The sequence below is a fragment of the Rhineura floridana genome, chromosome 4 (genome assembly GCF_030035675.1).
Source record: "Rhineura floridana isolate rRhiFlo1 chromosome 4, rRhiFlo1.hap2, whole genome shotgun sequence".
In the NCBI taxonomy this organism is placed as follows: domain Eukaryota; kingdom Metazoa; phylum Chordata; class Lepidosauria; order Squamata; family Rhineuridae; genus Rhineura; species Rhineura floridana.
The window spans coordinates 91,429,247-91,501,335 of record NC_084483.1 but is presented as its reverse complement, the minus strand read 5'-3'; the positions used below and the strand labels follow the sequence as shown (position 1 = coordinate 91,501,335).

The window sequence follows — 72,089 nt, the reverse complement described above, 5'->3', positions numbered from 1 at the left end:
AAGCATATGTCATGTTATATTATTGTTGGGAAATGCTAGTACTCTCATGGAACATACTGGGTTAACTCCTCATATCACAAGCATTTCCTTGTGTGTACTTATCTACTCGTTGTATGAAAACAATCTTCAGAATGCTTTCTCTGATGACAATGACAGCGTATTTGAGTGTGGTATTTTGCTTTCCTCTGATATAATCCCCAGTTTTGGCTTTATTCAAATTTGTCACAGGTGAACTCCTAACAACTGTCACTTTTCTTGCTCATTCACCCCACCTCTATGGATACAAACCAGAAAACCGCACAACTTGGGCTATGTTCCAGTAGGGCTTTGAGATTCTCCCCTCCCTGCCAGAACCCTAAACAAACCAGAGGTGCCCTTCGCCAAAAAGCCAAGCACTTTTGAAAGTTAAGAGAATTTCAAAAGTAGCTTCATTCAGGAAGAAACTGTTGTTTGAATGAAAAAATGCCTTTGGGCATGCCTAAAGGAACTTCCTGGATTGTTGGATATATATAGATATAGACACACACATACACACATACAAATCAAAATGGCAGTATAGCCACAGCTAAGGGGGAAAAAGTCATATGAGCACCAAAATAGAAAATCAGTAATCTTACTGTATACTGAAATCTGGTTTATTAATGAAAAGTAGGAAAACACAAATAATTCTTTTAAGTACACAATGCATTTTGAAGAAATATCTTCATCATATGAATTAGAAAAGGTATGATCCTACATTGAAAAATACACAAAACCTAGTTATAAAATATATAGTCATATTCTGAAGAGCCTCCTAAATTGATACAGAACACTATATATTAGAAAATGATTTTTTTTTAAAATGCAGTACTGGGCCTAATGACTAATGAAATAAATACATGTGCAACAACTTGAAAATATGATGCTTCTAAAGCATTACTACTCATAATTAAGCCAGCACAAAAGTATTCTACTGAAAAATATGTTTTTATATGATTAGAACATTGAAGAGCCCCACTGGATCAGATCAAAGATCCATCTAGTCTACAAGCAGGACATGAGTAACACCCAGTGACTGTTACCAACTGCCTCTGACAGTTTAGGCAGAACATAGCCATTGTGGCTAATAGCCACTGATACCTTTATCTCTGATGAATTTGTCTAACGCCCTTTTAAAGCCATTCAAGTTGATGGCCACCACTACATCTTGTAGTAGTGAATTCCATGGTTTAACTATGCGCTCTGTCAAGTAATCCTTTCTTTTATCTGTTGTCGCAAAATACCAGTTTGCCAGGACCAATTATTATTTTGATCCCCACTCTCAGAACTGTTTCAGGCCATTTTGCCAGGCTATTATGTAACTTCATTATGCAACAGACAAGATGAAAAAGTAGGCTCCTGCATTTGCTTGTTCTCCTTCCCCTTACTTTTGTAGCATGTCTCTTAAAACACCTTGACTGTAAACCACCCTGAGTGCTTTGGCAAAATATAAATGTAGTAAATAAATAATCTCTTTACAAGCATACAGGCTTTTAAGAGGCCATCACATCTTGGGATAGAGGATTCTAATAGGCAAAATCATACATTATGTGAAGTTGAACCTCCTGCCAATCAATGTCATTAGCTGACTTCAAGATCTAGTTTTATGAAAGACGAAGACAGTGTTTCTCTGTCCACTCTAGTGGCATTGTTTGCAGCTTTATGTTCCGGCACCCACACCCTATATATTTGTCTAAAATATAAAGGTCTGAATGCCATAGTCCAGGGGTTCTCCAACTTTTCCCCCTACAGACCACTTGAAAATTGCTGAAGGTCTTGGTGGACCACTTAATTATTTTTCTGCCTGTTGAAGCAATTGTAATTCCATAAAAATTTGTCAACAAATATGGAAAACTAAACAATGGCCTACAGACTGGAAGCGTTCCATATACATTCCAATTCCAAAGAAAGGGGATCCCAGGGAATGCAGTAATTATCAAACTATTGCCTTAATATCCCATGCAACTAAAGTAATGCTTAAGGTTCTACAACAAAAGCTCTTACCACATATGGAGCAAGAAATGTAAGGTGTCCAAGCTGGATTTAGAAAGGAAGAGGCACAGGAGATCATTATGCAAACATATGTTGGATAATGGAACAGAGCAAGGAATTTCCAAATAAATTCACCCTGTGCTTTATAGATTACAGCAAAGCCTTTGATTGTATAGATCATGAAAAACTATGGAATGCTCTAAAAGAAGTGGGGGTGCCACAGCATGATTGTCCTGATGTGCAACCTATACTCTGGCCAAGAGGCTACTGTAAGGACGGGATATGGAGAAACCAATTAGTTCCCCATCGGAAAGAGTGTGAGACAGGGGTGTATTTTATCACTCTATTTGTTTAATCTATATGCAGAACATATCACATGGAAAGTGGGATTGGGCCAAGAGGAAGGAGGTGTGAAAATTGGAGGAAGAAATATCAATAATTTAAGATATGCAGACGATACCATACTACTAGCAGAAACCAGTAATGATTTGAAATGAATGCTGTTGAAAGTTAAAGAGGAAAGCACAAAAGCAGGACTATGGCAAGAACATCAAGAAGACTAAAGTAATGACAACAGAAGATTTATGTAACGTTAAAGTTGACAGTGAGGATTATCAATACCTCGGCATAGTCATTAATCCAAATGGAGACAATAGTCAAGAAATCAGAAGAAGGCTAGGACTGGGAGGACAGCTATAAGAGAACTAGAAAAGGTCCTCAAATGCAAAGACATATCACTGAACGCTAAAGTCAGGATCATTCATACCATGGTATTCCCGATCTCTATGTATGGATGAGAAAGTTGGACAGTGAAAAAAGAAGATAAGAGAAAAATCAACTCATTTGAAATGTGGTGTTGTGGGAGAGCTTTGCAGATGCCATGGATGGCAAAAAAGACCAATAATTGGGTGTTAGAACAAATTAAACTAGAACTATCATTAGAAGCTAAAATGATGAAACTGAGGTTATCATACTTTGGACACATAATGAGAAGACATGATTCACTAGAAAGACAATAATGCTGGGGAAAACAGCAGGGATTAGAAAAAGAGGAAGGCCAAACAAGAGATGGATTGATTCCATAAAGGAAGCCACAGACCTGAATTTACAAGATCTGAACAGGGTGGTTCATAACAGATGCTGTTGGAGGTCGTTGATTCATAGGGTCACCATAAGTCATAATTGAATTGAAGGCACATAACAACAAAATAATACAAACTGTCATGCAATAAAATACAATGTAAGAAATAAAAGAAAATTCAAATCAATATGACTATTCAGTGCAATGGATGTGCTATCTTCAACCACAAATCCACAGACACGCTGAGTGATCCAAGGACCACAGTTGGGAAACACTGCTATAGTCTTGCCTCATAAGGATAGTACTCTAAACCCCTGACTGTAGAAATGTGCTAATTTTGTGTATATTGCTTTCACACACTGAGTTGAACAGTGAAATCATGTGACAACAGCCATACAGAAAATTGCAATTTGGTCCTCCCCCCCCCCCATAGATGATGCAATATTGAACCAAACTCTACAATGATTTTGTATCCAGTATATATACACTTGGCTACATTTGAACAAAAAACAAGGCAAAACAAACCCTCCATCCTTGTCTCTGCGTATAAACAGCAATTACATTCTCAGAATAAGCACTCTGGTTGCTTCCCACAGCTCCTGCGATGGTTTCCAGGAGCAGCCTCTGGTTGCTGAACATATTTCAAAAATATGACCACTTTGCTGAGGAGCTTTGTGCCAAGAGAAGAATCCAGCATTAGTAATCTCTCCTCCCATTTCATCTTTAGCTGTAATTCTTTTCCAGGCAGCTGGGAGCACTTATGGATTTGGCTATAAATGGCACCATCCACAAACTTTGTGGAAATGAATAGAGGTTTCACAGGAGCAGGTCATGGGCAATCTCCACAACAGGTGTAGGGCTGGAGGTCACAGCCAAATGTATGCCACATGAGAGACTTTGAGGTCACTACTGGTACTTTTGCAGCATTTTGTTGAATATTGGGCTTGTTTAATGGTGGCCCAATTGCACTCGAGGGCTAAATAAAAATGTTTCTTTGTGGAGGTTGTTATATTATTTTTATTACTTAAGGAATAGTGGCCAAATGCATTTTCCCCACACAAATAACTGCTCTTTTCCCCATCCAGAGCACTTTGTGATTGATACACATTTTTGTTCAGCAATCCTTAACACAGTTCTTGGAAATAAGCTTCAATGAAACCAATAAGATGTACAATTAAAAACCATCACAGCTGTATACCATTTAGGGATGGAAAGACCTGTCAATGTTTGGTTCTTTCAGTTTCTCATTTTTCTAATCTTAAATTCTCCACATTTCTGCCCGATAATCCTGCAGGGACTGCACTGATCTAGAGTGACAGCAAGCTGACCACCTTGAGGCCTAGGCTCTGAGCCTGGCAACTGGTCAATTGGCTCTGGTGTTGGCTACAGTGTGCGTGGAAAGTCAGGGGGACCCTAGAAAATATATGAAGAACTCATCTATAGAGAACACATAATGGAAACCTGTGCCAGCAGCCTTCATTATCACCACATGATTGATCACTGTCACTGCATATTCATTTACATTGCATTAAAATGGACTGACTGCACACTGTATCACCTCAGAACAATAGCAGCCAAAGTGGTGCCCTCCAGATATTGTTGGACTACAACTCCTGTAATCCCTAACCATTGACTGGGACTGGTGAGAGGTGTAGTCCAACAATATCTGGATGGGAACATGTTGTAATGTCTGTGATGGGTGTTGTGTTATAAGAAATAGACACACACTCCAGGCTGGCTGAATATCAAAATAATCCTTCGTTTGGCTTGGTTCATGTTATGTAGTTGTAGCACCATTAGTGCCAACCAGTGACATTAACTGTACCTGCAGTTACAGTACTTTACAACTAACAAATACATTACACATTAGCTATACCTGCCTTTGAAGTACAAATGCCTTCTGATGGCAAAAATACTCACTAAACTTTTCTGGCTTTATGTCTTATGCTCTGGCAGCTAGCTATGAAGATGCAATTCTGACTGGGTCTAAAATTTAGCTGGCTGAGCTATAGTGTGGGTAGTCCATGGTATGGACAGGCAATGACTGCAGGGCTAATATCATGGGAAGAAATTGAAGGTGCATGTGGAGTGAGGGATCAGATTGATATTGGCTTGCAACATCACTACCAGCGTACCCTTGCAGCAAAGAGATCGACTGCATTACTTGAAATTGCATTACTATTCTAGCTGAAGATCTACTCTTGTGTTTGGTTAGAGACAAATGCATCAGTTTTGGATTTGTCCGGGACTGCCATGCATGTGAAGAGTAGAGTAGCAATAAATGTGCTGGCAACATTATCAGACCAGCAGAAGACTTGCTCAGCTTTTGAATATGCAATAAGGAAGGCAGGAAATGAATGTGATTTCTATTCATGACTCACAAGGAATTTCATGAAGCTCAGGCCAGAAAGTTAACTACCATATAGCTTTCAGTAAATACTACTATCCAAAAAAAAAAAGTCACAGCAGGTTAAGAGCTTTTAGAAAGTAATTTTACCATAGGGGTTGGGTTTTTTTACCTTTTTACTTTTTTTAAAAAAAAATCAACTCAAAGTCTGTAAAAAGTAACTCACTTAAAGGGATCACATGAAAATTTCACTTTTATGCCAAGTCTCTCTGGAGTAATGCTAGGCAAATATTCAGTGACGTGCGTCTAACTTTACAACATTGGACTGTATATTTCAGAGACTATAGACTTTATTTTATAATGTGAACTATTTTTAATGGTGGATGAGCAATGTTTTTACAAAGGACAGAAAGACCAACAGCTATTAGCCAAGAGGTACATCACATATATTTGCCAGTTCAAGATGTTCCTAAATATTATTAAACAAACAATAGAATGAAAGCAGATACTTGAAAGAGTGGGAACAGAGTTCTTAAAGTGTACCCATTCTTCTTGTCCATTTCTATTAACCCAATGAGGCTCTTTTGTTAGATTTCAAAGGTTGAAATTTGTTTATGAAGTCATATATTTTCAGGATTTGAGTGATGCTCTGCTGATGCCCCCCTTAATAGAATTTATTGATGATTTATTGTATATTTTTACTCTTTCTAAAACACTGGGCGAGTTTGTAAGCCACTAAGAGAATTGGCAGGTTACCGTTTTTTAAATAAATTAAGTAAAATCTTATTTACTTTTACTGACTCTTACCTTTATTCTTTCATAAACCTTCTTTAGGAGCTTGAATAGAGTCCAGAGGTTTCAGGTGGTAGAGGTTGGAACAACTTAATAGGGGAACATAAGAAGTTGCCTTGTACTGGGTCAAGCCAAATTGTCAATCTAGCTTAGCACTGTTGACACTGATTGGCAGCAGCTTTCCAGGTTTTCAAACAGGGTTTTCTCCTAGCCCTCCCTGGGGATGCTGAGGATTGAACCTGGACCTTTCCCCCCTATGGCCCATTGCTGGAGGTTGGGACTGTGTACATTTAGTGGAAGGAGATTCAGCTGGGGCTCTGACTGAGACTCCTTTTCTCTCTCTCTCTTAATTCCCCACGAACTGTATATAAGTCTTGTGCCTACCAAGGGTAGGAGCAAAATGGCTCTCAAGTGAGGGTGAACAGCTGGAGCAGAACAGATTGACAGCCAGACTGTTTCCATAGTTGCCCAAGGGAGACCATAGATATGCAGGGCTAATGCCTTTGGTTGGATACTAGAGGGAGGACAGCATTTTGGGGGTAGTCTTGTGGATCTGGGTCAGAGCCCTAGAGTCTTTGTTCCACAGAGAATAGCAAGAAGAACAGCAGGTGCAATTGTTCCTGCTATGATTGCATTTAATGTGTTATTTTAGTATTTATATTGTATATTATACTGTATTCAGTATTTTATAGTGTTGTTGCCTATTGAATTATTGTTTTGTTTTGCAAGCCACGGGCAGAGCAATCGTACTCCTGAGAAGCTGGCGGAAGGGGTGCCAGCAGAGGAGGAGCTGGCGGGAAGGTCTGTGGCATCCAATTGCCATTCAGGAGCCTCCAGCCAGCTGAATGTGGGCTCAGCCAGAAGCTGCACATGGGGACCAGAAAGTAAAAGCTGGCTCTCATGAATACCCCTACTGGGGAGTAAGGGCTCTTCATAGACTTCCATTGTAATTATTTTCTTAAACTGACCTTTTTCCTGGCGTAACTTTGGTCTGTATCAGGACTCGCAGGAGCGCTCCAAATGGGAGTTGGATGTTGTGTAAGTCCCCCTCTCGGCCCCTCCTCCAACATGTCCCTGAAATGCCCCTTTTTTGGACGTTCCAATGGCTTCCACTGGCACCCCTTCTGCTGGGCTGGGCTTTCCTGGCAGACCCCCAGCTGAGCCTGGACTCTGCCAGCTCAGCCGGTGGTCCGTCATATCCAACTTCCCTGAGCCCAGTGTAAATATGAGTTGGATTGCACCCTTTGAGTATTATTGAAATAGAAAAGTGAGGTATAAATCCCATCAGATTCCTGGGCCACCCAGGATTACCAGTGTTTGATACTTTTTTTAAAAAAAAAGTTGCATCTAAGGCTATTGCCACTGTTAGGATATACTTTTCACATGGATTTTGGATTACTATACACACACACATAGCGAGAGAGACAAACTTTATTTTATTTTATTTATTAAATTTGTATCCCACCCTTCCTCCTAGAAGGAGCCCAGGGAGGCAAACGAAAACACTAAAATCATTCAGAAACATCTTAAAAACAAAAGACCTTGACACATATTAAAACAAAACATCTTTAAAAACATATCAAAACAAAGCACCTTTAAAAACCTTTAAACAAAACGTCTTTAAAAACATTTAAAAAAATAATTCCACCGCAGATGCAGACTGGGATAAGGTCTCTATTTAAAAGGCTTGCTAAAAGAGGAAAGTCTTAAATTAGTCATGACTATCTTGTCCCTTTGATTTCAAACTCGGATGAAAGAGTGTGACAAATTTCCTCTACAACCCAAAATATGCAAGTAATTGTTTTATTTTAGGAAAATAGGAAGATGCCTTTTTCTGAATCAGACAGTTGGTCCATCTAACTCAGCACTGCTTACACTGACTGGCAGTGGCTCTCCAGGGTTTCAGGCAGGGGGCTCTCTCAGTCCTGGGGATTGAACCTAGGGCCTTCTGCATGCAGAGCACATGCTCTGCCACTAAGATACAGCCCTTTCCCCTTTTTATAGCAGCTTTTTCTTCCACTCAAATGGGCAGTTACTACCACAGCTGGCACAGTCTTCACATCAGTCCCATGCTAATTTGCTGAGGTTGACTCTGAAGAGGTCCTCCAGTGTGCTGATGGACATTCCAAACACATGTTTATTTATCCAGGCATACCTACTGGTGACTAAGTTACCCTGCTTCAGATTCATGGCTGCTCCCACTCAGATAATGTGAGCACACTCCCCTGCAATATGTTTTCAGCTTCACCATCTCTTGCCCCCTTAATCCAGAAATCACAGGGTGTAGAGTTAGTAGTTTACTGAAGCATGCAGCCAGAAGTCTTTCTGTTGAACTGTCAATCAGCTAATCAGCATGGTTGTTGAAAACACTCACTTTGGTAGGCAGGGCAGAATGAGGTCAGGGAATAAAGAATGTTACCGCTTTGAGTGCAGTAGAACAGAACAGTATGAAGCACTGATGCAAGGCAGACTATTCAAGGCACAGAGACGTCTGCACCACAAAAGTATTCAAGATACCAGTTTATGTTTTAGGCTATATATTGTTTATTGAATGTAGCTGCATGAGAAATGTTTCGCTTGGCTAACCAAGAATTGCTGCAGGATCTCAATACACGGATGAGCTAATGGTGACAGAAGAAAGGATTTAGATCTGGGATACAGACATGTAGATACTGGGGAACATTTCATGATAAAATAAGCTCTCCAGAAGACATAGGCTCCACTTGAATTCTAATGGAACCGAATGTTTCTTTAGCCAGGCACATATACTGGTGACAGACAGAGCAATCCAAGCTATAGGAAGCCAGCGTAAATAATGCTGGTGTAATTTACCCCTAATCCAAACTCCATTCAAGAGTGGAGCTGCTGCCAGCTGGACTGGCCCAAGTCTGGCAGAGGGAAAACAAGCCTTTAAAAGAGATTTGCACCACCCTTGTTACCACAAGTAGTTCTGCTGTATTGCTTGGTTGTATGTCCAAGCTGAATGGAGTTTGGAATAGGGGTTAGTCTCCCCCTGGCCTAAAGCACAACAGCCATGCCCCTGCCACTCCCTGGATCAGTCCTTATTCAGGACTTACCCTGACCTCAACTGAACTGGCTGAGTCCTGGCTGAGCTGGGGTGGAATGAGAGACTTTATCTGGTATAGCCCCAGCTGAGCCCAGGATTTGCCAGCACAGCTGGAGACATACCTATCCCAAACTTTGCTCATCCTGGAGGATCTTGTGTTTGGATTGCTCTCTCTGTTCCCCCCTTTAGGGTCATGCCCACTTGAAACTTATTGTCTAGTCTGTTGGCACTTATCAAAAAAGTCAGAAGAGAAACGGAAGAAAGCCAGGAACATTTCATTTGGAACAATTTGTACACCAGTGATAATGGCAATCTGGTAACATCATATACTTGGACTTCAAAAAAAAAAAGAGCTTTTGATAAAGTTCCTCACAAAAATTCTTCAATGAGCTCATCAGTTAAGGAAAAGAAAGTAATCCTTTTATCATAAGAACATAAGAAGAGCCTGCTGGATCAGGCCAGTGGCCCATCTAGTCCAGCATCCTGTTCTCACAGTGGCCAACCAGGTGCCTGGGGGAAGCCCGCAAGCAGGACCCGAGTGCAAGAACACTCTCCCCTCCTGAGGCTTCCGGCAACTGGTTTTCAGAAGCATGCTTCCTCTGACTAGGGTGGCAGAGCACAGCCATCATGGCTAGTAGCCATTGATAGCCCTGTCCTCCATGAATTTGTCTAATCTTCTTTTAAAGCCATCCAAGCTGGTGGCCATGACTGCATCTTGTGGGAGCAAATTCCATAGTTTGACTATGCGCTGAGTAAAGAAGTACTTCCTTTTGTCTGTCCTGAATCTTCCAACTATTAGCTTCTTTGAATGTCCACGAGTTCTAGTATTATGAGAGAGGGAGAAGAACTTTTCTCTATCCACTTTCTCAATGCCATTCATAATTTTATACACTTCTATCATGTCTCCTCTGACCCGCCTTTTCTCTAAACTAAAAAGCCCCAAATGCTGCAACCTTTCCTCGTAAGGGAGTCGCTCCATCCCCTTGATCATTCTGGTTGCCCTCTTCTGAACCTTTTCCAACTCTAGAATATCCTTTTTGAGATGAGGCGACCAGAACTGTACACAGTATTCAAAATGCGGCCGCACCATAGATTTATACAACGGCATTATGATATCGGCTGTTTTATTTTCAATACCTTTCCTAATTATCGCTAGAATGGAATTTGCCTTTTTCACAGCTGCTGCACACTGGGTTGACATTTTCATCATGCTGTCCACTACAACCCCGAGGTCTGTCTCCTGGTCAGTCACCGCCAGTTCAGACCCCATGAGTGTATATGTGAAATTCAGATTTTTTGCTCCAATGTGCATAATTTTACACTTGTTTATATTGAATTGCATTTGCCATTTTTCCACCCATTCACTCAGTTTGGAGAGGTCTTTTTGGAGCTCTTCGCAATCCCTTTTTGTTTTAACAACCCTGAACAATTTAGTGTCGTCAGCAAACTTGGCCACTTCACTGCTCACTCCTAATTCTAGGTCATTAATGAACAAGTTGAAAAGTACAGGTCCCAATACTGATCCTTGAGGGACTCCACTTTCTACAGCCCTCCATTGGGAGAACTGTCCGTTGATTCCTACTCTCTGCTTTCTGCTTCTTAACCAATTTCTTATCCACAAGAGCACCTCTCCTCTTATTCCATGACTGCTAAGCTTCCTCAGAAGTCTTTGGTGAGGTACCTTGTCAAACGCTTTTTGAAAGTCTAAGTACACTATGTCCACTGGATCACCTCTATCTATATGCTTGTTGACACTCTCAAAGAATTCTAATAAGTTACTGAGACAGGACTTTCTCTTGCAGAAGCCATGCTGCTTCAGCAAAACTTGTTCTTCTATGTGCTTAGTTAATCTAGCTTTAATAATACTTTCTACCAGTTTTCCAGGGACAGAAGTTAAGCTAACTGGCCTGTAATTTCTGAGATCCCCTCTGGATCCCTTTTTGAAGATTGGCGTTACATTTGCCACTTTCCAGTCCTCAGGCACGGAGGAGGACCCGAGGGACAAGTTACATATTTTAGTTAGCAGATCAGCAATTTCACATTTGAGTTCTTTGAGAACTCTCGGGTGGATGCCATCCGGGCCCGGTGATTTGTCAGTTTTTATATTGTCCATTAAACCTAGAACTTCCTCTCTCATTACCACTATTTGTCTCAGTTCCTCAGAATCCCTTCCTGCAAATGTTAGTTCAGGTTCAGGGATCTGCCCTATATCTTCCACTGTGAAGACAGATGCAAATAATTCATTTAGCTTCTCTGCAATCTCCTTATCATTCTTTAGTACATCTTTGACTCCCTTATCATCCAAGGGTCCAATCACCTCCCTAGATGGTCTCCTGCTTTGCATGTATTTATAGAATTTTTTGTTGTTGGTTTTTATGTTCTTAGCAATGTGCTCCTCAAATTCTTTTTTAGCATCCCTTATTGTCTTCTTGCATTTCTTTTGCCAGAGTTTGTGTTCTTTTTTATTTTCTTCATTCGGACAAGACTTCCATTTTCTGAAGGAAGACTTTTTGCCTCTAAGAGCTTCCTTGACTTTGCTTGTTAACCATGCTGGCATCTTCTTGGCCCTGGCGGTACCTTTTTTGATCTGCGGTATGCACTCCAGTTGAGCTTCTAATAGAGTGTTTTTAAACAACTTCCAAGCATTTTCGAGTGATGTGACCCTCTGGACTTTGTTTTTCAGCTTTCTTTTTACCAATCCCCTCATTTTTGTGAAGTTTCCTCTTTTGAAGTCAAATGTGACTGTGTTGGATTTTCTTGGCAATTGGCCATTTACATGTATGTTTAATTTAATAGCACTATGGTCACTGCTCCCAATCGGTTCGACAACACTTACATCTCCCACCAGGTCCCGGTCCCCACTGAGGATTAAGTCCAGGGTTGCCATCCCTCTGGTCGGTTCCATGACCAACTGGTCTAGGGAATAGTCATTTAGAATATCTAGAAATTTTGCTTCTTTGTCATGACTGGAACAATATGCAGCCAGTCTATGTCTGGGTAGTTGAAGTCACCCATTACTACCACATTTCCTAGTTTGGATGCTTCCTCAATTTCATATCTCATCTCCAGGTCTCCCTGAGCATTTTGATCAGGGGGACGATAGATCGTCTCCAGAATTAAATCCCTCCTGGGGCATGGTATCACCACCCACAACGATTCTGTGGAGGAGTCCGCCTCTTTTGGGGTTTCAAGCTTGCTGGATTCAGTACCTTCTTTCACGTATAGAGCGACTCCGCCACCAGTACATCCTTCCCTGTCCTTCCGATATAGTTTATATCCAGGGATAACCGTATCCCACTGGTTTTCTCCATTCCACCAGGTCTCTGTTATGCTCACTATATCAATGCTCTCCTCTAAGACCAAGCACTCCAGTTCTCCCATCTTGGTTTGGAGGCTCCTAGCATTAGCGTACAGGCACTTGTAAGCAGTGTCTCTCTTCAAGTGTCTTTGGCACTTGTGGCCTGTGGTAATTTTGCCCTTCTGAATTTATATCCTGTGCCCCTGCTCTCACAATGTCTACTTCTAGGCCTACCCCTTTTAAAATTTCATCATTTCTTTGGTCTTTATCCCAGGGGAGAGGTTTATTCCGAACCAGACCTTCCTCAGCTCCTGTTGGGTTTCCCCCCTCAGTCAGTTTAAAAGCTGCTCTGCCACCTTTTTAATTTTAAGTGCCAGCAGTCTGGTTCCATTCTGGTTCAAGTGGAGCCCATCCCTTTTGTACAGGCCCGGCTTGTCCCAAAATGTTCCCCAGTGCCTAACAAATCCAAACCCTTCCACCCGACACCATTGTCTCATCCACGCATTGAGACTGCAAAGCTGTGCCTGTCTGGCTGGTCCTGCACGTGGACCCAGTAGCATTTCAAAGAAAGCCACCTTGGAGGTCCTGGCTTTCAGCATCCTACCTAGCAACCTAAATTTTGCTTCCAGGACCTCACAGCTGCATTTCCCCATGTCATTGGTGCCAACATGCACCACGACCACTGACTCCTCCCCAGCACTGTCTACCAAACTATCTAAACGATGGGCGATATCTGCAACCTTCGCACCAGGCAGGCAAAACACCCACTGTCTATGTTCCTAATGATCGAAGCACCCACTACAAGGATCCCTCCACCCCCTGGAGATATATCCTTGGCACGAGAGGATAGCTGCTCATCCCCCAAGGAATGGGTCCCTTCTAAGGGATCATTTCCCTCTTCCTCAGCTGGATGCTCTCCTTCCCTGAGTCCATCGTTCTCGATGATAGCAGAAGAGCTATCATCCCTGGAGTGGGACACAGCTATAACGTCCCTTAAGGCCTCCTCTACACACCTCTCTGCCTCTCTCAGCTTTTCCCGGTCAGCCACCTTGGCCTCAAGGATATGAAGTTGTTCCTGGAGATCCAGGAGCTCATTGCACCGAGAGCACACCCATGACTTCTGTCCAACAGGCAGATAGTCGTACATGCTGCAGGCAGTGCAAAACACTGGAAAGCCCCCACACCCCTGCTGGCTTCTTACCTGCATAGTTTTGTTTAAGGTTTATTATGTCAATGGGTTGGGGACCGCGGTTTAGTTGAGGTCAGGGAACAGACAGGCAGAGTGGGGGGCCCTGACCTCCTCGCCCTGCTGCCGAACTCGCTCTGCTGCTTAACTCGCCTTGATGCTTTGTCAGCTGGGGCCTTGACGCTTCATCAGCTGGGGCTCCCTCTAGCTCGATAGGGATGTAAGAACATGCATCAATTCTTCCTGACGTTCATTTGGACTTTCATCTGGTATTTTCCATTGCACTGCAATTGGTTTATTTCGCATAAGTATTTCTTGATTTAGTTTGCTGATGTGGAAATATACAGGGTTCTTTTATGTATATCATAGAACACATGCATATCTCAGCTATCAACAGATATTTACAAATCTCTTACCATCCATGTGTGTTCCCTTTCAAAGTTAATGAATTTCCAGTGCGGTAGTCCTGGTAGTCTTCTGCAGCAAAAATAACAAAGCTTTATGACACTTTAAAATCAAAGTTAATGAAGTAGTTAATGACCCATGACAAAGCCATCTATAGCTGCAGTCCTAACAATGTCTATTCAGAAGTCAGCCATTAGAGAGGGACAATTTAACACCTTGTTAATATTTTGCTCTTTGTGTCCTTAGTTTTATGGATTACTCCTGCCACTTAACCACATATAAGTAATTTTTTAAAATTGCAACATTTTATTCATGAATATATATTTTATTCAGAAAATGATCCTATACATGTGTCAGTTGAAACATAACACTCACACTAATTTCAACAAGCCTTCCAAGTGGAGACTTTTATAATGATAATGAAAAGAATAATCCATGTGAAAAATGCAATTATGAACAATGCATTTCATTGTTGTTGTTTTTAAAAAACACAGTAGGAAGTGGATTAAGGCTGCAGTCCTATCCCCACGTAACTATGAGTAAGCTCCATTGAATTCAATGGGACTTACTCCTGAGAAAACATAATTAGGCTTTCATCCTTTAGTGCATAGAGTCTGCTTCTAGCAATGAACAACTTATACATAGCTAAGAAACACTGCAGAAAAAAGAAAAACAATGTGTCACCAATTGGGACAGTAACAATTATACATTAATGAATATATAAATAACGTGTATTGCAAAGCAATTTACATGTGTATTTATGTATAACATGCATATGTGTTTCATTTTTTTTAACTTTTACTATACAGAACTAAGGTAATTCATAGCAACAGTGTGTGCCATGATGGGGCTCGAATGTGTAGGCAGAAGAAAATCTGCTTGAAAGTCCATTTTCAATGGATTCCTCCAAAAACCCTACTTATGGATCAGTAAAAATAGGACGCAGAGGGCACGGACTAAATTGACAGCTTTCAGAAATGGAGGGAGGTTTGGGGAAAGGCCATAGCTCTGTGGTAGGAAAGTCCCAGGCTTGATCCCTGGAATCTCTAGACAGAGCTGGGAAACACTGCAGACTGAACATCTGGGATGTTTCCCAGCCCTATTTGGGAACAGAGCTACTGTCAGTCATTGTTGATAATACTGAGCTTATTTATTTATTTCAATAATGTTGCGCTGTGTGTAATTGTGTGCTTAATTTCGTTTAGAGCAACAAAGCAGCAGCAGAGTAACAGCAGATGTTGAAATGCAAGTGTGCCAGAGTGTACGTGTGTTTGCCTAAGAAAGCAGGCTTTTACCCTGCATCAGCATCACTGAGACTTGAGACTTAGTAAAATAAGAAAAGCTACTTTATTTATAGAAATACATAGTAGATAGAAAAGCAAACGTAGTTCTAACTAACTAACTAAGTTGGAGGCATAACGCCCAGGTGTAGGGGTTAGCCTCATGGCTTGGAGAGAGCAGAGACAAAAGGATGTCTCCTCTCTCCCAGACAGTCGGAGGACAAAGGAGTGGAAAGGGCGGAAGGAGGAGGGGCAGGTAAGCTTCCCTAAAGATGTAACAGTCTAGCAACAGAAGGAAGTCAGTCAGAGCATTACAGGTAAAGGTAAACAAGCTTATCCATCTGGAGGACCCTAGCTCTATCTCCCTTCTGGAGCATGAACAAAAGAACAAAACAGGAGTTGCTCTTGCCCCACTTCCAACAAATAATTTATATTCTGCTCAATACAGCAGTTTCAAAGTAGTGCGCACCAGGAATGCAAAAGGAATACAATAGGATACAGCATTAGATCAGTTAAAATTAACCAGAAAATCAGGGGGAGGGGGAATCACTTAAAGTGCCCGTTGAAATAAATGAATAAAAAGACTTCAGCAGGAAGGGGGCCTGACTGATCTTAGCCAGGAGGAAGCTTGATGGACCAATGGTCTGACTTCCAGTGTCAAAAGTAAAAGGTGGGAGGACCATATCAGAACTGGCACTTTTTAACTGTTTAATAAATTATCTGGATTAATGGGTGAACGGTAAGCTAGCCAAATTTATAGGGAACAAACAAATGATTCAGGACAATGAAAGCCCAAGCAGGCTATCAAGAGCTGAGAAATGATCATTGGGTGAATGGGTATTAATATAGTGAATGAGATTCAAGTAACCGTGAAATGATGTGAGTTTGGGCAAACAAATATATTTCACCTCTACACTAATGTGATCTGAACTGGCTGTGACTATCCAGGACAGAGATCTTGAGGTTTTCATGGATAGGTCATTGAAAATATCAGCTGACTGTACAGTAGCAGTGAAAATGGGAAAATCCATTTTAGAAATTGATAGGAAATTGACAAAAAGGCAGGGTCATGGGATTCTAGTCAACAGAGTCCTACTCGGAACAGACACATTGAAATTAATGAATCTAAATTAGTCATGTCTGTTAACTTCAATGCATCTACTCTGAGTAGGTCTAGCATTGAATATCACCCATAATGCTTTTTATTTAAATCTATGGTATGGTTACATTTGCAATTTTCTGTTCAGTTCTGATTGTTTTAAAGCTGAAACCTGCAAAAAAGGCAATTGTAGGATTTTTATTTTAGTGGGAAAAGTGCCTAAAGGAGAAATGTAATTCATGTTTACAAAAACATGTGTCAACTCGTGGAACACAGATTAACCAGAATTCAAGCCAACCGGTTTAATATTCATCATATTAGTTATTTTATTTCCAGCAGGGAGATACAGGAACAAACTACCACCTCACACCTTTTGAAATCTGGCTTTTGGAAATCTCAGATGAGTTGAGGGTCCTGGTTTTGGCCTCCTCCTGGCTTTTCCCAAACAACAAGAAAAGGAATGCTTAAAAACCCTAGAGAAGATACACAGGGGGTTCATTCATCACTAGCCATGAAAGCTAGATGAACCCTCCATGATCAAGTCTCATCTTCCTTAGTCTGATGATGCCAACTGTCTCCATGTCATTCTTCAACAATAATGTGCAAGTAAATAGTAAGGTCTATATGTAATCAATACTTCATATCCAATCTGATATTTTTGTATGATACCCATCTGAGAGTTATGTGATGATCCTGCCAGTTTTCTAGATGAATGCTAGTCTGAACATGCATGCATACTTAACACTTTTTTGGTTAGAATACAGCACCCAAACAGAAAACATAACTTTGGCAGTTCCACACTGCCATTTTAGTCTGAATCAAGTTAGAGAACAGTGAAATGAAGCGCTGTCCCTTGTGCTCTGCAAAACACCTTGGCAAGGGCTGTCTAGAGCTGCTGTATTTTCAGGTTGCTTTGAATTGGTAAAAGACAGCTTGTTTAACATTTGGAGGAATGAAATAGCACCATAAAGAGCTTTCCCAAGCTGTTTTCATCTTTGCCAGCTTGCAGTATCATCGTGTATTCTTGGCAAATAGAGTTTGCATCAGCTCTGTTGACAGCCCCTTGTGAATTTTAATATACCATCTCCATATTCATGTCAGGGCTTTCTCCTGGCTCATTTTTACTTTTTAAAAAATTATTATTAATTTTAAAAAAGAATACAATAGAGCTATACCAGAACATACCAGTGAGTTGTAGATATATGCTAGATATCTATGTGTGTATTATAGTAATGTCACTATACTGTCAACTGTTTAATGTAATTTAGTTTAAATATTTATTAGATAAATACAAACAACATTAAAATGTCAATCACTTAAGTCTCTGGTCCCTGGACTCAGCCTGGGACCATAACTGCAGGGTAGGCTGAGTGTCTTCATGCCAGAAGGTGCCTTGGCGCTGGTGTGGGGTGGTGGGCAGAACTCCAGTGAGAGCCAATCAGCTGGCTACTGGGCTCTCACAGGAGTTGGGGCAGTGAGCAGACCTGACAGAGCACTGGACTCTGCTGGGTCTGCTCAGGGTCTATATAAAGGAGTCCCCCCTTTCCACAGCCGCCAGCTGGGACGAAGGTTTTTCTGGAGCTGAAGAGGCCTGGGAGAGCTGAAATCACTTTTGCACTCACACACCCAGGCCATCAGAGGAGGTGGAGGCAGAGGTGGGAGAGCTTGTAGCTCCAGTGACAAGGAAAAACGCAGAGAGGATGTGGTGGTTGCAGCACAGCAGCAAGCAGCAGCAGCAAGCAAGGCAACAGCAGCAGCAACAGCAGCAGCAAGGGCTGGGTAGGTGTGAAGCCCTGCAGCACCCAGTGCAGCAACCACAGTGAAGGAGGCAGCAGCAACTGGCAGAAAGCCTGGCCTGACCCAAGAGCCTGATAAGGGAGACCCCAGGCTGCAGGTCCATAGGCCACACAGCAAGGTCTCTGCTCTGGCAAAAAGTAAGCAGCAGGAGGAGGCATTCACCAGTCCTGGGCAGTGCTGGTAAGGTACTTGCCCCACAGTCCCGAGGTTGTGGGCGATTACTTCTTGGGGAAAAATTAATTAAATTATTATTATTATTATTATTATTATTATTATTATTATTAACTGCTTCTCTTTCTAGACTCACATTTCAAGGGAGCAGCACAGCAGGCTCAAGGAGTAGTATAAGAAAAAAGAGGGGGAGGAATTTTATTGTTTCCTTTAGGGTATTTAAAAAGAGAGAGGGACAGATGCCCCATGGCAAGTCTTCAGCTGTGGCTAGGTGCAGACAGCCTTCTCCTTCTTCCCCACCTCGCACAAGGGGCAGGGGTCGGAGATCTAGCCAGCAGTCAGCTGGACCCTCCTTGGCAGTCAAGTGTTGGAAGCTGGCTCAGGTACCTCTGGACAGTTCAGTTCTCCTGCAGGGCATGTCCCAGACATTGGCCCAGGCAGGAGATCTAAGTGGTTTTTAAATGCTTTTAAAAATAAATAAATAAAATATGCACTTCACAGAAGAAAAACCAGCAATGCTCAAAACATGTCTTTTCCCCCAAGAAACAGGCAAAACACCAATACAGGCAACCAAAACATGTAAAACATAGAGAAAGAAGCAGGCTACACCACTCAAACTAGGCAATCCCTAACCAAACAACAAAAAAGTCCAAAAGAAAAACCTGAATTTAAAAAATGGGAGGGGGAGGGGGTTTGGCAAGAACCAAGGAGGGTGTCAGAAAGTGCATTGGTGCCCACAGCGGCCACAATAAGGAATACCGAGTTACTCATTTATCAAATGATTTCCAGCTCACATTGTTGGGAGTGCGAAATCTGTTTTTCATTATGCATGAATTTTGTAACTGGTTTGGATGTAGCTATTAGGATTATCATGCATTTATGCTTTGAAAGTGTTCATCAGTCAACCTGATCCTAAAAATACTTTACACCACAAGACCCAATGAATGAGGAGAACAAAAGCAGTGGCTAAGCACACTCGCATCTGCCTGCGGCAAAAGAGGGTTCCAGTGATAAATTCTGTAATAATAGCCATCTGTGGTAAATATCAATGTGTTACAGGCTCAAGGTTTGTGAATAATGACTTCATTTTGAAATAATTAGAATCTAGTGCCATTAACAGCAGGATACGTGGATAATTATATTTTTGAATGAAAGGTTTGGCGAAAGACCTTTTGTGTTCATGTGACACTTAGGTTTTATGATAAATGTTATAAATGATAATATCTAATATAAATACAGAAGAGAAAAATTAACAATATCAATCTTGACTGACACTATGGAAATAAGGCAACATCAACAGACGTGGGTAAAGGCCATATTATGTCACATTTTCCACTGTAATTTTTTTCCTCTCCTATCCAGAAACCTACATCCTTAAGCAAATTTAGAAACAGCACATCTCTCTCCTTAAGTAGCTACAAACTGATCACAAAATCTCCCATAAGTTCTTTTTTGTGATGATTAAAAAAGCACTATTTTATTCAATGAAAAGTGGGACTGAAATTGCCAATTGGCAATGAAAAGTGAGATCGAATTTATTGACGACAATGAATTATATATTTTTTCTAAGAAACTAGATATAACAGCTCAACAAACACAAAACTGAGCTCATAATTGATATAGGGGTGCCTCTCACACATAATATAGATCGGGGTGAGGAACTGGAACCAGCTGGTAGGCCAGATCCTTACCTCCCTCATGGGCTTAGTGGAACAGGTGTGTGGAGCTGGTTACCTATCAATCTCTTGATGACCAGCAAGCTGATTGTCAGTGCTTACAACCTCACTTTGGCCCAACCATGCCTTTACCTGCCCCACACCTGATGTTGTATATGATGTCATTCATAGAACAGGTGAGCATGTCTTGACCAAAATGGCCTCATGGCCAAATGTAGATGCCTGATGGATCTAATTAGGTTTGTGGCCTGGAGGTTCCCTACACCTGATATAGCTCAATGATTTGACTTTGCAAAAGACAGTTTCGTATGTCACCTTTCACTGCTTAAAGAGACAGTCACATTTCTGTCAGTTCTTCACATTTCTGCAGCAATTTGCAATTTTTTAAAAGAAAATCATCATGAAAATTCTTCAGCATTTTAGTGCAAATTTATCCTAATAAATACATCTTTGTATGCAATTTTGACTAATGTACAAATCTTTGCACACATATTGTCCTAATATAATGAATTCTGTGTGTTATTTTCACCAATAAATTTCCCCTGATATATGCATTTTTGTAAACATTGCTTGTTTGGAGCACTGCATCAGAAAGTTCAGGTAAGTGTGAATTTCAAAGGATGGGTGTGTTTCAGTTCTCATATTGTTTTGGAAAGTGCAACTTTGATAAATTTGGCTTTAAATGAAGGTACTCCACTGAAAGGGATGCACACCTTAACGTGGTGAGGGGGTTTGAGAGTGTTGAAGAAGCTAAGAGCAATGCCATCAGAAGTCTAGACCAAGAGGCTAGACTCCTAGACTTCCAAGGCAGAATGGTCAAAGCTGAGACACCAGACTACGATGCGTCCAAATTCTGAGCAAGGCAATGGTAAACCACCTCTGAATACTTCTTACCATGAAAACCCTATGAACAGAGTATCCAAAATGCAACACAAAATAGTGCTGGAAGATGAGACCCCCAGGTCAGAAGGCACTCACTGAGCTACTGGGGAAGAACAAAGGACAAGTACGAGTAGTGCTGTGACTAATGACGCACCTGGGTAAAAGCCGAAAGGAAGCCCAGAGGCTGATGCACACAGACACAAAAGGAAAGTCTGGAGTTATATGACGCGCACAATAGGAACATGGAACGTGAGAAGCATGAACCAGGGAAAGCTAGAAATTGTCAAGCAAGAAATGGAATGCATCAACATTACAGTACTTGGCATGAGTGAATTAAAATGGACAGGAATGGGACATTTTCAGTCAGGCAACTACAAAATATTTTATGCAAGGAAATGAGAAATTAAGAAGAAATGGGGTTGCTTTAATAGTGAGAAGTGATGTAGCAAAAGCAATTAGGAGCTACAACGCAAGGTCTGAGCAAGTGATATCAATGAGATTAAACAGGAAACCTATTAACATAACCATCATCCAAGTCTATGCTCCAACAGCAAACGCAGAAGAAGAGGAATTGGATAGATTTTATGCAGAAGTACAGGAAGAAATTAATCACACACCAAAACAAGATGTGCTGATAATCACAGGGGACTGGAATGAAAAAGTAGGGAACAGAGAAGAACTAGGAATTGTAGGGAAATGGAGCTTAGGAGACAGAAATGAAGCAGGAGAAAGACTTACTGAATTCTGTGAAACCAATAATTTGTTTCTTGTGAACACATTTTTTGAGCAACTGAAAAGACGACCGTACATGTGGACATCACCAGATGGTCAATATAGGAATCAAATTGATTATATCATTGGTAGCAGAAGTCCCATACTTTCTGCAAAAACAAGACCAGGAGCAGACTGTGGTACAGATCATGAATTGGTCGTATCAAAAATCAGAGTAAAGCTAAAGAAGACCAACAAAGCAATCATAATGCCAAAATGCAAATTAAATAACATCCCAAAAGAATATAAAGATCAAATAAGGAACAGATTTGAGTCTTTAAACTTAGTTGACAGAGAAGCAGAAGAACTATGGAGTGAAGTCAGAGACATTATCAGGGAAGAATGCAAAAAGACAATAGCTCTTGTTAAAAAGAGAGAAATACCTCAATGGATGACTGAAGAAACTGTTAAAAAGGTTAAAGAGAGAAGAAAAGCAAAAGCAAAAGGAGATAGAAACACAGTCAGAACCCTAAATGCAACAATATAGTGACTAGTACATAGGGACAAAGAGAACTATTACAATAGTTATTGTATAGAAATAGAAGAGGACAACAAAAAGGGCAGAACAAGAGCCCTATTCCAAAAGATTAGAGAAATGAAAGGGAAATTTAAACCACAAGTAGGGATGTTGAATAATCAACAGAGGAACACATTGACTGACTGAGATGAAAGAAAAGGAAGACGGAAGCAATACACTGAAGAACTAAAAGAGATGCCCGAATAACAGATTCATTCATGGAGGAACCATATGATGAAGAACCAGAAATTTTACAATGTGAGGTATAAGCTGCTCTTAAAATACTTGGAAGAAACAAATCACCAGGAACAGATGGCATGCCAATAGAGTTGCTACAAGCTACTGAGACTGAATCTGTCCAAATTTTGACAAAAATTTGTCAAGAAATATGGAAAACTAAACAATGGCCTACAGACTGGAGGTGTTCAATATCCCAATTCCAGAGAAAGGGGATCCCAGGGAATGCAGTAATTATTGAACTATTGCCTTAATATCCCATGCAACTAAAGTAATGCTTAAGATTCTACAACAAAGGCTCTTACCATATATGGAGTGAGAAATGCCAGATGTCCAAGCTGGATTTAGAAAGGGAAGAGGCACCAGAGATCATATTGCAAACATTCGTTGGATAATGGAACAGAGCAAGGAATTTCAGAAGAAAATCTCCCTGTGCTTTATAGATTACAGCAAAGCCTTTGACTATGTAGATCATGAAAAACTATGGAATGCTTTAAAAGAAATGGGGGTGCCACAGCCTCTGATTGTACTGATGCGCAACCTATACTCTGGACAAGAGACTACTGTAAGGACAGAATATGGAGAAACCGATTGGTTCCCAATCGGAAAGGGTGTGAGACAGGGGTGTATTTTATCACCCTATTTGTTTAATCTGTATGCAGAACATATCATACGGAAAGCAGGATTGGACCAAGAGGAAGGAGGTGTGAAAATTGGAGGGAGAAATATCAATAATTTAAGATATGCAGGCGATACCATACTACTAGCAGAAACCAGTAATGATTTGAAACAAAGGCTGATGAAAGTTAAAGAGGAAAGCACAAAAGCAGGACTACAGCTGAACGTCAAAAAGACTAAAGTAATGACAACAGAAGATTTATATAACTTTAAAGTTGACAATGACATTGAACTTGTCAAGGATTATCAATCCCTTGGCACAGTCATTAATCCAAATGGAGACAATAGTCAAGAAATCAGAAGAAGGCTAGGACTGGGGAGGGCAGCTATGAGAGAACTAGAAAAGGTCCTCAAATGCAAAGATGTATCACTGAACACTAAAGTCAGGATCATTCAGACCATGGTATTCCCAATCTCTATGCATGGATGTGAAAGTTGGACAGTGAAAAAAGCAGATAAGAGAAAAATCCACTCGTTTGAAATGTGGTGTTGGAGGAGAGCTTTGCACATACCATGGACTGCAAAAAAGACCAATAATTGGGTGTTAGAACAAATTAAACCAGAACTGTCACTAGAAGCTAAAATGATGAAACTGAGGTTATCATACTTTGGACACACAATGAGAAGACATGATTCACTAGAAAATACAATAATGCTGGGAAAAACAGAAGGGAGTAGAAAAAGAGGAAGGCCAAACAAGAGATGGATTGATTCCACAAAGGAAGCCACAGACCTGAACTTACAAGATCTGAACAGGGTGGTTCATGAGAGATGCTCTTGGAGGTCACTGATTCATAGGGTCGCCATAAGTCGTAGTCAACTTGGAGGCACATAACAACAACAAACATTGAAAAGCATTGAAATATAACATTTTACACTTGAAAAGTGCATGCAAAATGCATACAATTGTGGATTTTCTTTGTACATTCTTTCAAAAAGTCCACACAAAATGGAACCGAATGGATCTATGACTGAGCACCAGCAAAATGGAAATGGGATGAAATTAGGCTACTCACTCCATCCCTGCTCCTTGACAATTGAGAAGGAACCTGGACAAGGTGGCATGCCAGCTGACAAAGTATGAAAAGACCAGCACGGTAAATGACTTCCTGAGGAAATGAATTGTTATCAGTAAATGACAGATGCTCTTGGAGGTCACTGATTCATAGGGTCGCCATAAGTCGAAATCGACTTGAAGGCACATAACAACAACCACAACTCCACTAAAAAAGCTACCACCTGCATCCTTATTTAAAATATCTTTAGGCTACTTTTCTGGGCAGATGCTTGCAAGTGAAGCAAGAGATAAAAACAGTACAAAAATTTAAAACAATACATAAAAAACCCTTTAAAACTGAACACTACCAATCAACACTTGCCATAAAAAAATCTGTTCAGTGGTTCAACACATAGGGGAGCTACACACACATCCTGACAGGAATGCAAGAGGCATTACGCAATTCATTGTACATTTTTATGAGGTGTTTTGACACTGCAGAATTCAATTTTATAAAGCTTTTGTAGTGTCAATACAACGTTATGGAGGAAGAAAGATAAGCACTAGGTGCTTGTGAAATTATTTTACATGGATAAGCAGTTTTAGAAGGCATGTTGCATTCGATAGCACAATTGAAATCTATAGGGATAAAACATAGTTGTATGGCAGTTGTATCATTAAAAGAATCATTATTTTCCTCCTGCCCATCATTAACATATCCTTTTGGTCTATTTTCTCCACTCAGAGCATCTGTAGCATTGAACACTCTCTATAGCCCTATCAGACCTCATTGCTGAAACTTCATTAGGCTGCAATGCAATACATATACTTACCTGGGAGTAAGTCTCATAACTCAGTAGGACTTACTTCTGAGTAGAAATACATTGCACTGTGCAGTTAATGTTTGAATGTCTGATCAGTTCCTCCCCTTTTAGCTCTCCAGATATCACATGAATCAAGGCACCTTAAAAACAAGTTACAAATAGCACTATACATAGATGATTTGGGGTTTTTTTTTATACAAAAGGAACTAAAAATATCAGTACAGACAGAAATGGCAAGGAATGCTATCTATATATGGGCAGCTGGTGGGTTATAAAGTTAATCAATATAAATAATTGCTTCTATAAATATATGTGTGTGTGTATATATATAAATGGAAATGGACTAACTTCAAGTCGATCCCGACTGATGGCGACTCTATGAATAGGGTTTTCATGGTAAGCGGTATTCAGAGGGGGTTTACCAGTGCCTTCCTCTGAGGCTAAGAGGCAGTGACTGGCCCAAGGTCACCCAGTGAGCTTCATGGCTGTGTGGGGATTTGAACCCTGGTCTCCCAGGTCATAGTCCAGCACCTTAACCACTACACCACACTAGCTTATTATTATTAATAATAATAATTTTATTATTATTATTAATATTAATTAAATGTATATCTTGCCCTTCCTCCCAGTAGGAGCCCAGGGCAGCAAATATTGTAATGTGCACTCCAATCTCTGAGCAGTGAGAGACTTCAGGGGTTCGGTTTCCTTAGAATGCTTATTTATTTATTTATTATTTGATTTATATCCTGCCCTACCTCCCAGCAGAAGCTCAGGGCGATTACTTGAGACAGTGGTGTCTTTAGGATATATGGCCTTTATTTACACATATATACAACCTGTGCATAAGATGGAAGGGCTCACAACATTAACACTCCAACTAGGGTTGCCGGGTTCATGGCCTGAGGCTGATCCTGTATCTTTAGGAGAAGAGAAAGTCAGCCAAGTGTTCTTGCAACACTGTAATGGGAAAAACCACAAGGTGGAATTCTCCCTTCCCCCTGCACAACTTTTAAAGATACAGAAGACCTCTTGGAGGCCGGGCCTGGGAATTGTCTTTGTGTTGTAAATCTGTCTCTCCCACTCCAATCCTGTTTTTTAAAGCAATTACTCAGGGCTTACATAGGTATCACTGCTATTATTATGTAGGAAATTAATACTGATTTTTTAAAAATGTTTTGCAATGACCAACTGGTTTTGATAATAAACTATTATATGGGGTGTTTGTAGTTTTACATCTCCAGTGTGTGTGTGCATATGGAGTGTTCTCAACAACCGTGATTGGAACCCAAGGCAGCTCACAACAAGAAATAAATCCCTTTAAAATCCAATAACCATACAAGTTTAAACCATTGCAAAACAGCTTAAAGTGGCATGATTCTGAATTTTGGGATAGGTGAATGAAGTTTCTTATCACTTGAGATTGCAGTTCTGTGCACGCTTCCCTGTTTGAGAAAGCCCCATTGAATACATTGGGACTTGCTTCTCAGTAAACAAACATAGGATTGCACTACAAACATCTTTACAGCTTGTGTAAATAATAAACATCTTTGACAGCCATGCTTATATAAATATTTCTTCATTTAAAGCACACGAATTTCCCTAAATAATCCTGGGAATTGTAATTTCCCCCTCACAGATATAGTTCCCATTACCCTTAACAAACTACAGTTCCCATGATTCTGTGGTGTGGTTCATGCGCTTCAAATGTGTTTTGAATGTGTTTTAAATGAATGGTGTGTGTCTGCCCTAGGTATGTGCATTCATTAGTGAATTGAAAAGAACTATTTTAAAAGATACTTTTTTAAACAGGGGAAGGGTTGTAGCTCATTGGTAGGGCATATGCTTTGCATGCAAAGGTCCAAAATTCAATTTCTCGAAAAGACTATTGCCTGGAATAATGGACTAGATGGCATCAAATGGCCTGAGTCAGTATAAGGCAGATTGTTTTGTTCCTAAAATTGGAAAGAGACCAAGGGCTACAGTGACTCCAAAATTTATGCATTTTTACATTTATATACTGCTTTACTGTAAAAAAAAATCAAAGCAGTTTACAGAAGGAATTACAACAATAAAATTATTGGCAAAAATAGTTAAAGACAGGTATTTAAAAACTTTCAAAATAATTAAATCAACAATGAGTTGAAAACAGATAAAATACATAATAGCTTCCACATGCCTGGGTAGGCTTGCCTAAACAAAAATGTTATTAGCAGATACTGAAAAGAGTACAATGAAGGTGGCTGCCTAATGTCAATAGGTAGAGAGTTCCAAAGTGTAGGTGTTGCACACTAAAGGACTGATTTCTCACAAGAGCAGAACAAGTACTGTGTGGCATCTGCAATGTGGAAAGCACACCGTGAACTTGGCCTGGTAGCAAATCAGCAACCAGTGCTGATTTCAGAGCAGAGGTATTATGTGCTGACAGGATCTCACCCATGTGAGGTTCAAGGTTCTAGTTTTGGTGTACAGCTTGGTACCAGGATACCTGAAAGACCGTCTTATCCCTTATATACCCAGTCCATCACTGCACTCTGCAGGTGAGGGCCTCCTGCAGATATCATCTTATCAGGAGGTCCATTCTGCGCAACATAGGAAATGGACCTTTAGTGTGGTGGCACCTACACTGTGGAACTCCCTACCCTTAAACATTATACAGGCGCCATCTCTCCTATCTTTTTGGCGCCTATTGAAGACCTTCCTCTTTCAACAAGCCTTTTAAGTTGAGACCTTATCCCAGTCTGCTTCTGTGTTGGAATTGCTTTTTAATATGCTTTTAAACATTTTTTAAAAAACAATATGTTTTTTAACCTTTTTTAAAAAAAAAAAGACTTCAAAACGTTCTAAAAATGTTTTTAAAGTAGTTTTGTTTTAATGTATTTTAATGTTTTAAAGTAGTTTTGTTTTAATGTTTAAAATGTTTTTGTGACATTTTGAAGTGTTTTTAGTGCTTTTGTTTGTCGCCCTGGGCTTCTGCTGGGAGAAAGGGTGGGAAATAAATCAAATAATAAATAAATAAATAAATGTCAGCAATTGTGCCTCAGCATTCTCCAATAACTGCAGCCCCTGAGTCAGGTTATGCTGCCTGGGGATTTCTATGACCCTGGCTGACTGGTTGCCAGGATTTTTTTAGTTTTGGTTTTTGGTTAGTAATCCGGACTGGTTGTGGGATGCTGAGTGTTCTGCCTTATTCATAGGAATTTTGTTGTGGTTGGTATGGTATTATTTAGGAAATCATCACTGTCTTTTGTTTGTCTTTTTCTATTTGCATTTCATTTACCTCTGACCTTACACACTTGCATCCATAGAAGCAACAACAGTAGTTCCATGTGGTCAGCTCATCCCCCTTAAACCCACTGATGATGCATCTTGTTGGTTGTATGACAGTTTTTTTCTTGCCCAATAATGGTAACAGAGAATTCATATACTGAGTGTGGCTTCAACTGCTGTTGTTCCCACTCTACTGCCTGTGAAGGTAGATCAAACCATTTATGTTTACTCTCTGTCAGTTATTATTCACTGGAATTGAGTTGGCTGTCAAAGTGAGTTTATAGCAGCCCACAGGGTAGACAGAAAAGGGCAGGGAATCTTCTTACCCTAACTCATTTCTCAAACCTCTTTCTGAAGTGAAGGGTCAAATCTGTAAAGAAGTTTGGAATAGCCATGTTGAAAGGTACAGGCAGGGCATTCCAGGCAGGGAGTTGCCAACCCTGCTTTGATATGGATATCTTTGCAGAGGATCCCTACTCAAGCTCTACCAACAGCACAGTCCAAACCATATCTACTCAGAAGTAAGTCCTATTGAGTTCTATGGGGCTTACTCCCTTAGAAAGTGTGTTTAGAATTGCAGCCTTCAGGGGCATCCATCTTTATTCCTGAGTGCTCTCATCTAACATTTCCACAACACTAGGCTTCTTTCTTCCTACAGTGACCTTCTGGTGACTGGTCTGGTCTGAGGGCACTTAGACCCTTCTTGCCAGAATCAAGTAGGCTAGATTAAATGTTTCCTACCCAGTCGCCATCTTTTAGCTAAGATTTATTAATTTCCAATAAGAGAAATATTTTTGTTTGAATTGTATGCTCCATATATCATGCTTAATGACATCACTGGGGTCTGCCCCTGTGACATCACACAGGTCCACCCCTGTGACATCATTAGGGCCCACCTCATGACATCACTGTGGCCCACCCTGAAATCTCAGGGTTTGGGATGCTTCTGACCTGGCAACCCTATGCAGCAATCCTTGTGGGCAAAGTGTCAATGATGGAAAATAAAATGTGATCATTTAGGTTGGTTGATAGAACAAAAATATATTCACTAATAGGAAAAAAACCTTGCGGTTTAAGATCATACCTATAGCCCACAGATCTTTCTATCAAACTTAAAAAAAGCAGAGAAATTGGGCAGCTATAGTGAATGCACCAGGGGAGCAGGAGACCTGACGTCCTCTCTGAGATATTGGACTGCCCTACAAATTGGTCAAAATGCAAACACCATTTGGGTTGGTCTTTCACAGTCCAATCCACTTCCTGTGTAGCTTGGAAGAATTTGGTAACATGTGCCTCTGAGCATATGGTAAGTGGTGGCAACACCTGCCATCTCCAAAGATAGAGAATTATATTTTTGTGTTTGTTGGTGTTCTTCTTACTTTGCTCCTTTCCTGTTACTAATGTTTCTACAGAGAATCTAAACTAGAAAAGTTTATTTCCCTCATTATTCATCCTACAAATCTGTGTCAAATTTATTTTTATTAATTTCAAAGCCTTTTTATTGGTCAGTGTCATATGATGGTGAAAACAGCATTTTTTGTGTGTTTCAAATTGGAGGTTATGTTCTATTTCTATTTTGGGTGCATTAACAGTGGAATTTGAAACTACAGTTTGATGTAAAATCAGACTGATTCCAATATGTTGCTACTTCAGCAATGACTCTAGTTGTTGGAAAAAAGAGGATGCATGTTTTCAGCCTGCTATGTTTAAACCACTTCATTTAAGGCAAGGTGGGTGCGGTCAATTAAAAATATAGAGCACACCTAGGATTTTGCTAGAATATATTTCACCTCCCACTCTTTTATCTTGTGCAAATTGACACACTCCAGACGTCCACTAGAGACTATTCTGCAGAAGTCAGTGCCATTATTCCACAATTATGTTTGGAATTTTTTTATTGTCAGTTTTGCAAAGTGTTGCTGTACTTCACATATTCACAGAAATAGAAAAAAAGAAAATGATTTCCTATAGGAAACTTCACTAAAATTGCAAAGGAAATCAGACATATTCAAAGTGACCATCTGAACTATATCAACTGTCTTAATAATGTTGCTTCCTCCCTGCTAAAACAAGATCAGCACAGCACATGTCTTCTTTCTATTCTTTGGGCTGATTGCAGGTGTTGCCACCACTCACCATATGCTTAGAGGTACATGTTACCAAATTCTTCCAAGCTACACAGGAAGTGGATTGGGCTGTGAAAGACCAACTGAAATGGTGTTTGCATTTTGACCAATTTGTAGGGCAGTCCAATACCTCAGAGAGGAGTTCAGGTCTCCTGCTCCCCTGGTGCATTCACTATAGCTGCCCAATTTCTCTGCTTTTTAAAGTTTGATAGAAAGATCTGTGGGCTATAGGTATGATCTTAAACCGCAAGGTTTTTTACCTATTAGTGAATTTCCCTGCTTTTTAATCTGGGAGGTAAGAAATGGGATCCTGTGCAAGTTTGCTGAGAATGGATGGATCATTTGCATGCTTATTGAGTTCAATGGGATTTACTCCCCTGCAATCATGCTTAGGATAGGTGAAACTGACCACAGTGGATGGGGAGAGGAGGAGGCAGGATGGAGAGGGGAGAAGGACAGGTTTGATCATTTGCATGTTTATTAAATTCAGTGCGATTTACTCCTGTGCAATCATGCTTAGGATAGGTAAAAGTGACCAGGGGAGGGAGGGAGGAAGGGCTGGAGTGGGCAGGGGAGGAGGAAGCGAGAGGAGAGGAGAGGGGAAAAGCAGGTCTGATCATTTGCATGCTTATTTTCAATGGGATTTACTCCTATGCAATCTTGGTTAGGATAGGAAACACTGACCATGGGGGAGAAGAAGGGGGAGTGGGAAGGAGCGTATTGGAGGGGGGCAAAGGAAGGTGGAGGGGAGAGCAGGTTTGATCATTTGCATGCTTATATAGAGTTCAATGGTATTTACTTCCGTGCAATCATTTTTAAGATAGGTAAAACTGACCATGGGGAGGAGGAAGGGGAGGAGGGGGAAGGGGAAGCGGAAAGAGGGGATTGGAAGGGGATGGGGAGTGAGGGGCAAAGGAAGGGGGAGGGAAGGGGCAAGAGGAGGGGATAGGAGGAAAGAAAAGGGAGGGTGGGTTTGATCATTTGCATATTTTTTGAGTTCAGTGGGATTTATTTCATCATGCTTAGGATAGGTGAAACTGACCACAGAGGATGGGGAGGGGGCAGGAGGAGGGAAGGGAAGAAACACAGAGGGGAGGACTGGGAGGGGAGCAGGCAAGAGGAGGAGGGGTGGAGGACAGGTTTGATCATTTGCATGTTTATTGAATTCAGTGCGATTTACTCCCATGCAATCATGCTTAGGATAGGTAAAACTGACTGGGGGGAGGGAGAGAGGGCTGGAGTGGGCAGGGGAGGAGGAACAAGAAAGAGGGGAGGGGAGGAGGAAGGGAGAGGAGAGGGGAAGGATGGGAAAAGAAGGTCTGATCATTTGCATGCTTATTGAGTTCAATGGAATTTACTCCTATGCAATCTTGATTACGATAGGAAAAACTGCCCATGGGGGAGGAGGAGTGGGAGTGGGAAGGGGCATATTGGAGGGGGGCAAAGGAAGGGGGAGGGGAGGTTTGATTATTTGCATGCTTATAGAGTTCAATGGTATTTACTTCCGTGCAATCATGCTTAAGATAGGTAAAACTGACCATGGGGAGGAGGAAGGGGAGGGGGAGGGGAGGAGGGGGAAGGGGAAGGTGGGGATTGGAAGGGGATTGGGATGGGTAGGGAGTGGCAAAGGAAGGGGGAGGGAAGAGGCAAGAGGGAGGGGATAGGAGGGAGAAGAAGGGAGGGTGGGTTTGATCATTTACATCCTTTTTGAGTTCAATGGGATTTATTTCTATGCAATCATGTTTGAAAATGGAAATGGACTGCCTTCAAGTCGATCATCACCTATAGGGACCCTTTGAATAGGGTTTTCATGGTAAACGGTATTCAGAGGTGGTTTCACCATTGCCTTCCTCTGGGCTGAGAGGCAGTGACTGGCCCAAGGTCACCCAGTCAGCTTCATGGCTGTGTGGGGAATTGAATCCTGGTCTCCCAGGTCATAGTCCTACACTGACCCAGGGAAGGGGCAAGGAGGGGAGGGGGAGGAGATTGGGTGGGTGAGCACTGGGCAGAAGGGAAGCTCCTTTCCTTTCCAAAAGGAAAACATTGTGAACAGTATCATTCTTTTTCAGGCTTTCCCCCACCTTTTTATTCTACAGCAGGCACATGTAGCCTCCCACCCAAATTTAAACCAAAGCTGTCCCTGGCCACATCCACACCAGGCCTCTGTTTCACTTTGGACAGTCATGGCTTCTCTCAAAGAATCCTGGGAAGTATAGTTAGTAAAGGGTGCTGAGAGTTGCTTGGAGATGCCCTGTTCCCCTCACAGACCTTCAATCGGATTGACTGACTGTTAAACCAGTCTGGCCGCTGGAGCTTTCTCAGTGGAACAGGAGTCTCCTCTCAGCACCCTTCACAAACTGCACTTCCCAGGATTCTCTGAGGGAAGCCATGACTGTCTGAAGTGAAATCAAAGTCTGGTGTGGGTGTGGCCCCCTGATTAGGCAAGCCAAGCAGCTGTGAGTCTGGCATTTAGAATTCTTACAGTTGGTTCTAGCTGAGCATGGCCCGCGTTATCATAGGTTGCCAGCCAAAATGTATTAAATTAATTAAAAATCAGCCAGGCATTTTTTTAACTTTTAAACTGCAGAAGATGAAGGTCAGAGTATGGGGCAAGGTCAGCATTAGGATTACAGGTACTCTGTGAACATGGCTGATTTTTAATGAATTTCAACAGATTATTAGAACTCTGAGAGGAAAAAGTCCAAAAGGGCTCTGGGTTTTCTCTCTCTCTCTTTTTAGACTTCGAAATCTCTATTCTCTCTGACTGTTTTGTGTATCACCATGAAAATTGAGAGGGTTGTTAAGCAAGCATTTCTGAGTTCAGAACAATAAGTTTTGTAAGGTTTTGTTTTGAAATGAGCTTATGGGAAGCATCAGAATGGCATGGGGGTATTTTCAATTTAACATTGCAGAATGTGAAAAACCCACGCTGGCTATAGTATACAGCCACTCTTGTGGCTGTATAATTCTTATACCATTAAGCTATTGGCTTGGGGGGAGGGAAGCATAGGTGAATGACAATATTTCAGTATAGAACATCATATGGGAAATGTAGTAACAATTCAACTCCAATCTAATCACCAATTGCTTCTGTAATATGCCATAAAATTTACATTTTCTCTTGTCTAGGGAAGTAAGCAATTTTAACAGATGGGATTTGTTTTTTTAAAATATCTTCACTGAAAGGCAATTTGTGACCTATGGAGAACTAAGATGAAAAATAAAAGAGCACATCCAATATTTACAGTTGAAAATGTAGCAACAAAAATGCAAAGAGTATGATGAGACAAGAGAGTTGACGGAGTTTGAATTGCTATCGGCAAATTTTGGAATAAATAAAGGTCTCATCAAATTGTATAAAAATTAAAATACTGCCTTGAGATAAACAAATGGGGAAGAGTGTTTTTTTTAAAAACCATTAACAACATCTCAACAGAAATACATCTGCACAGTAGGAGCAATGATTTCAGTAAACATTGTAGTAAAAAATAATTTCTTCACAATACTGTCTCAATGGTATTACACTCCTGACAGAATTTTTAAAGATACATAGTAATGCTGCAAGAGCATGCTGGAGATGTACATAAAATAATGCATTTACAAATATTTTTGTATATTATATGCTCTTGTAAAGGTATATGTTTTTGGAAGAAGATATTGGCTTGGATCCCATGATAAGTTCACAAAGAAGCTCATAAAACTAAAGTTTCTCATCTCCTCTTGTCCCCCCCCCCACGCCTCTCCCCTGAAGTATATTCAGAGGGCTGCAGGCCCTCCCTAAACAATGTGAAATGGGCGCTGGGGGAGAAGGAATAACTCAAAACTGGATGGACTTTGATTTGGATGATTCCCACCTCTCCCAGAAGCCTCCAATGCCCCACCCCACATGGTTCCGGAGGGCCTCCTCCTCCTTGGGAAAGGCTTTTTGCTGGGCACAGGGGGCTGCAAGGAGCAGGAGGAATGGGGAAATGTGTTTCTTTGAAGTTAAATTAGCTTATCATAGGATTGAAAACATTAGCTGTATTGATCATAGGATATCCACCACAAGCAATCCTCTTGAATGTGTAAACTGGAACGTTTTTGTAATTGTTTTTACATTTTTATTGCAAATGTAACAGAAGAAAAAAGGGAGAGCCAACAATAAGAATAATCTATCGAAAAAGATAACAGCAATTACATAAGCAGAGAGATGAAACATGACTGCTCTTAATTCATATAGAGAATATTGGCAGCCGGGGTGGAGCCTAAAGCTCTGGTGTATGTTCAAACTGATATCAGTGCTCTTGCTCCATTGATGGAAGACTTCCATCGGTGGATTAGGGAGGGAAGCTATTTGTAGCCTCCTAAATCTGCTTCAGATGGTCCCCCAATCCTCTGGAGAAGATTTAAAAGGGTGTCAGACTGCAGAGGGCAGAGTAAATAGTTGAAAATGACTTCCCATTCCACTGATGCAAGTCTCCCATCAGCAGAGCAACATTGTTGGATATAGCCCAATAAAAACAAAACAATATAAACTCTATTTTGATCTTCTGTTTTAATTTAAGAATGATCTGTAAGTGATTCATTTATTTTTTATCTTTTTGTATTACATACGAGCAATAACGATTTTTTAAAATTGCAATGGATTCATTCATTAATAGTCTCTCCCCACATGCCCAGTACATCAGAAATGCTAATGAACTTTCCTCAAGAAGATCATTTAAGGCCTACCTCCCCCCATAACTCTGCTCTGTTGCTTCTCTGAACAGGCTGATAATAATTGGATAAAGTAAGTACCCAAGATCAGAACAGGTGGATTGTAACAGATGCTATTGGAGGTCTTTGATTCATAGAGTTGCCATAAGTCGAAATCAACTTGAAGGAACATAACAACAAAAACAGTAAATAAGTACCATGACAAAATGGAACAAACTCTTGTTCTGTACCATTTGACCACTGGCCTCCCTCTTCTTCCCTCTCCTTTTCTCTTTACATGTATTTGAGGTATGTTACAGACAATTCCACAGGCACTTTCCCTACACAGCCCTGCCATCTGCCAGCAAATTCAAAATTGAACATGAGCAGCCAACATCTCAAAGGTGCAAATCAATTTGATGTCAGCACTGGATTGGTTCCAATGCTTTTCCTCAGCAGAGATGAGAAAAGCATGTCAAGTCAATGGAACTGCATATGTTTTTTTTAATCTGCTGTTGGCTTGGAACTGAGCTAAAAACCTTCAAAATAATCTCATTTAAGATCTCATTTAGAGGGGTACCAAATTTTATTTAGCAAATTATGCACAGAATGTAGCAAAAAACTGAGGGGAATTCATTTCATTGGCAGACTGATGAAATATCGAGACAGATGTAGATCAGAATTGAATATGATAAAGATTATAGAGGGCTTTGCACATTCAAGATGGAATCACACACATAACTTTCAGGTCCAGAATTGTTACCTAAATGCGTTAACTGCTCAGAAGGTATGACACAAATCTGCATTCTGTCAGAGGTGCAACATTCAGTAGGATTCCAGAGTCCTGTTTCTCAACTCTCCCCACTTAACACATACACACAGTTCATGTGTGCAGGCAGCATGATGGGATGCTAGTGAGAATGGAAGGTTCACAGGCACCTCTCATATTTCCATCCAGCTTTCTCTTTCTTTGTAGCCCAAGTTTCTTCTGCTTGAATAACTTGGAGAAAAGGATGGGGATATAGGAGAGATTCTCACACTGTATGAGTAGGCAGAGGAGAAACCATGATTCTACTGAGCCATATCAGAATCCTCCACCACAAGGCTGTTGGAATATATGAGGTTCAACTCCAACTTGGGTTGAGGCTGCATGGGGTTAAAAAGGGTAGCTAGAGAGGAGACCTCTTGGTTGCTAAGCTATACCTGTCCTTTGATCTGCTGTCTCTTCCTTCCTGCTAGACTGATATGCAGAGGATGTTGATCCCAGTTCCTTCCCAGTCTTCTTCTTTCTCTTGAGAGGGGAGCAGACAGATTCCTTTGTCTCTCCCTCTCCTCCAGCATGGCGAACACTGGGCTCAGTGCTTGCTGCTCCAACTTAGCTAGTTAGCTAGATATAGGACTCTTCCCTATCAAACATGTACTTCCAGAAAAAAGTAGTTATTTCTTATTTTAAAGCTTAAAGTTTCTGTCTGACTAATTTGTAGGGAAGGTAGAAGCTTAGCAAAGATTCAAACACACACACACAAGCTCGCTCGACACTCTCCATTCCGCAGCGCACCTCTTCAGGGTCCTACAGGACATTGGGCCAAGAGTCCTATAAAGGCAATGCACCCAGGTGTGTCAGTGGAATGCGCCATAAGTTATCAGTCGTAATCACCATCTGTCTGCTATGAAACTTATAGGTGGAAAGGGCAGAAGCATTGGCAAGATAAAGGAAAGCAGAACTGGCTCAGCCCTATAGTGGGGCAAATGGGTGCACCACCCCCACCCAGAGCTGTGCTTTACCACTGCCCACAATTTGTTTTGGAAATTGTCTTATTAACTTGTAACATGAGAGGCAATGACCCTCCCTTTAAAGAATGACAGCTTGTTTTAAGAACTGGGCAATTTAATAATAGGATGACATGTATGACAATATAAGTATCAGCATCTATTCTCCAGAGCCAGGTTTAATTGTCTCCCTTCCACTATCTTGGAAGGGCGATACCAAGGTACCCCTTATGCGGACCGGCTGTGTCCTTGTGGTGACGAAGTTGAAATGTTGACTCACACCTTTATTGTATGTAATTTTTATAGGGAGGATTGCAATAGACTACTTGGCCCAATTATGAGGAACTTTCTTGTCAGGCCATTGGTCTGGTTTTTGAAATATTTCCTAGCTGATTTTAATAAGTCTACAACAGAGTCAGTAGCTAAGTTCCTCTTCTCTGCCGAAAGGAGTCGCAAGAGGATTTTTCTCTTTTAAGTGCTATTTCTGTTACGTTGTACTGTTATATTTCCGTATATTAACTATTCTGATGTTTTATTGACTATTTTATTTGAATGGGTCTGTGACCGTATATTAATAAACAAACAACAAATGTAGTCTGAGCACTGGAAAAATGCAATTTCCCTGATACAAGACAATGTCTTGATTCTGTGCAGGAAACTGGAAACAACTACACACTTGATATTCAGTGTGCTCATTTTGTAGAAATGTCCTAAGAGGGCAAATTATTTTCAATGTATACACCTTCTTTTCAAAATGTATTGTCTCTGTAAGCCCCACAATCCTTAAATACTAGTAATTAGATTGCTCTTTAAAAGATGCTACAAACCCAGCATCTTTTGCAAGAGTATGCATTCCTTAATGATTCAGATTAGCCACCCATTATTTCTGTTCATTATCTGGGGCCTGAGTAGCTCATTTTTCTCTCTTTCTTTGCCCTCCATATTTTCTCCCTTTAGTCCCCCCCCAATGGACACAAGAACATTCCGTGTCTCAAACTGTGTCAGTCATAGACTTCTGGTTTCTTTTGAACCTGTAGGCTCAACTGTCATTAACATTCTGCAAGCTCACAAATCCCTATCCAGCAATCTGATTTTTTTTATTTCACTTCACAAATTTATCTGCATACTATGTATGTAGATGCCACTACCTTACATTTGGGTGGCCCCGTTTCATAGGAATAAGTGAGACCTGCAAAAAAATGGTTGTAGCAGATCTTTACTTTCTAGAAGGAGAGCTCTTGTTAAGGATTCCTTCCTTCCTTTGAGCCAGCTAGCCATGATGCCAGAACATTCCATCTTCCCCTTTTCCTCTTCAACATTCCATGGCTACTGAGCATATTCAGTTTTCACTGATATGTAATACTCCCCCCCCCCGTTCCCTTTGGGTTTTACTTTTAAAGATGTTTGCTATTACTTCAATCTCAGGTTTCTCTGAGCATGCTGATATCTCCCTCTTGGGGAAGGGCTGTAGCTCAGTGGTAGAACATCTGCCTTGTATCCAGAAGGTCCCACCATCAATTCCCAGCATCTCAGTTTGAGCTGGGAGAGACTCCTGTCTGAAACTCTGGAGAGCTGGCTGCTAGTCAGTAAAGACAGTACTGAGCTAGATGAACCAATGGTATGTCTCAGTATAAGACAACACCCTACATTTTTATGTTCCTGTGTGTTGTGCCTATATCAGGTCTGGGAACTATTTGGCCCTAGGTGTTGTTGAGTGCCAATGGCCAGGGATGATAGGAGATTCAGTTCAGCAACATCTGGAAGGCCAAAGGTTCCCCAAATCTGGGCTATGTAGTTGGTGGCACTCATTGAGTTTGCTATTGGAAGGAGTGATGATAATGTATAAGTATTTCTTTATATCTCACCCTGATGACTATTGAGAACTCTCAGTAAGCTTCAGTATTTAAAGGAATACTGTCATTGCAAGAGGTTAGCAGAGGGTGGGTTAGAGTGGTTGGAAGTGCATGAGAAGCACCAAGACTGAACAAGCATAGGTACTGAGCTTCAACCTCAAAATCTTCTTGTCCTGTCTGCATCAGGTTACTTACTTGGGCCTTTACTGGCCTGTGTGCATCACTCCTAGTAGGCTGTCGCTTTAAAAGAGAATACTCAGAAGTTAAGCAATTCTAATGATTTTTTCTTATTTATTAAGTGGTACAAAAGAGGTCTAATTCTTCACATCTGGAAGTGTGAAGGGTTAGGGTGAAATAAACTATCTGGGGTGGGCATGAAAAGATTGTTATGCTTCAACTTATCAGGCCAAGGAGCCTCCATTTGAAGAGACTGTGTGTTGTAAATGTGCTTGATGTCTGTATATTTTAGTTTCTTTATCTGACCTTGCTCACTCAAAACATGCACTTGTTACAGAATGTCAGTCACTAATGAGGCCTAAAGTAATTGAGCCTGATTGAACTGGCGAGATGCTGCCTAATTATCATGATAAATGGAATTGGCTGATCAGCTATGAAGGGCGAATGGCATGGAGGACGTTAAAAGAGGTCATGTAGTCAAGGAGAGCCACTTCTTTCACAACTTTTTGGTTCTTTGCATGGCCACTTGCAGATGTGAGCTGTTCTTTCAGCAGGATCCATTCATGACTAAGATAGAAGCCATCACTGGTCAGTCACGTGGGACCCAAACACTAGCAAAAAGTCCGCCCTGGGCCTCAAGATGTTCAGTGATGGAGCCACTGCACAACCTACTTTAAGAAGATGGAATCACCTACCATGCAAGGGAGGTCACGTGTATGGTGGCCTGTACGCCAGGGTAAGTATACAACAATAAGACAAGAAATCAGTAAAACAATATACATAATTATTAAACATAATAAAAATCCTTAAAATACACACAGTCATTTGGCAGCAGGTGATAGGCAGCTTCATATTGAGTGTTAATTCTGTTCTCCTCCTAAAGGCCTAGGCAAAAAGGCAAGTCTTTACCATCAATGAAAAATCAGCAATTGGTACTAGATGTACCAACAAGGGAAGGTTATTCCATTGACAGGGTGTCACTGCAGAGAAGGCCCTTTCACATACCACCACTACCTGTAATTCACCTAGTAGTGGGACCATGACTAGGGTCTGACCCACAGATCTTAATGCATGGGCAGGTTGATATGGGAGCAGATGTTTCTTCAAGTCCCAAGTCATTTAGGGCTTTATCTATCAACATAAGCATCTTATGTTGATAGATATGGTTCTCTAGTGAGTTGTTAACCATGAAGCGCACTTATAGGGGTTTAGAGCGCCGCTGGCGGAAGACTCGGAGCTTATCTGACCAACTTTGTGTCAAAAGATTTTCAAAGACTTATGTGGCATCTAGGAGTGTGGCGCAAAGAACTTTTTTTTCGGTTGCCATCTCGTTAGCTGACAACCAACCAAAAAAACTATACTGGGTGGTCAAAGGCTTACTCAATTCTGACCATCATGAGGCCAATGCTGACTACTCACTCATTCGCTGCCAGGAATTTGCTTCTTACTTTGACAACAAGGTTGCTCAAATTCGCTCCGACTTAGATGCCAATAACGTTGCAATTTCCACGGATGTACTCTCGGATTCTGTCTGTCTTATTGAATTGGATTCTTTTCAGCTTGTTCACCCTGATGATATTGATAAGCTTCTCAGTGGGATGAGACCTACTACCTGTCCACTCGACCCTTGTCCTTCCTGGATCATAAAACAGTCCAGGAAAGGACTGGCCAATTGGGCCTGTGGGGTGATCAATGCCTCTCTCCAACAAGGCCATCTCCCCGGATGTTTAAAAGAGGCCATTGTAAGACCTTTATTGAAAAAACCCTCTTTGAACGCTTCCTGTTTAGATAGTTTCCGCCCAGTTTCCAATTTACCATTTTTAAGCAAAATCATTGAACGAGTAGTTGCCACCCAACTCCAGTGTTTTCTGGAGGAAAGAGACTATTATGACCCTTTCCAGTCTGGTTTCAGGCCTGGTCATGGGACCGAAACGGCTTTGGTTGCTTTAGTGGATGACCTCCGTAGGGAACTAGACAGGGGGAGTGTGTCCCTGTTGGTCCTTCTTGATCTCTCAGCAGCCTTTGACACCATTGATCATAGTATTCTCTTGGACCGCCTCTCCGGGATGGGATTACGAGGTACCGTTTTGCAGTGGCTCTGCTCCTTCCTGGAGGGTAGAACACAGAGAGTTTCACTCGGCGACTTCTGTTCAGACCCTTGGCCGCTATTGTGCGGAGTCCCTCAGGGTTCAGTGTTATATCCGATGTTATTTAACATCTATATGAAGCCGCTGGGAGAGGTCATCCAGAGGTTTGGAGTTCGGTATCATCAATATGCTGATGATACTCAGCTTTATTTCTCCTTTCCTCCAGATGCTAAAGAAGCTGTCTGGCCCCTAAACCAGTGCCCGACTGCAGTGATGAACTGGATGAAGCTGAATAAGCTGAAACTAAATCCAGACAAAACAGAAGTGCTTCTAGTTAGTCGAAAGACTGATCTGGAAATAGGGAACTTACCAGTGTTGGATGGGGTTACACTCCCCCTGAAGACCCAGGTTCGCAGTTTGGGTGTACTTCTGGATTCGGCCTTGACCTTGGAAGCCCAGGTTTTGGCGGTATCCAGAAGTGCTTTTGCCCAGCTAAAACTGGTCCGCCAACTGCGCCCATTTCTGGAGATTTCTGACCTAATGAAAGTAACGCATGCCTTGGTTACATCCCGGTTGGACTATTGCAATGTGCTCTATACAGGACTTCCCTTGAGAACAGCCCGGCAGCTTAAATTGGTTCAAAGGGCAGCGGCCAGAATGCTAACAGGAGCTGGCTTACGAGCCCATACAACCCCACTCTTACAACAGCTACACTGGCTACCAATTTGCTACCGGGCTCACTTCAAGGTACTAGTGTTAACTTTTAAAGCCTTACATGGCTTGGGCCCTCTTTATTTGTCGAATCGTATTTCCTTTTATGAACCCGCTTGGCTCCTGAGATCCTCTACAGACCCTGGTCTTATGATCCCTCCATTCTCCCAAATCCACCTGATGGGTACTAGAAACAAAGCTTTTTCGGTGGTAGGCCCTACACTTTGGAATGCCCTACCGATGGAGGTACGCTTCTCCCCCTCACTTGAAGTTTTTTGCCGTCAGGTCAAAACGTTTTTATTTCGCCAAGCTTTTAATTGTAATGTATAGATTGTTTTAGAAATTTTAATCTGTCGTCGTACTAACTATATAATTATGTTTTTATTATGTTATCTTAATTTGTATATGTAACTGTAGTTCTGTTCGCCGCTCTGAATTCTTTTGAAATAGAGCGGGTTATAAATATATTAAATAAATAAATAAATAAATAAATCTTGGATTATTATCCTCAGAAATGAAGCAGAACTTGTGCAGATCTGTCGGAACTAGGGTTGCCAGGTTCATGGCCTGAGGCTGATCCTGTATCTTTAGGAGAAGAGAAAGTCAGCCAAGTGCAGGTGTTCTTGTAACCCTGTAATGGGAAAAACCACAAGGTGGAATTCTCCTTTCTCCCTGCCCAACTTTTAAAGATACAGAAGACCTCTTGGAGGCCAGGCCTGGCAACTAAGAGGTCTTCTGTATCTTTAAAAGTTGTGCAGGGGGAAGGGAGAATTCCACCTTGTGGTTTTTCACATTACAGGGTTGCAAGAACACCTGCACTTGGCTGACTTTCTCCTCTCCTAAAGATACAGGATCAGTCTCAGGCCATGAACCTGGCAACCCTAGTCGGAACTGATGCTTTATGAGTTTGGCCAAGAGGAGCCACCAGCCCCTTAGCCACTGCATTCTGCACCAGTTGCAATCTCTAAACTGTTTTCAAGGTGTGTGTCATCATGCATTATAACAGTCCAGGCTGGAAGTTACCAGAATATGTGTTATTGTGCCAGAGTTCTTCTGACCAGTAACATCCAGAGCTGGCACAACAGCCAAAGCTGGCCATAGACAGTTTTAAACAATGAAGAAACCTAGACCTTCAGAAACCAAGCTCGATCAAGAAAAAAACCCCAAAGTACTTGCTCTTTTAAGGGGATGCAACCTCATCCAGAACAGAGCATCTCACCAGCTCTTGGGCTGAGTGCCTGACACTCAGCCCATAACTGCTTCCAGCACTGGACAGGCCTCTGAATCATTAAACCCGTGGGGAACAGAGAAACAGAGCCGAGTGTTTTCTGCATTCTTATGACACCTCACCCCACTTCCTCTGACGACAGCTCCCAACAGCTTTATATAGATGTTAAATAGCATAGGTAGGCAAGATTGAATTACATGGGACCCTGCAGGATAATCCCCATAGGGTTGAGCAGTAGTCTGTCATTGCCACTCTCTGGACATGATCCCACAGGTAGAAATGGAGCCATTGTAACACCATGTCTTCAACTTTCAACCTATAGAGATGATCCAGGAGGATACCATGGCTGACAGTATCAAAAGCTACAAGAGGTCAAGGAGAATCAACAGGGTTGCACTTCCCCTTCCTTTTTCATCAATATATGAATATTGATATTTCATTTGAAATAGATACTTTTAAAAAATATCGATATTAATATCAATAATTTTGCAGAAAAAAACCCTGAATTGATATTCATAGCAAATAGCAAACAGCGATCCCCAACAAAGCCGTACCAGAAGGAAGTTCGATGGAGCAAAAATGGAACTGGAACTGAAATGCAGATCCCATCCCTTGTCTCAGTACTTTATTGGACCTGAAGCCAGTTTGAAATGGGCCTAGATAATTCATTTCTTCCTGAAGATGAATTACCATTTGAATTTGACAGCTGTCTATGTCAATATTTAGAAGTCCACTCCATGATTTTTAACAGTTCTGTTCTAGCAGAATGTGGAATTGTTTTCATACCCAAGGTTTACTTATGGACCACATTTTGTCCACAAGTTGGAGCTGATTTTTGTATTTTGTACTACAGCCGTTTTAATCAAAGTTGACTTTGCCCTGAACACTAATCTGATTTTTTCCCCTCTCAGAATTTTTAGGAAATGTATGCAAGCAAAATACCAGGATTGTCCCTATTGCATGTTCGTTTCTGTTCTGAAAGATTTACGTGTTTGACTAATTCTGATGTAATTTTTTTAAAGATGTCTGTCTTCACAGGAATCAAGCCAAATGTCACCCTGCAAGGGAATACTTAGAGTATGGAGCTTGGAAAAGTTACTTTTTTAAACTACAACTCCCATCAGCCCCAGCTAGCATGACCATTGGATTGGGCTGATGGGAGTTGTAGTCAAAAAAGTAACTTTTCCAAGCTCTACAAATTACTGGATTACACTACTGAAATTCTTGAGTGTTTTGGTTAATGCATAACTTTAACTGCATAAAACATTATCAGCAGATGCCTGCTGCTTTTTATGAATGAGTGTGCACAGTATCTAATGCTAAATGTGATATTCCTAACAAAGCTCAAGAATCCTGCAAGAGATACCTAAGGTCACATCCATACCATAAGTGCGTATCCTGGGAACTGTGGTTCATTAAGAGTACTGGGAATTGGAATTCTGTAAGGGGTAAACCAGTGTTCCCAGGATTCTTTGGGGAAGCCATATTAAGAAGAGCAGCAACAGAAGACAGAACAGCAGTGACGTTCCATTTCTAGTCTTGTGAAATTTCCCCCCAGACTTATCATGTGAGGTTTTGGCCAGAGGAAAAAAACTTGTTTTTTCACAAATATTTAAAGAGATTAAGAAGGAAGGCCTGAAGAACTAAGTCTCTGGTTAATGCAGCCTTTCCCAACCTTTGGGTCCTCAGATGTTGCTAGACTACTGTTCCTGTAAGTCCTGACCATTGACCGTGCAGGCTGGGGCTGATGGGAGTTGTAGTCTAGGAACATCTGGGGCTCCAAAGGTTGGGAAAGGCTGGGTTAATGTAATAGCAAACAATTTCCATGAGAGGGCTTTGCTTGCTAAGCACACCTGAGGAACTGTTAGCAAGCTGATGCCATCACGCCAGTGGCTGTAGGGGGCTGCTTTAGATGCTGTTTATTGAAGCTGGAGTTCAAAGATGGTAAGGTTTAAGGAATCTCGGTGGGTAGATTTATCTGCTAATTGCCGATCATATTTAGGAGAACAAGTCATTAAAACTGATTTGTAGATACATTCAGGCTTATTTGAAAGTCTGGGTAGTTTTTGGATTACACCTTTAGAATAAGTTGTTGTCTTTTTCTTTTCTTTTTTAGTTAGCAGCAGAAAGGCAAAACATACATTTTTCCACTGGATATTTGCCTTCCATGCTGTTCCCCATCATTAAATATTTAAAAGATTTACACCAAGACCCAAAATAAGAACAAAGAAACTGTGTGTGTGTGTATCTTGTCCACTCTGTTTCTTATTAATATACCCAAATCATGATATTTATTTAGCTGCTAAATCTATAAATATTTTATTTCATAAGGCTTCCAGTATTCTTAGTATAAACAATAACACAAGGAACTACAAGAACAAAAACTCAAATAAGGAACTCCTAATTAGCTAAAAAGTCCTTGTCATGAATACTGCTGTCAAGGAGATAATTGCTAACCCATTGAAGAAACACACACAGACACACAGCCTAACAAAGATTGGATGCTGTTGAATTATATTTGCACAACTTAAATATGAATATGAATAATATATTAGTTACTGCTTGTCACACTTCTACATTGCTACATTCTATGTAGCTTTGGCCTTATTGACTGCAGTGAATCCAAACCAGACTAATTTCAGGTGACTCTGCTTAAAGTGTTTGATAGTTTGGCATTGTGCTGCTGTTAGTAAAGGAGTTCAGATGAAACGGTGCTTGTGTAAAATCTAGGGGTGTGCACCAGCCACAGAATTCTACTTGTATCTGTATCTGGAGCTTTGGGACTCCATTTGTATCTGTATCTCGAGTCTGATCTGTTTTGGAGCCACTTTGTGTTTTCCCCATTTGTCTCATTATTTGGGACCAAATTAGATCTGATAAAAATAAAGCTCTGTCCCCCCTCCCCATTCACTTTAATGGGAAATCTAAACATTGCTACATATCTTTTTTTCCTTTCCACAGAAGTGAATGAAGTTTGCAGATGTGGGAGCCCATCCAGAATGGATTAAGCAGGCCAAATATTAGGCAGATACATCCAGGGGGTTTGGGGCAGGGAAACGTCACATTTTAATTGTATTTAATTAAGAAAAAGTCAATAACTTAAACATTTTCTGCAAGAATTGGATACAGTTTACAGGTATGGCCACTCTTTCTAAGGGAATGAAGACTGCCAAATTTCAAAATGATGTCTGTAGTGGATCTCCTGACAGGGAGACTTTACCATTTGGGGCTGGGTGGAGAAAGAATCATAGGGGATGGGGTTAGACGTGGAACAAAGAGTATGGATCCCCAGGAAAGACTGGGGTGGGGAAAATTTCATGTCCTCAGCAAGGACTGTGTAACATCAAAAGTCATTGGTGCTGGGACAGCTTCTGTGGCTGCCCCCAGATTTTAGGGATACAATGGAGATATCTGATTTGCATAGGGAAGAAATGGGTCTGTGCTGAAAAACAATCACGTTTTTTAATCCCACCCTCCAGTCACTGTGATTTGAACATAATTCCCTGTGTTTGTAAGCTAGACCTGTCCATCAAAATGAAAGATCTTCACACCTCTCCACCTCCTCACCTCTCAGACTTGGGGTGTTTCCCCAGTCATCTTGGTTTCATTTCACAAAAAGAAAGAAAATAACAGTTGTGTGATTGTGTGACCACTTAGGCCACAAAGCCACTCCGAAGCTAAGGGAGTCCCTCATTCAACCTGAGATGCCTAGCTGACAGTGTGATCTGATTCAGAAATGCGAGAACCTTCCGCAAATCACCTCAATTTGCCTTGTAATTTGGAGTATAAGGCACTCCCCTGCTGCTGGTTGCATATGTGGCAACATAAGAAGGAACATAGGACATTGTCGTATACTGAGTCAGACCACTGGTTCCTCTGGCTCAGAATTTGCACTGACTGGCATTGGCTTTCCAGGGTTTCAGGAACGAGCCTTTCCCAGCCCTACCTGGAGATGCTGGGGATTGAACAAGGGACCTTCTGAATACAAAAGCAGCATGTCCAGTGGTCACAGATGATAGAAGTTGTAGTTTAGCAACATCTACATGACCACAGGTTGCACAGGTTGCAAGGCACCCTTGCATTGTAATTTTTACTTATTTATTTATTATTTCCAGAGCTTGGATAAGTTACTTTTTTGAACTACAGCTCCCATCAGCCCAATCCAGTGGCCATGCTGGCGGGGGCTGATGGGAGCTGTAGTTCAAAAAAGTAACTTTTCCAAGCTCTAATCCCACCCTTCCTCCCAGCAGGTGCCCAGGGCAGCAAACAGAAATGCTAAAAACACTTTAAAACATCATAAAAATACATTAAAACAAAACAACGTTAAAAACATTTTTTAAAAGCTTTAAAAACATTGTAATGATACTACTATATCCATTATTTTTCAGTAAATATATTCATTTAAAATAATCAAACAACCAAGACAAATAATCATTGCCAATGGTTATAGTACTCCATTAAAAGCAACCTCCAATGTGGCTTGTTTATAATGTAAGCATTATATTTGGAGAGCCTATGTCATGATGACTTTTTGGCTTAAGCCCTTTTCTTCTTGTAAAAATAAAAGAATTATAATAGAATTTATTAGACCAGCTAGAATAGCTCATTCAATTATGCCTGAGGAAATGTCAATATTGACACTTGCAGTGAGCTTGTGTGTAGCTCATATGTATACTTGGTTCATGCTATTATGTGTATGAGATTATCTCTTATATTAAACAAAATTCTGAAAGGTTAAAGACAATAATACTCCAAAATGTGATGATAAAAAGGGTTGTCAATACTTCAGGTAAAAATGTAGATTTAAACAATATAATTATATTAGAGAACAAGATTTGAGCTTTGATTAAAAGGATGTTATGAAAAAGAGATGATGAGTGTATCTCATTAATGTGCCATTCTGCTAAAGGTTCTTCTTCAGAGGCAGAAATTTTCTGATAGAATATTGTGCTTGATAGGAAGGAATTAATGCTCCCATATAATAAGAGACAGACCTTATCACCCCCGTTTATAGAAAATTACAAAAATGTAAAAGTAGAGTAGATAAAAGACACATGGGTCACTGTGGTGATCTGGAAGCAATTTTGCCAAGTTGGCAGAAACATAGATAGCAAACAAGATAGAAGGCAACAAAAGAGACGTTCCGAAACCTTTCCCCTCCATGGACAACTTGAAAATTGCTGAGGGTCTTGGTGGACTACTTCATGATTTTTCTGCCTGTGCTAGATGCTATACGATTTTAATTGGGTTTTTTTTGTTGCTTCTTTTAGTTCTTATATTGTCTTTTATTGTATTACAATCTGAATTCAAAAGAATGAAATAAAATACAATTTAAGAAATAAAAGCAGCAATAAAATGTATGGTTCCGAGCTCCATTCAAGGTGCTGGTTTTGACCTATAAAGCCTTACACGGCTTGGGACCACAATACCTGATGGAACGCCTCTACCAACACGAACCCACCCATACACTATGTTCAAGATCAAAGGCCCTCCTCCGGGTGCCTACTCCAAGGGAAGCTTGGAGGGTGGCAACAAGGGAGAGAGCCTTCTCAGTGGTGGCCCCAAAATTATGGAATGATCTCCTTGACGAGGTGTGCCTGGCACCAACAATGTTGTCTTTTTGGCAGCAGGTCAAGACTTTCCTCTTCTCCCAGGCATTTTAGCATGTGTTGTAGCATGTGTTTTAAATTGTTTTTATATTGTTTAAAATGTTAAAATTGTGTTTTAAATTGTATATTTGTTTTAATGTTTTTGATTGCTGTAAACCGCCCAGAGAGCTTCGGCTATGGGGCGGTATACAATTGCAATAAATAAATAAATAAAATAAAATAAAAAATAAATATGAATATATAATGCAATGGGCGTGCCGTCTCCTATCTTCATCCACAGTACACAGACATGCCACCGGCTACTTCAGAATGCTGAAGAATTTTCATGAGGATTTAAAAAATAATAATCACAAGTTGCTTCAGAAGTGTGGAGAACTAAATTTAAGAGTGGGAAAATGAGAAAGGAAGAGAACTGGAATTGACAGCTCCTGCAGTTCCTAATTGTGGACCTGACTTTTTAACTATGCTTATAGCAACCATAAATGTGAGCTCTCCAAAGCACTAAACAACTTGCCTTCCCATTTTGCACGAGAGAATCAGTAGGATGCATATACTGTTTTGTGTGTGTGCTTAATGCTGCCTAGAGACACACAGCTACCCTCATAGCCTGCTAACCTGTGAAGCTGCCTTGGCTATGCATGCTCTAGTATACGGCCTTTATTGTTGGGGTCTGCTGGAATTGGAGCAAATATTCCCTGAATTACTGAGGTTCACTTCTATCAGACATATAAAATGTCACCCCAAAGGACAGCAGTTGCATTTCACCTATCAAAAAGTCCCTTTTCAAACTCATTTCCTCTTGTAGCTCTCGTTGAATGATGGCATTTTTTACAGCTGTGAGAGAAATACAGGCCATTAGCTCCTTTCATGAGGGATGTGAGGTGCTTCTCTCCCTCAGAAGTACTACCACCTCATCAGCAGAGACCAGTCTGGAGCAGGCTGCTCCCCTTAATGTGTGTGAAAAGTGGAATTCAAGCAGATCAAAGGGGAGAGGGGGAAGGGAATAGAAGGGAAATCAATGTTCCCACCCACTGAACAGCTGATTCTGGCAAGATTTCCAGGAGAAATATGACCCTGGCTAAAATGCAATCATAGTGAAATTGATTTGTTGTGCCTGACCTCACTGTATGTAGACCTATATGCTGCAAACAGCATGTGAATTACTTTAAAGGAGCAGTGTTTCTCTAAAGCAGATTGTCAGTCTCAACAAATATACACAGTTTTCTCTCTCTCCCAAACCATTCCCACCCCCCTTGTGTCAACATTTATCCCTTTGCAATTTGCTTCAAATTGTGGATTACAGATAGGATAGTACTTGCATTTCAAACACCCGCTGTCTTCATTGCAGTTTCGTAAGTTTGTTGTTTTGCTCTTTTGTTGTTTTGCTGTTGAACGAGGGCTGTTTTCGCACACTTTCATGACTTATGGTAACTTGCCTGGTTTTTTTCTGGTCAGAATGAAACAGTCCTGATATCAGAGGACAATGGAATGTGGTATTTCCTCAGCGTGTGGGATGGGTGGCTGGTGGGTGAGAGTATTCCTTCGTCCTTTAGTTTGGGAATTCTTTCTTGTTCCTCAACTGGGAGATATTTAAAGCACATGACTCCCCCCAAAGAATCCTGGATATTGTAGTTTGTTAATGGTACTGGGAACTGTAGCTCTGAAGGGTAAGTTACATTTCCCAGGATTCTTTGGGGGAAGCAATGTGCTTTAAAAGTATGGTGTGTATGCAGCCTTTATATGGCTGCTTTGATTGATATATATTATATTTTGTTGTAGTTCTATTGTATCTTCTTTTCATTATCTTCTTTTTACTATATTGTAATAAAAGTAGTGATTCCCTATTTTGTTATTATTAATAATTTAAAAAAGAAAAACTATTCCTTATCCATGTAAAGCTATAAAATGAATCGCACATGTAATGTAATTTAGGCTTAAATCCTATATGCATTTACCTTGGAGTGAGTCCAACTGAAACTGTTTAAAGACTGGTGAACTCCCTGTTGGAAGCCAACCTACAAATAATGCTATGAGATTCCTTTATCAGGTGTCTTTCCCACGGTTTAACACAAACATCCATGGTGATGCTGCTGAACACCCCTCTCCAAGGATATTTAACTAGAGACCAGTTTGCCTTTGTGTTTTCTGAACCTATAATCTCAGACTGTTGTCTATGGCATGCACTTGGCCAGCAAGCATGATAATACAATAGTTACTTCACAACTTTATCATAGAGATAGTCACTGAGAACAAATCACTATTTAACATGTGTTTTATCTAGAGTAATAATTGAGCAAGTACATAAACAGCAACTATTTCTTTGTTTATAAAAATATTTCTCTACTGTCCTCTCACAAAACATTAGGGCAACAAGAAATAAATAAATAAAAGCAATACAAAACAATAGTTAAAATGACTTGCTAATCAAAAAGTTTTTTGAACAGCTGCATAGGCTTGTTGGCACAAAAAAAAGTGTTGTTTGGCCTATTATTGGCAGATCAATTATATTTATTTATTCATCTGTGGCATTTATACCCCATCCTTTAGACGAAAAGATTGGCAGAGTAGCTTATAAAAATCAGTAGAAAGATGATCCCCATCCTTAGCCTTACAATCTACAGACATTATGCCTGAGGAAACAGTAAAATGAAACAGTTACATAGTTCTGTTTATGAAGATTCTGGCTGTCTAGGAGGAGCAGCCCCTTCCCAGAAGCACTCTTCCTCTCCCCTCCCCCCCCCGCCAGATCAGATGTGGGAGCAGAGCAGGTGACAATGCCTAGGCCAAGCAGACAGTGCTACTCCTGCTACACACTTCTTCCCTCAGCTGAGATTTAGCGATCTGCACTAGTGAGGTATAATAAAGCCCTATACAGTTTGGGACCAGGATACCTGAAAGACCATCTTATTCCTTATATACCCAGTCGATCACTGCGCTCTGCAGGTGAGGGCCTCCTGCAGATACCATCTCATCAGGAGGTCCGTTCTGCACAACATAAGAAGTGGACTTTTAGTGTAGTGGCATCTACCCTTTGGAATTCCCTCCCCTTAAATATTAGATAGGCACCATCTCTGTTATCTTTTCAGCACTTACTGAAGACCTTCCTCTTTCAATAAGCCTTTTAAATAAAGACTTTATCCCAGTCTGCATCTGTGTTGGAATTGCTTTTTAAGGTCTTTTAAAAACTTTGTAAAAAAGATGTTTTTACATATTTTAATATGTTTTAAAAGATGTTGTGTTTTAATATATTTTAAATCTGTTTTTAGAGTGTTTTTAGTGTTTTTGCTTGCTGCCCTGGGCTCCTGCTGGGATGGAGGGCAGGAGATATATATATGAATAAATAATAGTCCTGAGCACTCAGCTGCCAAGCTGCGGATATGAAACATTTCTGTGATGGTGGCAACCAAAGCAGCTATAATATTTCTACCTTCTATGGCCCACTGTGAAGTTTTGGGTTGGGCATACTGCTTTGTTTCCAATCTGTGAACGTCCTGTAACTTCCTGCTGAAATTCTGTAACTTTTTATACTACAAATATTTATGTTTTGTCCTGCTTATGTTGCCCTATTGTACAAGAATATTTCTCGAGATGGCAATAAAATGCTAACACTGGGGAATCATTACAGAACAATAAAGTGGAATGACATGTGGATGGTCCAGTACAAATCCACCACTATTGGATTTGTGCGCTATTATCTTATCATTGGCATGTTTTGGAAAACACCAGCAAAACAAACAGACAAACAAAAAAACCACCAGGTTGCAGGGATCCAGAATGAATGTTCATTTGTCACCATGTGATGCAGAGCATGTAGTTCTTACAAAAGGGACATGGATGAAACCTATGAACTGTGAGTTGAGAACATTGCTAGTTACTAATATATGACCAATAATGGTGATGATTCAGAAATCTATGCATTCTTTCCTTTTTGGTTCTAGCCCATGGAGCTACTTCTGCTGCCATCCCAGGAACAGGTGAACTTGCATGCATAGGGCCTCATCACTGGGAAAGAAATTGCACCAAGCATTTCTGTATGTTGTTGCAATGCATAATGTATTCCAGCTTTGGAGAATTTGAACAGGTTTCCTACAGAATTCTTTATCACCTACCAATAATCCTAAAAGAAATGGACTCTTCCTTTAGTGTAGATGGATCTACACAGAAGAATCAGGAGGAAAGCATAACAATAGCAACAAAGAGTTACCTTTTACTAAATTATATTCTATCTGCCTCTGCCTACTTCTCCCGCTCTCTCTTTTTACTTTTCAAATAAATACTTGCAGTTGCATGCAGACAATGGCAGTGGGAGGGAGGGATGGTGGGAAGCAAAAACCCTGAACACTTTAATAAAGGGTTACATCATGTGACAGAGCACATGGACAATTGGGGAAGATGAGGCTCTCGTCTTCAGCAAAGTGACATTGAGAGCTTTCAGAGGTGCTTGCTGTGTTTCACGCTAGAGAAGAGCCATTGATGCGTGCAGCAATCTGCAGCCAGAGCCCTGAAATAGCATCTCTCCCCCTGCAGTTCTCAGTGTAACAAGCGGAAGCTGAAAGATGAGCAGGAGAGAACTCAAGTCACACTTAAAAAAAAAATAATCTGGCCAATGGGAATGGAGAGGTGAGAGGTTTATATTATTAGGAGCCCCTGCTTCTTCTACTTCTTTTTCCCTTTCAAGGGAAAGAAGTGGGAGAGCCATACAGTGCCTGTTCTGATCTTCTACCACTGAGTATCGGCAGTGGGCCAGTCCTCATGCATAATTCATGCAATCAAAAGTTTGCAACTGTGCAAAATTGTGTACCCCACATCCTGTGCCTCCAAATCGGCTTCCCATAAACCGTAAGAAGTTACAGCGGCACAGCTCACTCAGCGACCGTAAACTGAAGCACTAATGAAGCTGCCTGAACTGCACCACAGAGAGTTGTTTAATCAGACTCTGTTTTTAATTTTGGTCGTCTGACAGGTGGCCGAAAGTGTTTTGGGAAGAGGGGAAAAAATAGTCACATCATTATAGAGCTGAGTAAGAGAAGCAGACAAAGAAATATTTGTCGAGGCACTCCAAAGGCTGAATTTTTTTTTAAAAAAAAATAAGAATAATTCATGGGGAGCTCATACAAAGAATTGAAAAGTCCACTACCGGATTTAGTAAGGATACCTACATTATTGAAACGAAAGCTTCAGAAATAGTTACTTCCAATCTGAACACCCATACTTTTAATTGAAAAGCATTGTTTATATTTCCTTTCACTCCTTTACATCCTTCTGTTTGTGTCTGATTTTGAATTTCTGATTTTTGATAAGGTTGAATATATCGTAATGAAGTCACCATGCCTACCTACACAGTACAAGACTGCTGGGGATCAACCAATCAATTCATTGAACCAGTCAACAGACCTCATAGTAAGACATTTACTTTCATTAAAATACAAAAATGAGATACAAGATCAAATAACTATTGGGAAACAATGATTTCTTCCTTTACTAAAATTGGAATCACATTCTCAGTGTAAATATCCTGGCTTGGATTCTGACTTTGCTCCAGCAGGCTTCAAAAGAAAGGGAGAATTCATTGAATATTGTCCCTTGGCAAGAGTTCTGCTGCTGGGATGCTTCTGCTGGTGGAAGAGGGTGAGGCAAGAACCATCAATTCCTCATATGCCCTTTGTAGCGTCCAAAAATCTGGTCTGGAAGGTTGAGGGAGCCTTTGGACCAGTGTGTGTTGGTGTATGTGAGGGAACGGTGCAGGGAAGAAGGGAACAGGTGAAAATTGCCTACTCCCATACTGTTGGTGGGAGCCTCACTGGATTGAAAGTCTTCTGTTGGTGAATTTAGGAGCCAATCCATTGGAAACTGACTTTGAGACCTGATGGCTATGTGTGCTGCTTATGATTCTCTAGAGTACCCTGGGGCGGCTTTCTTTGATACAGTTCTTTATGGTTTTCCACTTAGTGTTTTGAAGTTCTGTGCACACTTCCCTTCCTATTTAAAATTTGGATTCTCAAACAGCCAGATTTTTTACTGCCAGAATTATGTGGTTGCATCCCCACTCCATCTGCAGAGGAGTAGTATCTTTTCCAGAGAAATCCTCCCCCCCGCATAATAAATATAATAGAGATACAAGGTGCTACACATACCAGCATGTTCATATTGGCAGCTGTTTCCTGCTATCCATATGCCTTGATAGAAAACATAAAGAAGCCTCTGTTCCAGAGCTTGGAAAAGTTACTTTTTTGAACTACAACTCCCATCAGCCCCAGCCAGCATGGCCACTGGATTGAGCCGATGGGAGTTGTAGTTCAAAAAAGTAACTTTTCCAAGCTCTGCTCTGTTCTTTCAAACACAGTAGTTTCCCTACTTTCCCCAGGGTATGTTACCTTTTCTACACTGGGAATGGTTGTAGTTTAACAGTGGGGCATGCGCTTTCCATGCAGAAGATCTCAACTTCAATCCCTGGCATCTCCAGGTAAGTCTGGGAGAGGCTGCTGTCTGAAATCCTGGAGAGCTGTTGCCAGTCAGTGAAGATAATATGGAGCTAGATGGACCAATGGTCTGGCTCACTATAAGACAGCTTCCTACATACACACTATCTTTACTGTCTTTCTGAATATGATTATGCTCTCAGCTTTCACATTTCAGGAAGTGTGTTTAGAAAGCAGCAGCACAAAAATAGAAGTAACATGAGCAATGTAATGTGAATGGTCTGTGCTATACTGAGGTTATACATATACATACATACACACACACACGTTTATTTTCACACCACACTAATCTCCACTGTGACTGCTCTTCACTGCTTTCCTTCCTTCTAATTACCATTTTTCCTGCCTTTCTAGCTAAAAGTTTGTTGAGTAAGTATAATAAATGTATAAACTGCTTTTCAAGAAAGCATTCTTTACAAAGCAGTGTAAAGTAACAAAAAACAACTAATCCAAATACCATTTACAAACATTAAATCCAATTTATCTTTCATGACAATCTTTGGCTCTTCTTATGTTCTTATAAGATTAGACAAATTCATGGAGGACAGGGCTATCAATGGCTACTAGCCATGATGGCTGTGCTCTGCCACCCTAGTCAGAGGCAGCATGCTTCTGAAAACCAGTTGCCAGAAGCCTCAGGAGGGGAGAGTGTTCTTGCACTCGGGTCCTGCTTGTGGGCTTCCCCCAGGCACCTGGTTGGCCACTGTGAGAACAGGATGCTGGACTAGATGGGCCACTGGCCTGATCCAGCAGGCTCTTCTTATGTTCTTAAGAAGTAAGCGCAATGGCAGCCAAGCATCCCAGCATAAACCGAGCATGGTATCAGCAGGGCTTGAAAAATTACTTTGAAAAAGTAATAAATTACAGTTACAATTACATGGCCCCAAAAAGTAGTAATTAGCGTTACAATTACAATTGCTCTGAAAGTAACTGATTACTTTACTTTTTCTCAAATGTAATCACTACTATTACATTTCAGTCACTTTTTTAAAAAAAAGTCTACAAGGTGCTGGCTTTAGCTGCCGCACATCTAAGTAGCCTAAAACAACATTAAAAATAAACACACCACATACAGAGGTAGTAGAATAATTCTTTTTATCCATAAGATAGCAATGGTGGTCTCTCCGCTGGTAAAGGAGGTGTGGAGGGAGGCAGAGGCCACTACTCAGATCTTTGCACATCAAACCAAGTGCAACCCCCCCCCCTCAGCCAGCAAGCATAATCTCTCTTACTTAACCACCTCCCGGACCCAGCCCTGCCCCCAACTAAGGGACACTCACCCAAGTAAACATTTTCCCGAGATGCAAAAAAGTTTAAATACTGCAAATGCAGCACAGTAGCCAGAGAGGGTGATGAAGACCACTTTGTGTGCCAAGTGCAAACACAGTATTCACACACACACACACACACACACACGTCATCTTTCACCTCCATAGTTCTTTATCTCCATTCTGCTGCTGCCTTCTTCTCCTCTATCCATGTTCCTGCCCTCCAGCTCCTTTTCCTCTCCACTCCATTCTTCACCACCACCATCCATTTTTTTAAACAATTGTTTTCTCCACTCCACCCTGTCTCTCTGTCCACGTCCTCCCTCGTTGCCTCCTACCCACCCACAGAACATGAGGGAAGAGTGACGCTGCAGAGAAGCCAAGTTTGAGGCACATGATTTTCATCCATAAATCAGAGGAGCAGAAGACTTCCCCTGCTTCCCCCCCAAGTAATGCCCAAAAGTAATACTGGAAACATTACAATTACTCCACAAAAGTAATAAAATTACTCCTAGTTCTATTACAATCAAAATGTAAAGGAATTACCCACTCGTTCCTCAAAAAAGAAATGAAGTACATGTTCTAGGTATCAGGGATTTAGACCTTCATCTCCATAGTTCTCAATTTCCATCAGTCACTCAAAGTTAAAGAGAGAAAAAACCTTCAAGGCCTACATAAAAGTATTAACCCTACTATATCCCTGGTCAGCAATTAATGTTATGGGAAGGCCATTTTGGGGAGTGAAATGTTAGGACAAGATGATGATGGGCCAGCTCCAGTCCTAATAAGATGCCAGTGAGTTCCACTGCCATAAACCACCACACCTTTGACACCTCCCATCTCTCTTTTGCAACTGGAGAATCAATTAGTGGGGGGGCAGATTTGTCACGCACCCCAGGGTTTCCAGTTGCTAAACCCTACCTCAAACCCTTCAAAAAACACACCAGATCCTCTTCCTTAAAACAAACAAAACCATACACTGCTATCTTAAACATAGCATTTCAAAGATAGCCTCTTTTCATTCTATCTACCTCCTTGTTGTTGTTGTTGTTGTTATGTGCCTTCAAGTCAATTACGATTTATGGCAACCCTATGAAACAGTGACCTCCAAGAGCATCTGTCATGGACCACCCTGTTCAGATCTTGTAAGTTCAGGTCTGTGGGTTCCTTTACGGAATCAATCCATCTCTTGTTTGGCCTTCCTCTTTTTCTACTCCCTTCTGTTTTTCCCAGCATTATGGTCTTTTCTAGGGAATCCTGTCTTCTCATGATGTGTCCAAAGTATGATAACCTCAGTTTCATCATTTTAGCTTCTAGTGACAGTTCTGGTTTAATTTGTTCTAACACCCAATTATTGGTCTTTTTTGCAGTCCATGGTATCCACAAAGCTCTCCTCCAACACCACATTTCAAACGAGTTGATTTTTCTCTTATCCGCTTTTTTCAGTGTCCAACTTTCACATCCATACATAGAGATTGGGAATACTATGGTCTGAATGATCCTAACTTTAGTGTTCAGTGATACATCTGTGCATTTGAGGACCTTTTCTAGTTCTCTCATAGTTGCCCTCCCCAGTCCTAGCCTTCTTCTGATTTCTTGACTGTTGTCTCCATTTTGGTTAATGACTGTGCCGAGGTATTGATAATCCTTGACAAGTTCAATGTCCTCATTGTCAACTTTAAAGTTACATAAATCTTCTGTTGTCATTACTTTAGTCTTTTTTTTAAAATAATTTTTATTCAAATTTTCATAAAACAAACAAAACAAAATAAAAAAAACATAACACAATAGAAATGAAAACAAAAAACTTGACTTCCGATTTGTCACAGATCAGCTATAAGTATATAATATATATCAAACCTGTCCCTAAATACATACAAGATCACTTTTCTCCATAGACTATCTTAATTAATCGTCAAATCCCATTATCATCATTTCATTTTTATCTTTCAACAAAAAGTCTAAGAGAGGCTTCCATTCCTTAAGAAATGTGTCTGTCGATTTTTCTCTAAGTAAACATGTCAATTTATCCATCTCTACTAAGTCCATTAATTTCAATAGCCATTCTTCTGTTGTCGGTGTTGATTCCATTTTCCACTTTTGTGCATATAATAATCTTGCTGCCGTAATCATATATAATATTATTCTTCCATATTTCTTTTCTATTTGTTTTTCCATAAAACCCAATAAAAAAAATTCTGGCTTTGACTGAATATTTATCTTTAAGATTTTTTGCATCATCCTACCTATCTGTGCCCAAAATAATTTTGCCTGTTTACACAACCACCACATATGATAAAATGATCCTTCTTGTTGTTTACATTTCCAACAAACATTAGAAACGTTACTATACATTTTTGACAACTTTTCTGGAGTCATGTACCAACGGTACATCATTTTATAGAAATTTTCTTTAAGATTATAGCATAATGTAAATCTCAAGCCTTTTTTCCACATATTTTCCCATTGATCCATTTGTATGTTATAACCAATTTTTTTGCCCACTTTACCATACACTCTTTTACTTGTTCTTCTTCCATATCCATTTTCAGCAAGAGTTTATACATTTTCGCAATTATACTTTCATCATTGTACACAAACCTATTTCAAAATCAGATTTACTTATTTCAAACCCATACATTTTCTTATCCATTTTATATCTTTCTAACAATTGTAAATAGGCAAACCATTGAGAGCTATATCCCTCCTTTATCAGTTGCTCTCTCTCTTTCATTATATATTCTCCATGTACATTTTCTAATAGTTCTTGATAAGTTAACCATTTCTCTTTTCCAGCCATTTCTCTTCTGTAAAACGCTTCTTGACTTGAGACACATAATGGTATTTTCGAATAAAACCTTGGTTTATATCTATTCCATATTTTCAACAGAGAACGTCTTATAAAATGATTATTAAAATCCACATTAACTTTTACTTTATCATACCATAGATATCCATGCCATCCCCACTTCAGGTTATGACTCTCCAGATCCAGTAGGCTTTTATTCCTCAATAAAAACCATTCCTTTATCCAGACTAAACAAGCAGCATAATAAAGTCTCAAATTTGGTAATCCGAGTCCTCCTCTTTCTTTGGCATCTTGTAATAATTTAAATTTAACTCTTGGTTTTTTTCCCTGCCAAACAAATTTAGAAATATCTTTTTACCATTGTTTAAAAGGTAAATCAGAGGATATTACAGGTATTGTTTGAAACAAAAACATCGTTCTCGGCAATACATTCATTTTTATCACGGATATTCTGCCCATTAATGACAATTGTAATTTATCCCATCTTAACAAGTCTTTCTTAATCTCTGTCCATAATTTTTCATAATTATTATGAAACAACTTTGAGTTTTTATTTGTCATAATAATACCTAAATATTTCAACTTTTCCTCTATTTTAAAATCTGTCTTGTCCATCAACTCTTTTTGTTCCCTTGAAGATAAGTTTTTCACCAACATCTTTGTTTTTTGATTGTTGATCTTAAATCCTGCTAACGGTCCAAATTCTTTTAATTTGTCCATCAATGCATTAATTCCTTCCAAAGGATTTTCTAATACAATTATCAAATCATCAGCAAATGCTCTCAATTTATATTCCTCTTTTTTTATCTTTATTCCCGAAATCCTTTTATCTTGCCTTATATCTCTAAGCAGCACTTCTAAGACCAAGATAAATAAAAGGGGAGATAACGGACATCCCTGTCTTGTACCCTTTTGTATTTCACATGAGTCCGTTAAACCCCCATTAACAATTATCTGTGCCTTCTGAGATGTATAAATAGATCTAATCCATTTTATAAAATTATCTCCAAAATCCATTTGCTCCAAGACCTTAAACATAAATTTCCAATTCAAATTATCAAATGCTTTCTCAGCATCTAAAAAGATCAAAGCTGCTTGTTTATCATTTCATTGTTCTAAGTATTCCAACACATTCAAAACATTCCTGACGTTATCACGTAATTGTCTTTTAGGTAGAAACCCCGCTTGATCTTCCTGAATAAATTGTTGCAATATTATTTTCATTCTTTCTGCCAAAATCGTTGTAAAATTTTATAATCATTATTCAGTAGAGATATCGGCTGATAATTTTTTGTTTTGGTTAGGTCCTGCTCCTCTTAGGTATTAATGTTATATTAGCATTTTTCCAACTATCCAGTATCTTCCCCTCTTGCAAAATAGAATTCATTGTATACTGTAAAGGTAATAAGAGTTCCTCCTCCAAACATTTGTAATACACTGCTGATAATCCATCCGGTCCTGGCGCCTTTCCTAATTTAATTTTACCTATAGCTTCAGATATTTCTCTTGACGTAATAGGACCATTAATAACTTGTCTCTGAAAATCTGTAATTTTAGGCAAATTCTGTTTAAATATATACTCTTCTATTTTTTCAGATGGAATTTCCTGACACATACAAAGTTGAATAATATTGATGAAAAACTTTTTGGATTTTTACATTATCTGTCAGCATCTCATCTCCTTCTTGTATCTTTAAAATAAGATTTTTTTGTCGTTCTTTTCTTATATATTCTTTATATGCTAGCCATTTCCCCGGTTTATTTGCAAATTCAAAAGTCCTTTGTTTAGCAAAATTTAATTTCCTTTCAATTTCTCTAACTGTCAGCATTGACACTTGTTTCTGTAACATTTTAATTTGATTTACAATGGAAACTTTAGTTGGATTCTTTTTCAATTCTTCCTCTTTTTGTTTTATTTCTTCCAAGATTAATTGCATTTTCTGTTGTTTCTTCTTTTTTAATTCAGAATTACATTTAATAAAATATCCCCTCATAAATGCCTTACTTGTATCCCAGACAATATTTTCATTTGTTCCTTTATGTAAATTATGTTCAAAGAACTCTTTTAATTTCTTCTTACATTCTTGTACTACTTTATCATTCTGTAATAAGGATTCATTTAGTCTCCATCTAAATCCAAGATTTTTTTTTGAAAGTTAATATCACAGGATTGTGGTCCGAAAAAGTTTTTGGTAGTATGTCCATTTTAGAAATGTCTTTCACTAGATTTTTAGACATCCAAATCATGTCAATCCTCGAAAATGTTTTATGTCTTTCTGAAAAGTAAGTGAATTCCTTTGCGTTATCATTTATATATCTCCAGGTATCCACCAATTCTAAATTTTTCATCAATTCAAAGCAAATCTTCGGTAATTTACCCTGTGTCTCTTTAATATTTTTCTCAGAAAGTCTATCAATTTTTGGTGAGATTACCCCATTCCAATCACCCATGACACACCAATGATCATATGAAAACTCTGACAATTTTTCCATAAGTCCTGTGTAAAACCTTGTTTTATCTTCATTGGGGGCATAAATACCCACTATCAAAGTTTTTATGCCCTGTAAAGTAATTTCAACCCCCACAAATCTACCACTATCATCCAATAATATCAATTTAGGAAGCAATTGTGGGTTAATGTAAAGAACAACACCATTTTTTTTTAATCCAGCCGAAATAAATTCTTCACCCAAATTTTTACAAATCAAATATTTGGAATCTTTCTTCTTAATATGAGTTTCTTGTAAACAAATTATATCCAATTTTAATTTTTTCAAATAATGAAGCACTTTCTTTCTCTTCTGCGCCATGTTGGCTCCATTTATATTCCAAGTTAGATATTTGTATTCCATCTTTAAGCGTGTATTTTAAAATGTACCTGATGCTCCCTTTAATCCATCATCTTCCTTTCCCTCCTCTGCATGTTTCTGTTGACTTTGTTTCCCAGGAATTATATCCATATCTTTGAGTTTATCTTCTTCCATGTCTTTTGAAGCTTTTCTCAAGAAATCCCTTGCTTTTTGAAGAGTATTCAATCGATATTTCTGTTGTCTGAATGTAAAAATCACTCCTTCTGGAACATCCCATCTAAATTGAATTTTGCATTGCTTAAGTTTTTCTGTAAAGAAAGCATATTCTTTTCTCTTATGTAAAAGTCTAATAGGAATTTCCTTCATCACCAGTATGTCCTTGCCATCAATTTTAAAGGTATTGTTGAAGTGTTGTTGTAATACCATATCTCTGGTCCTCTTTTTTATAAAGTGAACAAGCACATCTCTTGGAATTTTTTTCATTGTTGCATATCTGGAATTAATTCTATAAACTTTATCTATTTCAAATTCCATCCGATCTTCATTCCAATCCAAAAATTTTACTAAGGCATTAACAATTTTATCTCTGATATCTTCACCTGTTTCCTCAGGGATTGCACGGAATCTCAAACAATGTTCTTTATTTCTCAATTCCATCACAGCCATGTAGTCCAATTTTTTTTCTAATTCTAGATTTAATATATCTGTTCTATTCTCCAAGATTTGTACCTTTTCTTTAGTATTTTTTACATCCTCTATTATTTGCCCAATTGTCCCTTTAATCTCATCCACTTGTATTTTAATATGGTCTTTTATATCTTTCAATTCCATTTTCATTTCTTGTTTTAGATCATTAATCCCTTCCATTATTTTTTGAAACATATCTGGGGGTACAACCCCTTCCTGTGGATCAATTGAACCTCTTTGCTCCTGAGCCTTAGCTGCTTTTCTGGTTGTCATTCTCAAAAAGAGCCTTTAATTTCTGATATTAACCACTGTTCCAAAACTTAGAGGCAGTCTATTTCTTTATTTTTTTTCCTCCACCAACAAAAGAGTTAATATTCCAGGCCTGTTATTATAGTCCAGCCAGCACAATTCTTATCTACGTCCAGGAATGCAAAACAATTCTGGTTCACAACACCAAGCAATAAGTAACATACACGAACAGCAGATTCATCCAAAAAGAAGTAATCCAAGGGAAAAAAAATAGTCCCAAATATATTTCCATCAAATAATCAAGTTGCCTCTCATCCGTTTTAATCTTTAATAATTCCAAATTCAGGCCAGCTTTTTGTCGTAAAAAAAATATATAAGTTGTTTACATTTTCTTCCTTAATTTTATTTAAAAGAGAAAAAGTATGACTCACCCAGGTTTCTCAATTGCTGATTCGTAAACAAATCCCTTTTATTGTAGTAATTTAAGCCAAATGATAAGATTTAGACAGAAGGAGGCTCGCTGGTTATAGAATGTTTTTAAGAAGAAAAAAAAAGTCTCGCTTTTTTTCAATACAGCTTGTTGGAAGTCCTGACTTCGTCTTCAGCCGATCGGTATGCCTTCTTATCTCAGGGAATTCCTGATCAATTCCAGCCGCCGACAGCTCAACGAAGTCCTGTGGATAATCTGTTCGGTTCACCTTTGCCTTGGAGAACATTTAAGCCAGTCAAAGTTTCCTCTTGACTGGTTTTTAAACTGAAAAAAGCTTCCTCTGAGACAGAGATCTCTCAGAGACGGCCACCAGCTGAGCACTCACTTCCGGGAAGCTCATTACTTTAGTCTTTTTGATGTTCAGCTGTAGTCCTGCTTTTGTGCTTTCCTCTTTAACTTTCATCAGCATTTGTTTTGGATCATTACTAGTCATCTGCATATCTTAAATTATTGATATTTCTTCCTCCAGTTTTCACACCTCCTTCATCTTGGTCCAATCCTGCTTGTCATATGATATGTTCTGCATATAGATTAAACAAAACTTCTATTGCTTCCCCACACCCCCAACATTCAAGTCTCTTCTGGCTTGTCTGCATAAAATGTTAAAATATTTGTGTTTTACATAGTAGCTACTAAGAGCTCTGCTCTTCAGAAGATTTCTTCGTGTGTTGACATGACTTAGATGCCTTTAACAGCTGCGTATTAAAATCAGGTGCAGTTTCTCCTGGTGCGGATATGTAATTAAAAGATACATTGTTTCTTGTCATATGGATGTTAAAGGCACAGGAGCCTTTAAAGGCATAGAAGTTGGAAATAGCATCAGGACACACTTCATACGAATAGAAATGTATAGGAAATAAAGAATTGATAAGGTATGAGAAACTTAGCAATGACAGCATTATTTGTTTTCTAGAGGGATCAGATGCAAAGAAAAGGACTGTGTTCCTGTGAAGGTAAACCATTTTTCATTCTACATGACAAGCTATACGTACCTTCCCAGATTCCTGCTTCAACAGTTCAGCCACCCATGGCAACTGGTGCCCATTGGGACTGGTGGGGTAGAAGGTAGGGAGGCCAACAGTAGGTGGAGCCAGAGCCAGTGACAGGCAGAGTCAACTGATTTTATTTTTGTCCCCTTGCTCCTCCCTAATGAGTTTTGCAAGGGCAACATTGAGACTGAGGAGGAGGAAGCTGGCAGGTAGTGCAACCCCCTGGACTGGTTGTAAGAAGATAGACAAATGGGAGCTGGATGAGGACAGACTGAGACTCCCTAATGGACCAGCCCCCACTGTCAGACATCCAGTCTTATTTGCATTTTATCTTTTTTCCCTAAGCCTTTTTTCTTCATTCACTGATGTTTGCTGTGGTAATAGTCTGCCTAGACCAAAATATTGTACTAATCAATATTCCCCACTGGAACAAAAAACAACAACAAACCCCAAGACAAATGTAATCTTTATGGAAACGTTGAGGGTAGGAAAAGTTGATAAAAGTGTACAAGGAATATTTTAGCAAAACAGAAGGAGAGAGAACCATCAAGGCAATTATTAGTAATCCTGTGAAAAGTAATTATGTATAAACACAACAGTATCTCAAATTATGTCTAGCAGAAATGAATATTTTTTACTATGAACGCAGCTTGAACTTCCACAGCAGTGTTTAATTTTAAACCTGAGACATATCCTCTGATTCTTCTTCCAGATTAAGCCTTCATACCTCCGTTTCTTGATTAACTGGGTTGGTATTACAAAGAAGCACATGTTAAGTATGTTGCATTTGGGGATTATTTTGGGTTATCATTCTGCTATAAACTTGCTTAACTTCATAGAATTTGACTTGCTTGCAAAATATATAAAAAGCTTTGGTTCATTTGTTCCACTATAACAGCAACCATCAGCTGTGGTGGACCCACAACAATTTGCTTTATGCACAATGAAAGCCCACATATTTAGCAATTTACCTCTGTCCCACTTTTGCTGCTCTGGCCTCCTACTGGGAGGAAGGGCAGAATATAAATCAAATAAATAATACTGCCTGAGGAGTTTTAACATATATACCCAACAGAGGATAGATCAGTTTTGCTTTCTCTCAGGTCATCATTTTTTTCCAGTTCAGTTTGGTACATTCCTGCATCAAGTTGTGATTTTTTAAAAAAAATAAAAACCCCATATGTTAGTCATCATTTATCCTCATATACATTTTTTGGAATAATATTATGCATTTGTATATGTTATTTTCAGTAATATATGCTTTATATGTGCATTTTCCTACACATTTGTTTGGATTTAGAATGGCATACAACTTGGAACTATGGTGAACTTTCGGCAATGGAACTTTCTTCCCCCTGGGTTCCGATGTTTGTTCTCACAGCTCTGCAGCTGGCCCAAAAAACAAAAATGTGGCCACATATCAAGATCCACATTCAATCCAGCCTCCTGCATCTACTGGCAAAACAGAGAAAAATAGCAACAGCATAACAGCATTACAAATTACTGGCCTGGGTCCCCAGAGACTGAATATGGTGCCTATAAGCATTCACCTCCCAATGGTTTTGGTGCTACTGTCCTGAAACCCCAGGCAAGCTGCCATAGACACAGCTCCAGTTCAGAAAGAGTGGATGCCATATGCAGCGGGATCTACACCCAATCCTGTAAGAGCTGAACTGGTGACTGCCCCAAACTGAAATTTAGTAAGGGAATAATCATCCTGGTGACAAAAAAAAGAAACCTCGGAACCTTGCCCTGGACCCCCCCTCCAAAACAATATCCCATAAAACTGCCGCAGGACAAAGCCCATCCACAGAAGAAGGGGACAAAGAACAAATTCACCCGTTCCCCAGGTGATCAGTTTTAGACTGACGAGTTCTAATGTGCACCAACCCCCCTTGGAAGGTGACTTCTCTCATTCTAAAACTGTACAAGGGCAGTTAGGCCAACTCCCTGCCCCAACACCCCAACCCACAAAGGCAGTCAGCACTGCCACATAGATCAAGAGCCACTCAAAAGGTTAGGTACACCCCAATGCCCACTGAGCTTTCAGCCCCTTAAAAATATCCAGAGAAATGGGTTGTCCAGTATCCAAAGTCTGTGACTGTGCCTACACCCGGCCTGCTTAAATCTTCTAGACTCTGAAGTCCTTGGTAGGAATCAGGCGCCACATTACTCTTTGCCAAAAAGTTCAGCCCAGCAAGTTTCCTTTTTATAGTCCCCAAAGAGAAATCCCTATCATTCATCACATAAAACTCTGTCAAGTGGTCAACAGGGATCATCATGATAGCCCTGGGCCACCCTAAAAGCCATAGTTGTTGCCTGCCCAAGTATAGCCTGTTCTCTTACTGAGACCCAGTGACTACAGACCTCCAAGCTCCCACAACACCTCCAAGGTGGACTCAGAGTTTGACCTTGCCTGTGGAGTCAACTGGCTGAATCTTGACGTGTGATTCAAGAACAAAGAGTCACTGATTCTGTTATCAAGATGGTGTGCAAGGATAAGTATGTTAAAACAGAGGCAATGGGAAACAAAAGTCCTCACCATCAAGATCACCCCAGATTTTTTAGATATGAGTGAATGAATCTTCTGAACTGAAGAATACAGCCCCGACCTCAACACCACCCTGCCCACTCCACCCCCACCCCCACCCCCATCCTCACAAGCATCAGTAACACCACTGGAGGATAGTAGTGCAGTACTGTCCCACTGAACTTGCAGCTCCTGGATCCTGCAATTTTAATAACTGTGTATAAGAGGTAGGGAGCAAATGGGTCACTGCCCCACTAACATCAGTTTGCTCTCAGCCAGCTCCCACCTGTCTGCCTTTTTACTTAGAACCAGTCCAGGGAGTGGCACTGGCTGTTAGCTTCCTTGTCTTTAATCTCTGTGATGCAATTGAAGAACTCAGCCAGGATGAGGATGGGATGAAACTAGAGTTACTTGGCTCTGCCCATCATTGGTTCTGACGCCCAGGGCCGGTTTCAAAGGGCGGCCAGGTTGGGCACTGGCCTGAGGGCCCCACAGCTCTAGGAGCCCCTGGGGGGGCCCTTAGGGGCCCTCCGCTCCCCTTCTGTGATCCCGTGGATCACAGGACAAGCTTCCGAGCTGCCCGCCATCCCCCGCGCTTCACCTACCATTCTCTGCTGTTCACGCAGGGTTGCCATCAATAAAGATGGCAGCCGAGGTTTCCGTAAGGGACTGAAGCCTCTGCCGCCATCTTGGTTGATGGCAGCAATGCGCGCGCTGCATGCCATCAACCAAGATGGTGGCAAAGGCTTCAGTCCCTTACGGAAACCTCGGCTGCCATCTTTATTGATGGCAACCCTGCGTGAACAGCAGAGAAAGGTAGGTGAAGCACTGGGGATGGCGGGGATGGCAGGCGGTTCGGAAGCTCATCTTGAGATCTGCGGGATCGCGGAAGGGAAGCAGAGGGGCCCAAGGCAGGCTAATGCCCAAGGTCCCCCACATTCCTGAAGCCGCCCCTGCTGATGCCACCTCCCGTTGGCCTCCTGTGTTGTACCCTGCCAACCCCAATGGACACCAGCCACCTCAGAGAAGAGAAAATGTATGAAAACTACCCGTGATGAAAATCCTTCTTCTGTACAGCTATTGAAGGTGTACGAGCCTTATTCTTTTCCTTTCTTTCTTTCTTTCTTTCTTTCTTTCTTTCTTTCTTTCTTTCTTTCTTTCTTTCTTTCTTTCTTTCTTTCTTTCTTTCTTTTTTTGATCTGGTCACCCTACCTACATCTGAGGAACGTTTCCTGCACTAAAGATATGAAGTACTTTGCCTATCACAAGCACTGTGTTAAGTAAAAGAAGTTTTAATAGCATTTAGCATTTGTGTGATCAAGGTCATACGAGCCAATATAGCTGAGTTTACATTGTGCAGTTAGAGACACTGCAAACCATGTTTACTCAATGAATACAGTTAAAAGCAACATTTCATAAAACTCTCTTGATTTAAAAAAAATGTATTGGTGCATCGACGTTATATGGAGGCAATTCTGTCTGCTGTGCTAAACCACAGATGAACCACATATTTCTTTTCACTCTCACAAACTACCCCCACAAGCACGTCCTTACAATTTGTCCTACACTTTTGTATGATATACATTTCGTGAAGTCTCATATTGTTAGTCCATTGCCTGAGGCTCTGAATTTGAGCAAATCAAATCCCAAATGTCAAGAAAATAACCCACAGAGAAAAGCTTTTATTTTATACTATTACCTTCAGGTTCTGCACTTTCAGCAACATCAACCAAAAGTGAGTTACAAGGACATGAAATTAGGGCTATTACTTCAGCTGCTAGGCCAGGAGTTATGAAGTGAAAGTCTAGTTGTGATGTTTGCTGTGCAGCAACAGTCATGAAGATAAAAATATATAACCTAGTTTCTTGTTTGCTCATCTGAAGGTTCTGGTGAAAGCCCAAGACCTCAAACTGTGATAGGAGAAAGAAAAGTAAACTGCACAGAGTGTTACAAATTTGGCAGTTGTTATTTCTGTAAACCTTTAAAGCAGTGATTCATGTGTGTGATTTCTTCAAAAGGGATGATTTGCCTATTCTAGAAGTATTTTCCTTACTCTGAGTTTGTTGGTTTGCCCTCAGTGATTTCAGCACATATGTAGCCTGATTGGCTATGTAGTGTCATGATGTCATCTCATTCACCATTTTATTCCATATTATTTCCAGCAAGGACAAGGGTTGCTCTTGTGGCTATTTGAAGAAGCAGGCACGAGGAAAAAATGGTGCTGAAGCACATCATATTGCAGAAACAATGGCAACCCAACCAGATGTTCTTGCAACTGAAAGGGTGTTTTGTTTTTGTTTTGCTGGGGGGGATTTCTGACGCTCCCCCATCTAAGATGTACTAAAATGTTTATAGATGTCCTTAATTTTTTGATGTTTTAGATGTTATTAATTGTTTTTAAATGTTTAAATATGTTTCAGTTTTAATTATATTGAGTGGTATTCAATGCTAGTGTTACTCAGAGTAGATCCATTGAAATAAATGGACATGACCAATTACATTCATTTCATTGGGTGTACTCTGAGTAGAACATAGTTGTAATACAATCCATTGTTTTTATTGCTTTGTTGTTTACTGTCCTTTGAACACCTTTGGGAGGAAGAATTGGATTGAAATTTAATAAATAACAATTTAATGGCTCAGACTGAAAATTCAAAAATATCTGGTGTAGCCCTAATTCTCACTGACATTACCACTAGGGCTCCGCATGGCGCCCTTGATCCGGTGCTTCAGAGTGGCCCTGATTCAATCTGAGTTGATCCAGGGCCAACCTGATCCAGATCCGGACCTTCAACCAATTTGATGACCTTGAACAGCATAACTACCTAATTAATTAGGGGTTAATTAGGGTTAACATGTGGCTGGGGAAGGAGAAAAGGTGACACATGCAAGTGCCAGACCCCCTCCTTTTGACAGCCCACGATTGCTCCGGGTGGACCTGATCTAACCTGGGGTGATCCAGGGCTGCCTCAACCTGTCCTGACCAAATCTCGGGTTGACCCAAATCAGATCAATACAGTTCTGGATCCAGTACAGAGCCCTAATTATTACACTAAAAAAGAGATGGGAAGAGACAATGAGATTATTTCCATCTTGGTAGTGAGGTATAGTAGAAGATATTACATAGAAACATTTTCTTTGCCTCTTTTGACTGAAAATATTTCTTGTGTCAGACTCACATAAAATACATAGAAAAGTAATAATTTCCTGGAGTTATCAGCCTGCTGTCTTTCACAAGCACCAAATCTATTTTAATAATAAATAAACTGGTTTGGTTTATTTGGTGACATTCCTGACAAAAATGCAAACACCATCCAGGCATACAGAGGAAAAACTTACTACTTTCAAAATATTAAAGGCATATATATCAAAATTAAGAGATAAAATGGCAAAATGATGTGTTCCCATAACTCTAGAATTCAGTTTACTTTCCATAGAATGAACTTACTGTTATGATAAAAGCTACAGGAAACAAAATAGCTATGTGAGATATTTATCGCTTATGGTTAGCATGGAATATGTGGAAATGGATTACCCGCAGGATGAGAACAAAGCAGACACAAACAATTACACTTAATCTTAAGATTATTGTTACAATTCTCTATGCAATGCTCTTCCCATTTACATTCCTTACCTTTTCAGATGTCTACTTACAGATAAAAATAGTGGCTGATATCCTAAAGATTTGAATTTAAATGTACCCACTGCTTTTTATCACAAGAAAATATTCATTTTCCATCAAACAAGGCATTTGTGTGTCTGTGTGCTTTCCTGTTGTTTCTGTTGGCAAAACCTTTTACAAATGTAATCTTTGGACTTTCTACAGGAATGAATGCATGGAGTTGCATATGTGTATCTCAGGACAGGAATACATGGGGGCGGGGGAAACAGTCTTTGAGAATTCAAATATGAAATTATTTGAACCACTTGGACTGATGTGCAGATTACAACATAGTTATCATGCAACTTTTGCGCTTCCCAAATGTCCAGATGAAGGTTTCAGCTAAAAAAAGTGTCAATGTGAATTTTAAAATGCGTATTTTGAGAGAACTATATATATTTAAATACACATTGTAAACACGTATTAAACAGTAGTTCAAGAACAGCATATATCATCTTGAAAATAGGTGACTAATAGATACCTTTTCTAGCAGGAATAGGTGGCCATTCCTAGAGCTCAGGTGCTTTCTCAAAAGCTGTTATATGGTGCCATAACTTTATTGTTGGTGACTTCATATCCTGCTGACTGTCAGCCACTGAGAAGTAACAACTATCTCTTTTTCTTCACATGTGCTCACCTCTGGTGTAAAACTCTCTCATCCCTTTTACAAATTCCAAATAGTGATGCACTTGAAATTTGGAATTGGGGTTTGCTGGATATAAGTTTCACCAGGCTGGAACACCTGTACTAACATGAGCCAAGCAGAAACCTCTCTGCGGTTCAGGATCAGCTCATAAATTAGTTTGCCCCCCTGTCCTGCTGATACTTAACTAGCAGCAATGGCTGCCGCGAGAGAGACTACATTGCAGGAGTATTGTGGGTGCCAGGATCACTGGACATTCTAGTTTCCAAGGTCTTCTGTATACTTTTGCTAAGAACTCTTGGAACTGCAGTAGTCAGCATCCTCAGCCATCTCTTATGTACTAGGATGATTGGAAATTATCCTTTTTTGAGGGGTTAGGATTCTGGGTCCTGCTGACAGTATGGATCAGGCACTCTGCTTTATCAGATGTACAAATGGTTCTACTTGTGTACAAGTGAACATGGATAGAGCTTGTGTACAAGTGAATATGAATAGACCTCTCCCCGCAGACATTCCCTATGTAACATAGGGAAGGTCAGGGGCTGGGGGGGGGTCATGTGACATGTGCAAGCTTTCATATACATACAGCTTTTCCCATGTGCTGGAAACATGGCAGAACTGGACAGACCCACCCTCCTTTTGTTTACCCTTTTGCCTCCAAGCAAGGGAAATCTCTTTGCTATAGTTCCTGCCTGATTTACTGCTACACAGGCTTTAGGATAGGATACAAAGGTCTGATGGTGCTGATTTAGGGCCATAGGCCATCTTCCAGCACTGCAACAAGAGAACAGGGGCCCCACGTGTAAGGGCTTGGGTGCCCTTATCTCAAACTTAAGTGTTGTGGACAGGCTATGTG

General features: G+C 40.3%; 1 long non-coding RNA gene across 1 annotated transcript; it reads left to right on the top strand.

Moving 5' to 3' along the window:
- Positions 1–49,900: 49,900 nt before the first annotated feature.
- LOC133384382 (uncharacterized) lies at positions 49,901–69,209 on the top strand. The gene is made up of 4 exons (XR_009762544.1): positions 49,901–49,969; positions 53,919–54,017; positions 64,324–64,363; positions 69,092–69,209. It is a non-coding gene; the product is annotated as an uncharacterized LOC133384382 (long non-coding RNA).
- Positions 69,210–72,089: the final 2,880 nt, after the last annotated feature.